This window comes from Pinus tabuliformis, chromosome 3_2 (genome assembly GCF_031772625.1).
Source record: "Pinus tabuliformis cultivar Carrire ecotype Pingquan chromosome 3_2, CPIR1, whole genome shotgun sequence".
Lineage (NCBI taxonomy): Eukaryota > Viridiplantae > Streptophyta > Pinopsida > Pinales > Pinaceae > Pinus > Pinus tabuliformis.
The window spans coordinates 746,538,461-746,610,549 of NC_142302.1; the positions used below are offsets into that span (position 1 = coordinate 746,538,461).

The window sequence follows — 72,089 nt, forward strand, 5'->3', positions numbered from 1 at the left end:
GATGGAAATCAAGTTGACCCTCATAGAATAGCAGAGGACTCCAGTGTTGCTCGTTTAGGAATGAAAAATCAAGCTTATGCGAGAAGAAATAGGTGGAGTGTAGAGTCTCCAAAATGTCTTCAAAATATCATCCACTTTCACCTTTATCACCACCATTTCACTCACATGTTGCAACTTAATATTTCATTAGCCTCCATTTTCATGATTACATGGATTTACCTTTGTGTTTTACAAAAGTTAATGGTTTCTAGTATTTTAAGTGAATTTATGGTTAAAACCTAGAAAAATGACATATACTTGTTGTTACACAACATTTTGTCACTATCCCTGTTCTCCCCATTCCTCGATCTTGGAGGACCTCTACAATGACCCTCATATGTTTCCATGCCATGAAGAACATGTCCCTACATCCCTCCTCATCTGCATAACATTTCCCTCTTACATCATTTCCCAAGAATCTTCCTTCAAACCCAGTTTTCAAGACCGGTGCTAGTGCTCAATTCCTTCCCTGCACTGATTTGTGGAGTTTAAAACTAGGACTAGCACTGAAAGGCACAAGTGAGCCATTCATCATCCATGCCGACCCTCTTTTGGAAAGTTTTTAAAAATGGAGTCAAAGCTTCCAGGTCTAGAATCTTCGTGAACGAAAGTCTGGTACATGGTTGAGCAATATAGAGCTGAGGGAGACTGTTTAGGCTCCTTTCCCTTATTAAAATGGAACAAACCAAAAGGGATAAGGCTTCTCCCACCATAAGAGGATCCATTTCCCCTCTATCAAAGCTATATAAACTCCTCATTTTACAACCTCACCTAGGGAATGAAAGGGCTGAAATAATCTGCAAATCTTGAGAGCCATACTGAGAAACTTAGCCTTCTAGTTTGTGTGTGAAGTGAGAAAAAGATTATAGTGTTTAGATTGGAGAAAAGGGAAAGAGGCCTTGAACTTCCATTGTTTTGAGGGTGAATCATGAGATTCTTATAGTGGTGCTGGAACCCGGACATGCCAAAGGGAACTTGCAATGTCACATCTCCAGTTGTATTTCTCTTTGAAGTTTATATTAATACAACTAATGGTTCATTTCCTATGTCGTGTGTAATATTACATTTGATAGCTTAAAACCCCTTCACCTTTTAAGTAGGTTGAATTCGATTTTATGCTATCACGTTTGTTGTTGTTTCTTGCATGTTTGTTTAAGGTATTTGAATGAAAGGAATGAAAGGAATCTGGAGCAAGGAAGCAAGATCACCATCAAGTGGATTAGCGTTGTAAGAAGTAGGTCCTCTTATTCGATTCTAATCTAAGGAAATTTACATTAGATTGTCTTGTTTGCGGCTAGACCCACTCTCTTGGGCTAGAGGGATCATCTCTATCCACAGAGAGGATTTTCCTACTCCACACTTTATAATACTTAAAAGTGGCTTGAGTTTCATGACATGTGTAGGTCATTTGGATGCTTCCAAGGCACCCTTATGTGGCTTGTAATGCTCAAATTCGAATTCCCTTCAAGATATGGTAGAAGATTTGGATAAAGGTCAAAGAGGATATGTGTCTCTTCATTACCTATTTGAGTTGTAAGTCTATATGTGTCTCATCATTACCTATTTGAGTTGTAGCTCTATGAGATTTTCTAGGGATCTAGAGAGAGAATAATGGACCTCCATTAATGAGGTAGCTTCTTATGTTCTTGTATATATAGGAGACCCTTCTCCTTTCAAAGGCATGTGTAAAGTTGGAGATACTCAGGTGGAAAGTTAAGATTATTCATGTTTTGAATGGAATTTAGATTTAGCACCATGCTCATGAGTGATGTTCACCTTGATTGGTAATGCTTACACTGGAAGCCTCTCAACTTACCATCTCTCATGCTTTTGCACTGGCCACCTATAATGTGTGAGATTTATTGTTTTTCATAGATTAAGATTTATTTCTTTTATAGATTAAGATTTATTGCTTTCATATCTTTTCTAGTGTGAGAGGTTAAGAATGATTGTTTTTTTCTTTCATTTCATGTCATGTGGTTTTCATTATTCATTTCATAGGATCCTGATTTGATAATGCACACATGATCCCTTAGAGTAGATTTCATTTCATGCAATTTCAATTCCTTCAAGTGTGGTAGATTAAGATTTCATTCCTGCAAGTGTGGTAGATTCAGATTTCAATTCCTACAAGGGTGGTAGATTAAGATTTCAATTCTTGCAACTGTAATAGATTAAGATTTCAATTTTGTGCACTGTACTATAATTGTACTATAATTTATTTTTAATTGGTTGTTGAATTAGAATAGGTGAATTTGGTTTGCCATTATTTGGTTTTGTAGTTCGATTGATCTAAATTGAAAGATAATTTCTAGCATATACAGCGCACACACTCTTTGCAAGTTTTAAAAAACCCCCGGGTTGAAAATTAAAGGATAGGTAATTAATTTGCCTCAACATGGAGATCAACACATATCAATGCACAAACATCTTTAAGAGAGACAGATAAATTTGGAACTGTGGATGGAGCTTCAATTGTTTCTATAGGTATGAAGGGGCTAGTAGATGTCAAAGAGGCAGTGCCATTTACTCTTGCTAATAGGAATCACAATATTTCATTGGTAACCATTGGAAAATATATATCCCTTTATATAACAGGAATGCCAAAAGCATCTTCATGAAAATAACTTTTGGCATTTGATTCTGTTGATTTCCATAGGCAGGTTGGATTTCAAGATTTGGGAAGACCAATACTGAAGTATATTTCTCTTTCATCAACAATGATGTAAAATATGAGAAAACACAAAAACAATAATGTCATGCAGAGGACCCTATTGTGTCTCCAAGGATTTTAGAAGTAATACCCAGAAATGGGAATGTTGACAATCAAGCTCTAGGCCTGGTTGATGGTAGTGTGGTTATAGATAAATCTAAAGGGACCACAGAAAAGGATCATGACCATGATCTGAATTATGGGTATTCTGGTGGCAGAAATGAAGGTGAGAAATCATCACTGGTTGAGCCAAAAGGAAGTAACCCAAGTTCTAACAATACAAGAGATTCTATTGGCAATTTAATTGTTTCAAATCCTAATTCGGCTGATGTGAAGGGCAAACATAACTAAAGGTAAAGGCTGCAATGGAGAATGAAAGAGAAAGACTAGATTTTGTCTTGGTTTTCCCTTCAATTCTAGAGGTAATGAGACTAAATAAACTGGGTTCTTTTAGTATGTCTCAGTTGGGCCAATCCAAAAGCCATTTCTTTCAAATGTTTAAAAGAAAGAAGAATTCAATGGGCTTTGAGGAAAGCATGCTTAATCTTGTTAGGACCCTACCCAAAGTCCTCAAGTATTTTCCAAGTGACAAGGCTCATGATGCTAGAGCCTATATCATGAGTTTGTATTTTTGGTTGAGTGGATCCCCAAATAATATTAAAAAATTCTTTAAGATGATTGTTGGGTAGAATGTGTCTTCTTTCAATAAAATAGATTGAATTTTGTTGATCTAATCGTCTATTTGGACATAGGAATATGGCACCCTCTGCCTCCTTACATGTATGATGTTGTTAAAGAGTATTTGAATTGGTATGAAACCATAAAGGATGCAAATGAGAAAATCAAAAAACAAAAATGCATTAGTCGTTGGTATCACCTTGCAAAGAAGCCACATAATTACTAGTGATGATGGTCATTATGCGGTTGTTGTGATGGAATTGGAAAATAGAGGTGCAAAGGTTGTGCCAATATTTTTAGGTGGATTACATTTTTCCACCCCTGTGGAGCATTCCTTTTATGTTCCAATAACAAATAAATCTCTTGTAGATGTTTTCGTTTCCTTTCCCGGGTTTGCACTTGTGGGTGGACATGCTAGACAAGATCATCCTTGTGCTATACAATATTTGTCCAAGCTTGATGTTTGCTACATTGTGACCTTGTCACTAGTGTTCCAGACTATAGAGGAATGGCTTATCAGCACTTTAGGATTGTGTCCAATTCATGTTGCATTGTAGGTTGCTCTTCCTAAGCTTGATGGTGGTCTGGAGATGATTATTTTCTCAGGTCATGATGTAAGAATGAGTTAGTTTCATTATTTTTCAAAACATTGTTTCAACAAGTTCATCAATTAGATGATATGTTAACAATCTAATATATCAAAATTTTTTAACCTTGTTATGAAACTCTTATTATGATTAGATTGATGTCAAAATACCAAAATAGGGCTATGGTACCATACAAATATGTATGATAAAAGTTTCTCTCGAGCCATTGTAGGGTTATTCTGAAGTGGTTGTAAAAAATTGTTTCTAACTTCTTTATATTGATGTATAGGTAAGTCCCATCCACTTGTATCCCTGGATCATACATTTCCACTAGGATCATACAACCAAACCCCCTGATTACTCTAGATGACTTTAACAAGAACCACGGCCCCACTCATTCCTTTTTCCCTCGGCCATTAGACTCAAGTGACCTTGATTCCATTGGCTTCATTGTTAGATCTCTCTCCATCACTCTCTCTAGATGGAGTGGCTCTTGAGTTGCCACTTTTCGAGTCTTGGAAAAACTCACTTAGTATTTTGTATCACTGTACCCATGTCATGGTTTTATACATGTGTTCTGAGGCTGCATCAATATAAGTTTCTTTCTTTATATTATTTTCAACATTTTCCAGGAGATGCACTTGCTCCACCACATTGTGCTCTTACTGGTTGTATTATTCAGTCTTATTGGCCTACTTTTGTGGTCATTTGTTGGATATTAATAAAATTATTTTATCTTATCTAATCAAGATTTTTCTAACCTATGAGAATGCTTAACAGTGGCCTTAAGCTCATAAATTAAATGCAAGAAAAAAGGGAAATCTTGAGGAAGATGTAGGACATTGAGCAATAATAGATTAAACTGCTTCCTTTCCCTTCTTTCTATCCAAATTTTGTTTTTCTTCAAATACGATATTATTTTTAAAACATAGATGACTTTCCTTTTCCAAAATATCATCATTTAAAAAATTCAGTGCTTTATTTTTCTAACCATATAAAGCCCATGAAAATAGTTGTCACATGAGTTTCCTTTTCTTAGTGAAGAATAATAGAAGATACTCATTGAAATAGTTCTCACATAAGTGCTTCCTCGTGCTGGTTAAACATCTCCTAAAATAGTGGCCTTATTTTGGTTTGTTTGTTTTACTCTAATTTTAATATCATTTTGTTGCATTCAGGAAAAGGTATTTCCCTCATTTTTCTTGATTGATTGTTTTATAATGCTCATTTCTCTTTCTGATTTTCTTATGTAAATAGAGTTACATTTTAGGACTTTAAGGTGACCGCTTTCCATGTTTTCACAGGTTATAGAGTTAGGAGATTCAATAATGCATGGATTAGAAAGTCAGTGCACCTGTGTAGATATCATATTTGGCTGGCAGAGTCCAAAACTCTCTTTGAATATGAAAAGCTTCTGTAGTGCCCCTTTTACTAAAATGTCAACAATATGGTGGAATGGTGGGATGCAAGGGAAGTAATGTTCCATATATTAAATTTGATAGGTTCCCTTTGTCGTAACCCTTCTTTTGAAGCTACCATATTCAACCTTTTATTAAGGTGATGAAATTTAGTTGTACTTATTCGATGGTTATTATGGTCTCTAACTGGTGGTCTAGTTTTTTGAGACAATTATGTCTTCCAAAGCCCTAGGAATCTAAAGTGTATTAAAAAGGAAACGTCCTAAACTTGACCCAAGGTTTAATTTCTTAGTCAATGTAGAGAAAGGTTCCATGGGTTGAGGTTCCATGGGTTGAGGTGTGAATCCTGGAATGGTTATTGACAAGGAACCTTCTCCACATCACGCAACCATTGAAAATTCCTAAGTTGAGCTCAGGTGGCAACCATTTGATTCCTGCACTATTCTTAGAACTTAGAACATTTTGGTAAGAATTTGGTGATAATGTTTCTAATATAGGGGAGTTATTAACTTAGGAAAGAGGTTGTTGTCTGTGAATATCGGAGAAGGGAGCTGGAATTTTTGGAGAAGGCAATAAAGAGAAGTATTTGATAGTGTTTCCTCTATAATGCATCCACAAGTACCAAAATCATTTCAATAATTATGACATTTATTGATTCTGCAATGGATTATTTTTATTTACCCATATAGGGTGGAAATCCCTTAGATTTTACACTTGGTGAAACTTCTGCTATTGGTATTCATTTTCTCTCACCAACGGATCCATTCGTTGAGCATATTTTTACAAGGTTTAAATCCCTGATTATGTTCATAATTTTTTTATTTTTTATTTTTTTCATGTTTTATTCTTTTGTATAGTTATTTGAATGCTCTTTACTAGTTATTATAGGAGATCTCTCTCTCGAAAGTTCCAAACATGTGTTTATGATCCCAAAGGTTGAGAGTCTGTTTAACGATACCTTGATAATGAAGCTAAAGGCAGGATTGGTACAAATGACTTGGAAAATGTAGAATCTGGAGATGATTGTCGAAGGGTTGGGACTTTTTTGTTTAGGGAATGAAACTCAGGAGGTAGTTCGCTACTTGTGACAAGGGATACTGAAACTTCGGGGAGTGAATGCATTCAAATGGGATAGGCACCATAGGTGGATAGAAATCAGGTTGACCCTCATAGAATATCAGAGGAATCCAATGTTTTTCATATGATAATGAGAAATCAAGCTTATTCGAGAAGAAACAAGTCGAGATCAACACATATTAATGAACAAACATATTTAAGATAAATAGATAAATTTGGAACTGTGGATGGATATTCAACTATTTCTATAGGTACGAGGGGGCTGGTAGATGTCAAAGAGGCAAAGTCAGTTACTCTTGCTGATAGGAATCACAATATTTCATTGATAACCATTGCAAAATCCATATCCCTTTATAGAACTGGAATGCCAAAAGCATCTTCATGCAAAGAACATTTGGCATCTGATTCTGTTGAGTTGCACAGGCAGGTTGGATTTCAAGATTTGGGGAAGACCAATGCTGAAGGAAACTTCTCTTTCATCAAGGATGATGTAAAATATGAGAAAAAAAAAATGTCATGGAGAGGACCCTGTTGTGACTCCAAGGATTTTAGAAGCAGCGATCAAAAATAGAAATGTGGACAATCAAGATCTAGTCGTAGTTGATGGTAGTGTGGCTACAGATAAATATGAAGGTACCACAGTAAAGGATCATGACATTGATTCGAATGATGGGTATTATGGTGGAATAAATGAAGGTGAGAAATCGTCACTGGTTGAGCCAAAAGAAAGTAACCCAAGTTCTAACAATACAAGATATTTTTTTGGAAATTTAATTGTTTGAAATGCTAATTCAGCTCATATGAATGTGTTGGGAGAAGAATCCCCCCAAGGCAAGTTTTGGGGCTTAAAGCCCAAGTTTGTTTTGAATAAGTTTTGACTCCGCGATTTGTGGGCGTGGAGCGTGAAGTTGTAATTAAATCATACGGTTGTCCGCCCTTACTTTTGTAATGTAATGTTGGCTTGAGAGCTCTACCCATGTCCATCGACCATGGGATTGTATAAATAGAGTGAGGATCTGCATGTAAAGAGACAATCTAAGATAGAAGAATCTAAGAGATGATGAAGCATTGAGTCTAAAGTGTAAGGTCGAGTCTTTGGGTCATAGTGTAGGAGAAGGCTCTTAAGTGTGCAAAGGCCTAGTAGTCCACAACTGAGTGCGCAGACCCCTGCGGCCGAGTACGTAGGGCAGATTGAGTCTGTAACCGATTGAAGCATTAATGAAGAGAAGTTTTACATTATTTATGTGTGTCTTTTCCTAGTTTATGCATTGAAGTATATTGGGCATGAATTGCAAGTTTACTGTTTATTTTCTGCGCGAACTTATATGCATGTGTTGAATAAGTGAATATAAGATAAAGTATCTGTTTATGCGAAGATAACTAATTGTTATAAGAAGATAAGTAAGATCCGTGGTGTAACTTGGGGAAATAGCGCAGATCGATGCTTTAGCAGCACAAAAGCTCCTCAACCCCTGGTTAGGGCTGCACGAAGGCGAGTAGAACAAGGCGTGAAGGCCTCGTAGTTCAGGAAAGTGTGCGAAGTGACCTACACAAAGGTATTCACAGTTGGACTAAATCGACCCCTCAGACATCTCAAGGGTGTGGAAACTTGGTTCCAACATCCCCCCATACTACTTCGGGTGAGACCTCGGTCTGCGCTCCATGGGATGTTGCTGAAAGGGATAGTAGTACAGGGATTTGTTTGGCTAAACATCTCTGAACCTGGGTCAGGCCCCCTCAAGTCAACAAATGGTTACTTTGCCAGGATCAGAATCTGCATAGAGATGTTTGATGTCATATCATTGGAATCCAACTAAGAAAGAAATTGAAGGTCTGTTGGACAGGAGAATTCACAAGTTTGTGGCATAGGAGAACAAGAATCGATGACTATCAAAGGAAAAGCGGTTATACTGCTACCTGTACATAGAAATCCATGAAATTTTCTTTGCATCTTTCCCTACTAAGTTGTACGAGTGGATCGTGAAGCTAGCAGATAGCTAAGGAAGGTGGAAGCTCGACAATCTTATTATGTGGACCTAGAGTTGGTGCACATAATGGAAGCATCGGAGGATAAGATCACGTGCACTGTTGATCACTGGCTTGATCAGATTATAAGAGGATTTATTACTGAGTTCGCAGTAGATACTTTAGTTAGCTATAGCGAGGTAGAGCGATGCTTTCTCAAAGGATCGCGAGGTAAGTACGTAAAGTATCTGAATACTTGGATTAAAATGTTATTGTGTGAAAAGAGGGTTATGCAATTACCTTGATGTTTGAAGCCACGCGAAGTGGAAAAACCTACAGAAATAAAGGAAGTAAGGGACTAGAGAATAGCCCTTTGATTTCACCTCCGCGACGGGACAAGGAAGAGCTCGCGAAGGTCTCGCCACGAAGTACAATCAATTTGATAAGGTAGAGGATTTTGTGCATACCACCCCCACCCACAACACCACCAGCTTCATTGCCTTCACCTCCCGCTTCACCCGTACCACCTCCACCACCACCGTGAGTCAATATGGCAAGCGCGATAAAGTTGCCTGTGTTCAAGGGATTAGGAAATGAAGATCCAGACCAGTTTTAGTTCATGATAAGAGTCGTATGGGAAGCACAGGGAGTTACAGATGACAATATAAAGAAAGCAATGCTGGTTAGCACTCTGCAGGATCATGCGCTGACCTGGTATATTAAGCATTCTAATGACAATCCGAATGCAGGGATCACGGATATCCAAATTGCGCTGAACAAAAAATTTAGTAGGCCGAAGTCAGAGGTGCAATCGATCATTGGATTCAAAGAGATCACAATGCTACCAGGTGAGACTCCTTGGGAGTTGGATTAGAGACTAAAATGCACAATTCACAAAGCTAATATGACTTTGATGGATGGACAACACCGCGAATGGTTTGTAGCATCGCTAACGCCACATTTTAGGAACACAACAGAGGTTAACGACTCAGGCAGAGGCCTTGGAGATCGCAATGAGGCTGCATGAGACTGCAATACAGTATCCTAACTTGGGAGTTCAATAGATCCACGCGTAGTTGAAAAACTTATGCCTTGAGATGCAGAGTCTGAAACAAGATAGGATAGCCCGACTAGAAGTGCGCAAAGAGGGATGGTGCATTAAGTGTAAGGGTCAGGGTCATGACAAGGACCACTGCTTGGTGTTCGCAAATTACCTTGTGGGAGGAGGATCGATGCCATTAAGACCAGAGGCACAAGTAGGACCTAGCACGGTGCCTGCTTTGTGGTGCGCGATTTGTCAACTAAGAGGAAAACATGCTGCAGACAACTGCCATTTGTTACAGAAGTACAGACAAAATTCGCAACAGTTGTTCTGTAATTTTTGTAGATTAGTTGGACACGATGAGCGCACTTGTAGAAGCTATGAGTTGATGATGGATAGAACTCCCACCTACAGGGTTCAAGTCGAAACGCGGCCCCTTGACCATAACGCAAAAGTGGCGCGAACCGGATTTCAGGGGCGCGGGCGAGGATGAGATGGAGGAGGACCTATAAGAGGTCGCGAACAGATGATATGTTACAATTGCGGAGGGCCAAGACATTATGCCCATGATTGTACGAATCCAATGCATCCATCATGTCTGTATTGTACCTTGTTTGATCATGAGATGGAGGATTGTCCTACGCTGATAGCTAGGATGCGCAACAAGGGAGCGCTACAACCTCCCCCAACTCAGAACCTATAGATGATGAGGTCTGAGCCACACGAGGAAGATCCAAATGTGAACATTGTGCTCTGAAGTGGAATTATGACGGGAGATGATAAAGGCAAACAACCCGAAGATAGTACTTGGGTTCACAAGGCTCCGAGGAAAGAAGAAGAGTTTGATTTGGAGCATGCTAAACAAACCTTCATGGAAGCTAAGAAGAGTTTCACTGATGCCTCCACTTCAGGAAGATAATGTAGATCGAAGCCGGAAATGGACCCATCTATGCTTATGACATTCCTAGAAACATGCATGAAGCTACTGTGCGATAGTAAGGTTGTAAAGGGATTGCAAGAACTCATTGACAGATGCACTGGGACTGCTCAAGGAGAGCCATGCGTAGTCCGGAAGATTGGAAAGCATGCAACAAGGACAGGAAGAGAAATGAGGTTGACTGCAATGATGGGAGAATATGAGATGGAACAGGTAATTATGGATTTAGGATCAGACACGAACATTTTGCTGAAGCAGACATGGGAGCGCATGGGAAGGCCTACGCTACAATGGTCTCCTATCCAGCTGTGAATGGTGAACCAACAAAAGATAATACCTATGGGGAGGTTGCAGGGAATCACCATGGATATTGAAGGGGAAAGCACGCTAGCAGAATTTGAAGTGATAGAGATTGTCGATGACAACAATCCCTAACCGTTGCTCTTAGGAATCAATTGGGCCACTGGCATGAACGAGGTGTTTAATCTAAAGAAGCACAAGATGATTTTTGAGAAAAAGTCTCTATGTGTGGTCATACCTTTGGACCCTGCAGAAGGATCACACTACATGGAGCTCGTGCGCGACTATGAAAGCGACGATGATTTGGATTGCATCTACAAGACAACCGTGAAAGAGCAAGACTAGGTAAATCCCACCGCGGATGGACAAATCTCATGGGAGCACGAAAGATCCTATATGTCGCATTCAGATGAAGAGATAGAGTGATGGTAGAAATGGTTACACGAGGTAACCATGCTTAACTGTAACATGATGACAAGATCACTGCACTGTGTATCGACAAAAGTGACAATTTTGCCTACTTATGATGCATTAGGTGAGGTAGATGCTTTCCTGGACACATTTGAAAGGGAGGTGTTGAAAAAACAATGTTTTGAAGCTTTGAAGTGAGTACTGTGCACTACACCAGCGAGTGGTGGGGTACGCACCAAGGAGGCTTTGAGGACTGGTGCGAATGTAGGAGAATGATGCACATGCATTTTGGGAAGCCTAAAATGTGATTAACAGATAAATACAATGTATGGGATTGTCCGCGCATGCATCTGTTGAGGTGGGTACAGGGATATGGTAGACAACCTGCGCAGATGGACATGGACTTCGCGTTGGTGAACATGGTCAATAAGCATGTCTTGGGGAGGCAATTGCATGAACGGTCCCTCTAGTTGGAATGACAGAGTGTGGAAAGAACAAGTGTGCAGAAGGTTACTCATGTAGAAGCATTTAATGAAGTGTGCAAAGCACTAAACAATGTATATAATGCGCAGCGAAGTGATTGGGACCTGTGCGTAGCTGTAGTATTATGCACTTATAGGACAACATGCAAGAAACTGACAGGATAGACACCTTTCCGGCTGGTCTATGGAGTGGTAGTTGTAATGCCAATGGAGTATATCATGCTTAGTCTATGCATAGCAGTGCTCATAGGTATGACGGACCGTAGAGCCCTAAAGGAGAGGCTCGTGTAATTGGATCAACTCAAAGAGGAATGGCTTTTGGCTAGATTCCATCAGCAGGTACAAAAGCAGCGTGAAAAGGCTTGGCATGACCGACATATTAAGTTGCACACCTTCAAGGTGAACAATTCGGTGTTACTATTTGATAATAAGTTTGATAAATTCCTGGGAAAGTTCAGAATGCATTGGCTAGGATCGTATGTTATTAAGGACGTCATAGATGGAGGCGTGGTGCAGTTGGTAAAGCTAAATGGTGAACCTTTCCTAGTCAAAGTGAATGGCAGTCAACTGAAGCCATACACGGGTGGCCCAACTATCTGAATAGCCAATAGAAGAATAGTCTTAGCACTCCAGGTAGCTGGAAGGAGGCGTGGGACTATAAATAGCTACAGGGAACATAGGAGTAGATGTAGGGAAGTAGTTCAGATACCATAGTCTCCAAACAGTGCGTCCAAGAGATACAACAGGCAGTCGCTCAGTGCACTACCGACCTTGCAGCAGTTCAAGCAGAGTTGGGAGGTCTCCACGCGAAGATCTCTGTACCGATAGAGTACCTTGAGGGCGAGTCACGATGTTTGTGTTGGGGGCCTGTTGGGTGCGGGATTCCCCCAAGGCAACTTTTGGGGCTTAAAGCCCAAGTTTTGACTAAGTCTAATGTAAAGACTCCATGATTTGTGGGCGCGGAGCACGAAGTTGTAATTAAGTCATAGGGTTGTCTGCCCTTACTTTCTTAATGTAATGTTGGCTTGAGAGTTCTACCCATGGTCTGCTGACCATGGGATTGTATAAATAGAGCGACGCTCTAAGTTTAAAGAGACAATCTAAGGTAGAAGAATCTAAGAGATGATAAAGCATTGAGTTTAGAGTGTAAGGTCGACTCTTTGGGTCATAGAGTAGGAGAAGGCTCTGCAGCTGAGTACGCAGAGGCCTCATATTCTGCAACTGAATGCATGGACCCCTGCAGCTTAGTGTACATGGTAGGTTGAGTCTGTAACTGATTGAAGCATTAATAAAGAGAAGTTTTACATTATTTCTCTGTGTCTTTTCCTAGTTTATTCATTGAAGTATATTGGGTATGAATTGCAAGTTTAATGTTTATTTGTTGCGCGAACTTATATGAATGTGTTGAATAAGTGAATATAAGACGAAGTATCTATTTACACAAAGATAACTAATTGTTATATGAATATAAGTAAGATCCGCGGTGTAACTCGAGGAAATAACGCAGATCACTGCTTCAGCAGTGTGAAAGCTCCTCAGCCCATGGTTAGGACTGAATAAAGGCGAGTAGAACAGGGCGCGAAGGCCTCATAGGTCAGGAAAGTGCGTGAAGTGACCTGCGCGAAGGTATTCATAGCTGGACTAAATCGACCCCTCAGACATATCAAGGGTGCAGAATCTTGGTTCCAGCATTCCCCCATACTGCTTCGAGTGAGACCTCAATCTGCGCTCCGCGGGCTGTTTCTGAAAGGGCTAGTAGTACAGGGATTTGTTTGGCTAAATAAATATGAACCTGGGTCAGGCCCCCTCAAGCCTACAAAATGGAAAACATAACTAATGGTGAAGGTTGTAATGGAGTCTGAAGGAGAAGGACTAGATGTTGTCTTGGTTTTCCCTTCAATGTAATAAGTAATGCGACTAAATAAACTGAGTTCTTTTAGTATGTCTCAGTTTGACCAATCCAAAGTCCATTTCTTTTAAATTTTTAAAAGAAAGAAGAAGCCAGCGAGATTTGAGGAAAGCATGCTTAAGCTTGTTAGGACCTTGCCCAAAGTCCTCAAGTATTTGCCAAGTGAAAAGGCTTCAGATGCTAGAGATTATATCATGAGTTTGTCGTTTTGGTTTAGTGGATCCCCAAAGAATATTGAAAGCTTCTTTAATACTATTGTTGGGTTGTATGTGTCTTCTCTTAATAAAGCACAATTAGAGTCTATTGATCCAGTCATCTATTTGGACACAAGAATATGACACCCTCTACCTCCTTGCATGTATGATGATGTTAAAGAGTATTTGAATTGGTATGACACCAGAAAGGATGCAAATGAGAAACTCAAAAACACAAATGCACTAGTCATTGGTATCGCCTTGCAAAGAGTCCACATTATTACTGGTGTTGATGGTCATTATGTGGCTATTATGATGGAATTGGAAGCCAAAGGTGCAAATGTTGTGCCAATATTTTCATGTGGATTAGGTTTTTCCACCCCTGTGGAGCATTTATTGTATGATCCAATAACAAATAAATCTCTTTTATATGTTGTGGTTTCCTTGCCTAGGTTTTCACTTGTGGGTGGACCTGCTAGACAGGATCATCCTAGTGCTATACAAGCTTTGTCCAAGCTTGATGTTCGCTACATTGTGGCCTTGCCACTCCTGGTCCAGACTAGAGAGGAATGACTCATCAACACTTTGGCATTGAATCCAATTAAAGTTTTATTTCATTTTGCTCTTCATGAGCTTGATCTCTATTTGGAGATAATTGTTTTCTTGGGCCATGATGTAACAATGGGTATGTTTCATTGTTTTTCTAAAAAATGTTTCAAAAATTTCATCAATTAGATAATCTATTAACAATATAATCTGTCTAAAGTTGTTAACCTTGTTATGAAACTCTTATTATCATTACATCAATGTCATAATACAAAAACAGGGCCATGGTACCATATAAGTATGTAGGATCAAAGTTTCTCTTGAGCCATTGTAGGGTTGTTTTGAAGTGGCTGCAAAAAATTGTTTCTAACTTCTTTATATTGATGTATAGGAAATTCCCAAGTGTAGTGTTGTTTTAATCAATCCCAATTGACCAAGAAAGAAATAATTAATTGTCAACCCAGGGTAGGTCTTATTGTTTCAATGGAGTTTGCACTATCTGTGCCAAAACCCTACATCCAATAATGAAAAATATAAAGAAACAGTAAAGAACATTGTTGAATCAATTTCAAAAATTAAATCATTCATGCAGAAATTAAAACACCCCATAGAATTGAAATCACACTTCACAATTACTAGATCAAGGGTGCGCCACACGTTAAACTAATGACTACACCAGATGGTCAACTACCACTCTATTTAATCAAACTAGTGTAACATCATAATATAATCTGGAACTGAAGCATATGTATTCTACAATTTATACAACAACAACAACAGAAAATCATACAACAATAAAAGAAATAATAATATAGAACTACTTCTACCGTTGTATCCCCTGCTAAGGAGGAGGGCCCTTCCTCTCTAACAGGGGCACAAGAATAAACACAAGATTAGTTAAAAAATCAGATAAGGAACAGTAACACATCACCATAGTCCCTTCAATATTAAAAATAATTAAAATTTACAAGATCAAAGTAACAATGCTTTCTCTATGTCATCCTCGTACATGAGAAATCAAGTTTATTTTATAATTATTACATACCCAAAATCATGAATAAATCAGTCATGAGAATCTCACGATTCTCATGCTGATCATAAAAGTAGAAATCATTGTAACCTATTTCTAAACACAAATTCTATTAAGATACATTAGTTAAGATCACAACAGTTTGGATATGTTACTTCTAAATAAAAAATCCATAACTTCCGACAGCTATTGTGTGGAATAGTATCCACGACTTTGCCAGCTACGGTGCAACAACATCCTACTATCAAATGACGGTTTGGGATGTAACAACAATCACTGGGTCACATCATCCTTGGTGTAAAAACGGTCACATTTAACAACACGTGGTGTAAGATCAACACCTGTAGAAACATACAGTGTGTAACAACAATCTGTAACAACATACAGGGTGTAACAACAATATTCTCTACCTCGCTCTGAAATTGATTAGCACAACTTGTTCACTCCATAACCTTGTCCTTGCAAGCAACACCTAAAAAAGATAAGAGGACCCAAAATACTTCTCCAATGCTTACCCCAGTTAGCCACAAAAATGAATATTGTATCCTAATATTCCGCAAAACATGGCAAAATAACATGACAATGAAATAGGCTAAATAAATGACAAAAACGGTGATTAAAATGTGAAGTTTCATTGGCCTAGAGGGAAAGAGGATTAAGATTGGGGAAAGAAAGTGTAGGAAACATGTATACAAACCACACCCAAAATCTCCTCCCAAATGAAGCAATTGCATGTCCCCATGTAGAACCTCAACTCCTCCTACTATACACCCAATGCAAGTCTATAAAATTATAGGCACCAGCAGTGTCTTCACCAGGAGCCCTATACCCCTGAGTAGCCATCAACTGTCACAGCCAAGATTCTTCTTCATAGTCGCACAAGTGGTAATCTGACTGGTATTCTTCTACTGGTAACCAAATCAAAGGAAATTTGAATCTAAGTCTGATCCAGAATGCTCCCAATGTCTACACTACTTGGGCATATTCAGGTACCCATGTAACAATAGCCACGAAATTCTTGTACTCAAAAGGATCTCCTTCTTGCAACTTAGCACTACAGGCCTCGGTGTGCTTAAGGCACCCTGCTAGCGCTCGACTTTTCATTTGTGCATACAAATTGAGGCAAATCCCCACAATCCTCTTTCTATAAGTGGCTGATTGTTCCCTGACCCCTGGGGTACTCAGGAACAACTTAAACTCACATCTTAGTTCATAAACCATTCCTGGTTCTGCTCTGACCCATAATCCTGCCCTTTCTTCATTGGTCTCGGCTGATTTCATGGCCAGATGCCATTCCATTTGGTTTCTCATAAACGAAAGGAAGGCCCACAACTACAAATCTCCCATATAGGAAAAAACACTTTTTTCCATCTTTGTGCTGGCATATTCACACATTATGTTATGAAAAAATAGCTTACGAAGTAAGATATGTTCTTCAAAATCACAAGTACAAAAAATTTCAATAAAAGTATGGGTAGAAGAACCCAACTAAGGAATGTTCTCAAAGACTTATTTCAACTGAAACAAATAATAATGTTCCCAGAGGAACACTGGATACGATGGGGAAGGCCGCCTACATCCTAGCAAGTCCAAGGCAAGCTCACAAAGCTTTGTCTTATCATTTGTTAGATCCAAAACCTATCACTATAACAATTTCAGTTGTTCATCCTTTTTCTTCATAGCTTCCTTATGTCTCCGTGCTTCACATTCTCTCTCCCACTTTTCATTTAAGCATTTCTCCTTGAGTGAATCCATCATCTTTTTGTGTGCCTTGAGGGAGAGCATTCCCTCTTATAGGGAGAGCGCTTGCTACTTCCATTTCTGTAATTGTGGTATCAACAACATTCTTTCAAAAAACCATCCTTCATTAGCTCCCGGTGTTCTCCCACATGCACTAACAATCGAAGGTGTAGCAGCCTCCTCAGGGTGAAATTTCTCCATTTCGACTGATGTTTCTTGTGTAATATCAGCGTCATTAATGGGCTTTTGTGTAACAGTTTCTTTTTTTCCTTGATCATCTTCCGCTTCTATTGTTGCTTCTTGTGTAATAGCAATGTCATCCATAGGTTCTTGTGTATCATTTTTCCCTTGGTAAACTTATGTTTCCACTGCTGGTTCTTGTGTAATAGCAGCATCAACCATAGGTTCATGGATATCAGCTTCTTCTTCTTTCCCTTGGTTGGATTCTGTTTCCACTGCTAGTTCTTGTGTAACAATAGTGTCAACCAAGGGTTCCTGTGTTTCAACTACCAAATTACTTTCTATGGAATGCTCCATCTCAGCTGCTGGTTCTTGTGTAACAGCAACATCTTCAATGAGTTTTTGTGCATCAACTTGTTATAGACATTTTCGGCTACTGCAACCCCAATCGTACATGTCCATAAACCAAGAGCTCGTAAATCCCTAAAAGTGTTGCTTCACACCCTAAAGGAACAGGGTCAGCTGATTACATCATCTCCCAGAAGTTCTCCACAGAAACCTGCTCAGAACTGGTCAAAACTGGACCATACAGACTGCCCCATGTAGAGGGTGTGATGCATCTCACCTACTCAGTGTAAAGGGTGCGATGCATACTAGAAATCCCTTCTGTAGGGTGCGATGGGCGAGATTAGACAAATGGCAGAGACAGTTTGCAAGGTGGATCGTCATGGAATCTTCCAGAAACTTCTCTTGTGAGACTTGCCTCTCTGAATTTCCTCAGGGATGAGTAAGAGATCATCAATCTCCAAGTGGAATCAAGAACTATCAGAGAGAGGACACTAATCAAAATCCCAGAAGTTGACTCACCCCCCTGCAATCATCTATATATGGATCACTCATCCCAGAGATCCAGAGGCTGGAATTTTGTATCTTGTAAGGAAGTGTTGTTGGTTTCTTAGTGGAATATCATAGTGTTGGGTGATCTAAGCTTTTCATGAGGTGAAGAATGGCTTTCATGCTGGGAGGATGACGTTGGTTCAGATCAATGGGTTGTAATCATCTCTTCTAATCTTTACATCAATAAAGCTATTCAAGTTTTCCTCCACATTCTTATATGTCTGATTGTATATGCATTTGTGTGGTCAATATATATCTGGTCCTATATTGTTTATGATTATAGATTCTTGCACTTTGAAGGTATTATGCTGCTTTGACTTTGCAAGTACTCTTTGAAGCGGAGTGGTCAAGGGAGAAGCGGCGAAGACCTATCGGTGAGGAGAAGGGACAAGCAAAGAACTGAGTGAAAGATCAAGGTTGGTATTCTTTGATCCTCTCCTATATACTTCTCATAAAGGAAAACGAAAGTAACTTTAATCTGTTTGTTTCTAAGATAGCTACCCGTCTTAGTGGGACTAGCAGCTCTACATAGACACTAGATTTCCTGATAACAAAATGGCGACTCCCCTAGGGAGCGAATAGATTGTTTGCTTGTCTATATTTGTTTGCTTTATAAACTTACAGACAGATCCTGAAGTTAAGCCAGCTAGCCTTCGAACTGCGTTTTCTATGCAAGTGAAAAGTAGATCAGTGCTACTTCAGTCTATCTCTGAGTTTTGTTTATAAACTAAACAATCGATTTGCAAACATCATAATTTCCCTAGTGGTGGCTCTAGTAACCTCATTAGATCAGCCCCTGTGATTTCTATTTACTGACTACCATTAGCTCGGCCTAAATCCCTGAAATAAGCTACAAACTGTGACCGAGAACCAAGTTGAAGTCTTGTCTCTGGACCATCACACTTTCTCCTCGTGGGAATCTGGATGCATCGCACCTTCCGTGTGTAGTAGGTGCGCTGCATCACACTTTCCCTGTGTTGCAGGTGCACTGATTAGATAAGACCTCTTCTGCTCTCAAATTTTGGTTTCATGTTCACTCTCTTAAGCTTTATTTAGGAGTTTTGTTGTCTATGATCAGTATACCATTGTGGAAACTCCCTTCCTTTGCATGATTCTGCCTCCATAGTACGAATAATTGTGAATGTTTTATGTATTGTGCGCCATTTACAGTTCTCTTTTACAAAAAGTAGCATAATCAAACTGTCGTCTTTTGATTTGAAAGTGTTGCAAGTGTCGTTTTTAGTCAAAGAAAAGAATTCTATTGTTCTTGATGGTCAATTATACAGTTACTCTTGTATTTGATTTGAATTAGTAGTTTTTCAAGTGTCGAAAGCAGTTTTCAATTCAGAATATCAAAGTGTTGTCATTATCTTCCTTTCGTTTTTGAAGAGAAATTTGTTAGTACTGTCGGTTTGAAAATATAATTCAGATTTGTACTTAGCATTCTTCTTGTCATTCACACATTAAGAAAGCTAAAAAAAATACATGCATGAGCATTTGCATTTAGACTGCTTGTTGGTTTGATTTAGGACAGTGCATCTAGTGTGTGCTCTCTGCTCTATGTTGAAATAATATCATCTCTCTTTCTTTAGTAGCTAGGATTTTCATTGCAAAAAGAAGATTAAACGATTGTTTATTATCCTAGATTGCATTTTAGGAATTGTATATCTACATCACGTGGTGAACCTGAAAGGAAAATTTCTTAAGAAATATCAACTGTAAAATATATTCAATGAACATAAAAACGCTTTGTAACCTAACGCACAACATCTCGAAATCTAGGCTAGAGACGTATTCCGGCATCGTAAAACCTGGTAACTGTCGCTTTCATTGTTGGTTGGGTGATTCCTCCTCTTTGAGACAACAAGTGCCAGTACGGACTTGTGCTCCCACGTACCATCGAGTATATATTGGGATACCACAATAGGCTATATCCTTTATCCATAGGAAGCCGTGTCTGCCGCCCTATCGATCGCAATGCACTGAACACAGCATTCAGGAAGATTGACTGTCGTACAATAAAAAGTATTCTGCAGTTTTGCGATTGGTTTGGTAATCCCTCTATCTAGATTTCTAGAGTAGTCTCTTTCATTCCTTTTTAGACTCCTTAAAGAAAAGTTCCATCTGAGCACTTGTCACTTCAGGCTCATTAAAAATCGAAGGCGACTAGAGTCATCTTTTGTTTTTTATCGACTCTTAAAAATTGAAAAAACAAGTTGTGTCAAAGCGTCTAAAATTTATTTTAATCGGAATAATATCACCATTCCAGTGTTGGTCTTAGGTTGAGAAAAACGGAGTCCACCAACCAAGGATTTCCCCTTGGAGGAAATCCTAGTCCTTTGTCCTCTTGGGGAGATGCTGGTGCACCTCATATGGCCACATTGTCACTTCCAGGATTGACGATTGGCTTGCCAATATGGCTCTTCTCAACCTCTGTCATTCAGAACATCGTGATTCCTGAACAATCAAGTTAGTAACTAGATGATACTAAAGTTACCCCCCAACCTTCTACTTCATCTGATTCTCCCTCTCCTCCTTCCTCTTCGCTTGATGAAGCTGGTAAAGCCAAAAGTCAAGTAACTAAGAAGGAGAAGAAGGGGAAGGAGAAGAAGAGAAGAAGAATAAGGAGCCAAAGGCAAAAAGGGGTAACCGGGCATCGTCTAGTGAAAATCAGTACACCACGCCTTCCAAGCCTAAATCTCCATGTGTCATTTGCAAAGGAGACCACTACCATTGAGATTGTCCTTGCATCCCTCGGATCTTAAGGGACTGGTCTCCTCGTTTGCACAATCTAGTGTCATCAACCTCTGAACATCATGTTGAAAGTACACCATCAACTAGTGAAAGTGAAGCATTTGAACAGAAAAAGAAATGTAAATTTCCTTGTAAATTGTGTGAAGGTGATCACGTCGTCCACCGTTGTCCCTTCCTAGATGAAGCTAAAAGAGTCTTGGATAACCATCCTAATTCACCGCTACGGCTTCCTCCTAGATACAACAAACTCTTGCCGAGTCCATCACTAGTTAAAAATCCAATTGACATGTCATTATGGTCAGTCGAAGCATCTATCATTGAAGATAAACCTGCTAAATCCATACCAGACGAAAGTCAAAAGGTTGAGGCGGCAGTTGACCTGGTCTTGTCTTCGGAAGGTCCATCTTCAGATGATACAATCACCGAAGAGAATGAGAATTACATTGTTCAAATTCATTTTCATAAACACAGACTCCGATGAACGTGGGGGAAATCTACCCGTTCCTTTACCGTAGGAAGGAAGTTCGTCAGAGTCATATCCGGCTGTCTATTCGGTCCCACCTCCAAGCAACCTAGTCATTTCCTTCGATTGGAATCTACTAGGCAGACCCCGTTTACCGGCTAGTGTACCATTCCGAATCATTGTACAAGCTTACACAATGGTCATGGCCGGTACCATCATAGATGAAGGGGCTTCTGTGAGTATCCTTTCCTCAACTTCTTGGAAAGCTCTTGGTTCACCATCTCTTCTGCTTGAGATGAGAAATCTAACAAGCTTTGACAAAGGAACCAATCAACCGTTAGGGATCCCTCCCAATGTACCTATAATCTTGAGAAGGAAAACTATTTATATGAACATAATGGTAGTCCAAGGACCTCTGGATTATAATCTACTCCTTGGGCGTGACTATATTTACAGCATGGGGGCCATTGTCTCCTCACTCTTTAGAGTAATGTGTTTTCCGCATGAAGGCCAAGTGGTCTAGCTTGTAGACCAGCTTTTGTTCCCCAGCTCACACATAGCTAATAGTCAAATGCCATCCCTAAATGGTATTTTCATGCAAGGAATGTCTCATCAATCTCCGGTCCATCCACCTGAAGAACACGAGTAATTCAAGGGGACATGACTGAAACCCAGGGGGCATGCACCCTGGTCTGTTTCGGCAGGAAAACCTTGGGTATAGGGTAGGTTTCCATGGAGGATATATGACTAGTCTGACACACCCGTCTGTTTAGGAAAATGGGATTAGACTGGAATAAGATTCCCTCGTCAAAGTTATGTGAGTGGAGGCGACCACGCCACTCACCTTTGTCTATTTTCGTAGACATCGCCAAGGAAGTGTTTTGTCTGCAATGCGGATGGAGCAATTTTGCAAATACGAGAGCTTTCATATGGTAACCTAGAAACTCTACTTCGCTATGCCTAGGGGCATGCAAACCTTTTTGCCTGAAAGTAAAGAGAGACCATTTATTTTCTTAGTTTGTAGTTTCTCAACCCTTTAAACTCGTAGGATTGGTCGTTCCTAGCTTGCATAATGAAAGGATCCAGAGCAAAGTTTCGAATGGTGCAGGCTCCCTAAAAGTTGAACCTATCGATGAGGCGTCCTTATTATACGACTGGCACGAGCAGTTTTTATGCGAAGTTCAAGCTCGTTAAAAATTAAACCTTAGAAAAGAGCAAACATTCCCCCGGAGTTTAAGCTCATTAAAAAATGAACCAATTTCCAGTAAATAACCATTGTGAATGCATTATCATCAGCTTTTGAGCCTTGGTAATTTTCTCATCGTCACCTCCACTCTATTTTAGCTGATCATTCACCTCCATTTGATTGTTTACCCCTTTTGAGGAACAGCTGCAAAGAGTGATCCTATTAGCCATCCTTGTGACACTGCCATGATTGGAAAATTCCAAACATTACCTGGAATCAGCTGCTACCTGAAATTATCACTCGTTCCTCAAAAAACGAGTCTCCTTTAAGCTCTCTTCTTCTGACTCGTAAAATATCAAAATATTTCTGAGTAGTTGGCCTCTCCAACTCATTAAAAGCTACTGGGAGTGCTATCCCTCCTCTAGATTTTAATCTTTTTGGACCTGAGGGATTATTACACAAAACGATCAAGCGCTAGTTTTGTTTGGCTTGTTAAAATTATCGAAAATTCATCTCTTTCGTATTATTTTATACTTTTTTGGACTTAAGGGATTCTATGACGAAAAAGGATTATTGGAGTTTCCTTTACGTCCCTTTTAGACTCTCTAAAATTGAAAAGGACTGAGTTATCTTTGTTGTTAAACTCGTTAAAACCAATAGTAACAAACTTGTCCATATAGACAAGAATGTGTTTCACTGTCGCTAGGCTCGTCAAAATATAGCGACGGGTTTGCCCGAAGGGAAAATTATAGAACGAGCATATGTTATCCTCCTAAAGCTTGATAAAAATAAAGAGGTACTGGTCAGCAATGACTAGGGAAAAATTGGGAAGAAAACTTGAAGAAACTTTATTGGTAGCAAAGTCGCTCTTGAACATGACACGTTCACTCCACGTCCGAGTCGGGTTGGGTTATTCCATTCACCGATCATATCACCATTGGTCCATCACACCATCCATATTTGGGGTTAATGCTACCAATCCATGTCAGTGTCGCCGGTATGTTCAAGAGAAGTCACTCAGAGAATTCGCCTGTGTCTCATCCGCTGCAATACATTCACGCTCCATTCTTTCATGACAGCCACCCTGAACCCTGTATCATCAAATTGTTTTCAACTCCAAAATCATTTACTCTGTTCCATGTCGTAGATGTGGGATTCATTAAGGCCCTCCTATGATGGGTCACTTCTTGTCGAAATCAGCTCATTATCCAAGAATTTGACTTAGGAACAACCCTTTTAGTACTTTGAAGCTTGCATGCCTCAATGGCAAGTTTCTCACTTCCGGCGACAGGTTTGCATCAATGGCCTTCGACCGAAAGATTTTGCGTGGTGTTCGATGCCAAGTCCTTTTTTCACACCACGCAAATTGTACTATAGTACCTTGAGGGTCATCATCATTATCGGTGATTCCTCTCACGCCTATTAATAGCGTACATCATTGGATCGTAATCAGGTGATGTCTTTCCATGTTCGACTCCAGAAAATCTTTCACATGGATCGACTTGTACTCTGAGTGAAGATTGGACGAGTTTGAAGACCTCGGATCTAGTTTCATCCATCTGGGCTGCAATATATTCAGGAAAGTAAAGACATCAAATGTACATCATTGCTACACAGAAGATCATCCAAATCAAAGGATGATGGGTCTATCAGAATCATCAGTCTGCCACACAGATGGTTGTCTGTCTTATGTACATGAAAATGAATTTATAAAGTTGAGCATGGGAATGCCCGCCTCAGCTAGATCATGGAAAATATTATGAAGATAATGTATTGTATTGTATCTTATTACAGGTCACCTTCCGGCTTGAAAAAACTTCGGATCCTCATGATAAAGCATTTCACCTGACATCAAAAGATTAATGATCTCATGCTTTAGGGGGCAACTATTATAGACATTTTTGGGCACTACAACCCCAATCGTACATGTCCATAAACCAAGGGCTCGTAAGTCCCTAAAAGTGTTGCTTCACACCCTAAAGGAACAAGGTCAGCTAATTACATCATCTCCTAGAAGTTCTCCACAGAAAACTGCACAGAACTGGTCAAAACTGGACCATAAAGACTACCTAGTGTAGAGGGTGCGATGCATCTCACCTGCTCAGTGTAAAGAGTGCGATGGGTGAGATTAGACAAATGGCAGAGACAGTTTGCAAGGTTGATCATCATGGAATCTTCCAAAAACTTCTCTTGTGACACTTGCCTCTCTGAATTTTCCCAGGGATGAGTAAGAGATCATTAATCTCCAAGTGGAATCAAGAACTATCAGAGAGAGGACACAAATCAAAATCCCAGAAGCTGACTCACCCCCCTGCAATCATCTATATATGGATCCCTCATCCCAGAGATCCAGAGGCTAGAATTTTGTATCTTGTAAGGAAGTGCTATTGGTTTCTTGGTGGAATATCATAGTGCTGGGTGATCTAAGCTTTTCATGAGGTGAAGAAGGGCTTTCATGCTAGGAGGATGACATTGGGTCAGATCAATGGGTTGTAATCCTCTCTTCTAATCTTTACATCAATAAAGCTATTCAAGTTTTCCTCCACATTCTTGTATGTCTGATTGTATATGCATTTGTGTGGTCAATATATATCTGGTCCTATATTGTTTATGATTGTAGATTCTTGCACTTTGAAGGTATTATGCTTCTTTGACTTTATAGGTACTCTTTGAAGCAGAGTGGTCAAGGGAGAAGCGGCGAAGACCTGTCGGTGAGGAGAAGGGACAAGCAAAGAACTGAGCGAAAGATCGAGGTTGGTATTCTTTGATCCTCTCCTTTCTACTTCTCATAAAGGAAAACAAAAGTAACTTTGATCTGTTTGTTTCTAAGATAGCTACCTGTCTTAGTGGGGCGAGAAGCTCTGCATAGACACTAGATTTCCTAATAACACAACTTCCCAAGATTCGATTTATGTTTCCCTCGATATGGTGTCCACTACACAGACTCTAGACCCTGTTGCCACTAACTCCTTAGCACATGCCATGCACACAACACCTAAAACATTTCCCTTCCCAGCCTTGTCTATAGCCTCAGCCAAAGTGTCTAACCCTGGGGCCCTTGCCTCTACTTTGTCATCTACTAACTGCTTCCTTAGATTTTCACTTTCTTTTTCTAAAATTTTAATTTTAAGCAACAAGGATTGAGTATCATTCTTACCTGGTGAGGAAGGTTCCTCCGGCTGAGCCTGTACTTCATCCTTCTTCTTTGCTGCCTCCTTGTTATTCTTAGACATGGATGGGGACTCTGGGTACTCACTAATCCTTATTCTCTATTTTTTCTGCTTATCACCTATTGGCTTGTCAACTGGTCTCTTCCCAACCCTTACTTTTGAGCTAGGGTTGCTCCCTGGTTTCCTCCGGAGCTTCTGCAAACATCCCTATTTTCTTCCTACATGTAGTCCTAGCCTTCTTTCTCATGAATTCCTCCCAGCTCCTAACCTAGTGACTTAGGGAATCCAACATAATTAGCTTGATGAGGCCATGCTTTGTGACACATGTTTCTAGATGTGCAACTATATTTACAGCCCCGACCATATGCCTGATATTTTCCAACAAAATGTATGGAAGATTTATCAGTTATCAATGTTGAAGGTTGTTTAGCAACAGGAAGTGGTAATTGAATACGATTGTTTCCCTTCCCTCACATGTGATATACTTGATGAGGTAAAAGACGACATCGACCCATGTTTGGGGAAGTTACAATCTATCAATCCCCCTTCCTTTCTTTACCAATTGTTCCTCCCCTTGGAGAAAACCCTCCTTACAGGAGGGGTCATTAACTTTCCTGTTAAACCACCTTTTTCCCTCTATTAGTAATGTCGTCACTCAGGCAATTACCCCTTCTGTAACCTCCAACTTTAATCCCCTAACCCCCATTTGATTCCTCTCTAAATTCTTTGCGAACTCCATAGAAATTTCCCCATATGATCCTTCCAGCCTTTGGAAAAACTCAAACCAGCCCACGTCTTTAAAAATTTGACATGCTTCAGGGAGGTTTTCCAAAACATTTATTGACCCTGGTTCATGTCAAATTTCTTCTCCACCCATCACTACACAAATTCGATGTTGTTCTCCTCTCTCTTCCCCCCTTGAGAAGTTCTAAATCAGTTGCCACAATACTTTGTTGTTTCATCCCTACAACTATTCTCCTCCACTTCTATCTTAGCACTCTAAATGGGGATGCAATGCTGCAACAGTGGGTAAATGGTAGGGTGACATAGGCAATAATTTCAAATTAGGATTTGCAATCATGATTCGTACTATGCAATAATGTTTCCTTATTAATGCTAATTTATGGTAGGTCTAGTCGGAGGTACAATTCCCTCTTTTGGCATGATCGAGCATTAAATGACAATGATTACAAGATCACCATTCTTTGGTTGTGGTTTTTAAATACTCACAAGTCATGCAAAGGTCATGTCATCAGGTAATTTGTCCCCCCTGGCTTAAATGTGACAGCTGACCTTGGCCATCAAAAGGGATATTGCATTAGATTTCCATAATTACTGAATAAAAGTGGATAACTATATTACCATTTTATGCCGTACCTAGTGTGACGTGGGGAGAATACGTTGGTGGCGAGGCACTCAAATTTAATTCTGGCAGCCATGGAAACTACTTCTCGAATAACGATGATGCATACTTTGTGTCACAATAAATAATTTACTTGGATTATTTCTAGAAGTTGTCGGCTATTACAGATGTAACAACCAAGACGTTTGTTATGTATTATTGATTTCCACAAAAGATAAAAGCAAAGGAAAAAAAAGGTCGTGTAACAGCATTATTGTAGAATATGCTTGAAATAAGAAATGTTATTCCAGAGTGTGTAATAGCCACCACAGAGTGGTTTTCAACTACTACATAATTTGTCTATCTATGCCCAAAAAAGGTTTTCACAGCCAAAAAAGGTTGGTTTTCAGGTGTTACACTTATTGAAAAAATAGAATTTTGGCAGAACAGGGGGGGTTTTCCCCTGCTCCTATAATCTAAAGATCCGAATTTGTGACAATGTTGACAAATGAATCCCTTGAAGCAGGTTTATGATATAACTGAAGACGATGCCCATTTTCAATCAATGGTGTCCTCGCACTGTCAATGGTAACCAAATTCATAGTCCCATTGTCAAAGACTGCATCAACCTCATAGGGACCTAGCCATCTAGTGCAGATCTTACCCTTGAAGTCCTTGAATCTTGAATCATATAAGAGAGACTAATCTCCTTTCTGGAACTTCTTCTTCTTGATGAACCTGTCACGCCACTTAGCTCTCTGCTATTGGATAATCTCTGTTTGTTAGATAGCAGCTAGTCATTTCTCCTCCAACTCATTGAGTTGCTTCAACCTTTGCTTTTGTGTTGTGGCCAGATCCAAATTTACTTGCAATGTTGTTCTCAATTTCTTGATTTCAAACTCAATAGGGAATAAGGGATTTTTACCATACACAAGTTGGTGAGAATCCCATGGTATTCCTCCATGTAGTCATGTATGCCCACAAAAATTCTGGAAGTTTATAGACCTAATTACTTCGGTTACTGGCCACGGTCTTGGTAAGAATCCCCTCAATGACTTTGTTGGTGCTTTCCACTTGGCCATTCACTTGTGGATGACAAGGTGTTGTGATTCTATGATAGATTTTATATTTTTCAACCAACATTTGGATCATATGGGATGTAAACTGGGGCCCTACATCTATGACTATCTTTCTGGGTATACCAAAAAGGACAAAGATGTCTTCAAACAAGAAGTCTGAAATAGCCTGCTCCATGGCTCTGGTTAGTGATTTTTCCTCAGCCCATTTTTTGACGTAGTTAGTGTAGACCAAAATGTAGGATTTCTATCTGGATGAAGGATTAATTGTTCCCACAAAATCCAAGGCCCATTTCTCAAAAGGTTCTAAGACAATTTGAGGTTGTAATGAAATCTCATATGATTGTAGTGGTTGGCCCATTCTTTGGCAACTATCACATGCTTTCACAAACTTCTTGCCATCCTGAAATATTGTTGGCAAATAAAACCCTGTCAAAAGGACTTTGTATCCTATCTGCTTGTCTGTGAAGTTCCCTCCACCAGGTTCCTCGTGACAAGCCTTACAGATGTCAAAGATCTCATCTTCCCTAACACAACATCTGATTTGGAAATATGGTCTAGTTTGATAGAGATTCCCATCTATCAAGGTATAGGTAGCACTCTGTTGTATGATTTTTCTCTTCTCCTTGGAGGACAAATATTGTGGGAACTTCCCTGCAACAAGATAATTGGCTATATCTACATACCCGGTGAGTAATTAGAAATAGAAAAGTGATATTCATCAAGGAAATAATCCTCAGTAGGAATGCAAACGTCATCAATGGTTAGCCTAGAAATAAAATTAGCTACTACATTATCATTTCTAGGTTTATCAACAATTGTGATATCAAATTCTTGTAACAAAAATAACCAACGTGTAATTCTACCATTGGAAATTGGCTTATTCATTAAAAAATGAATGGAAGAGTGGTCAGTGTGTACAAATACTTGATACTCAATGATATAATGTTGAAATTTATTAATGGTGTGCACTACTGCTAAGAATTCCTTCTCAGTCACTGTGCAATTGAGCTCAACCAAAGTCAAATTCTTTCTTATGTAGTAAAAATCATAAGGTTTCCTATCCTCCAGTTGGCCCAAAACAACACCTACAACCACATTAGATGCATCTGTAGCTATGTGAAATGATAGTTCCCAATTAGGTACACGTAAAGCTGAAGCTGCTGATACATGACATTTCAACTTCAGAAAGGCCTGCTCACACCTCCCTTTCCACAAAAAGTCGACATCTTTGTTGAGAAAAGAAAATAATGACGATGTGATTTTTGAATTTTTTTCTATAAACCTTCTATAATACCCTAAATGTCCCAAGAAACTACCTACCTCTTTTTGCATCTTGGGAGTTGGAATTTTCAGAATTACCTCTATTTTAGCAGGGTCTACCTTGATCCTGTCAGCAAAAATGTAGTGTCCTAGCATGATCCCTTAAGTCATCATCATGTGACATTTTTTGGTGCTCAAAGAAACATTAGTCTATACACAACATTCCAACACTTTTTCTAAATTAGCTAATGCTTTTTCAAAAGCATCACCATAAGGTGTAAAATTGTCCATGAAGACTTCAAGGCAGTCATTCAACAAATCAGAAAAAATTCCCAATATTTCCCTCTGAAAAGTTGTTGGCGCATTGCAAAGTCCAAAAGGGAGTACTCTGTATGTGAAAGTTGCCCAAGGGAAAGTAAAGGTTGTTTTATCCTGATCCTATGGGGCTATCTATATCTAGTTGTAGCCACTAAACCCATCTAGAAATGAAAAAAACTTATTCCCTGAAAAGGTGTCAAGGACATAATATATAAATGGTAAAGGGAAATGGTCCTTTTGAGTGGCCTTATTGAGTTCTCTAAAATCTTCACAGACTCTCCACTTTCCATTCTTCTTAGGGACAATGACAAGTGGGGACACCCACTGTCTGTCAGATATCAGATAAATAAAGTTAGCACTCAGGAGTTTTTGTAATTCTTCCTTCACTACCTCCTTTAGCGTAGGGTTCATGTAGCGTTGTGGTTGTCTAATTGGTTTGCAGCCATATTTCAAATAAATGCGGTGAGTGCACATGTTGAGATGAATCCCTTTCATATCCGTATAGTCCCATGCAAATGCCTTTTGTATTTTTGTAACAGCTGTAACAACAGTTGGTTTTTCTCATTAGTCAAGTTGGGGTTAATGTTTAGAAACTTTCCTGGTTCTATTTCAATTGGGTTGTTGTCAGATTCAAAGTGGTTCTCATTTGTTCAAAATTTGTATCTTCTACCTCCTCTTCCTCCTTTGAATTTTCAATGGAAGCGACAGAAAGTGAGTTACTAATAAAGCCATTAATGATATCATCTTTTGTCTCATCCTTGAAATACTAGGCTTTCTCAAGGTGAGGAGTGGTAGGAAAAGATCCGATTTGGGCTCAAATTCTTCCCACTAGGGATTATACAAATCCATTTTTGGTTTTGGGGGGTAAATATTAAGATTCTTTGTAGCCTAACCATTCGAGATCACCATGGATCTAGATCTTCATCCTATAAATGCATCTGTAGTGGCCAACCAAGGTCTCCCTAGGATCAAAGGATGTCCCACAAGTTGGATTTGGGCTGTAAGATAAGAAATTCAACTGGATACCTCCAAGAAGTTGTTGTGATTACTATGTCTTCTAACACTCCCTCAGGTTTAACACAGGACTTGTCTTCTAATTCAAGTACAGTCGGAGTATGTCTAAGCCCATGTAGTCCCAAGTTGGTGAAGAGGTCCTTCATCATCACATTAATGGTAGCCCCAAGATCAATTAATGTGTTAGTTATTGGTTGGTCATTGATGTAGACAGTAACCATAGGATTTCCTCGATCATTATACTTGGTTAGAAGAGGCTGAGAAGACATTAATTTAGACAATTTTCCCATCACGTGTATAGTATCAAGGTCCTTAGGCTTCCTTCTAGGTTTCTTAATACACAAATCTCATACTACTTTAGCATAAATAGGTACTTCTTTAAGAGCTTGCAGCAGAAGAATTCTTACATGTAAATTTTGCAACTCCCTAAGAAAATCAGATTCAGGTTGTGAGGTCATTCCAACCTCAGTTAATCTCTGAGGATACAGAGGATTCTGAGTCATAACAATTGAGTTAGCTGCTACAAGTGTATCAACCTTACCCGAGTTGGCTGTTGCAGGAGTAACAATTGTTCTTAGGTTGGTTGTTAGAGACATAACAGTTTGGTCTGTATCGACTATTACAAGTGTAACAGCCAACTCAGGATCTACTGTACCTCCTCTGGAAGGTTCACATTCCTCCTCGGTAATTATAGGGGAGTGATTTGGTTTAATTACCTTACCCAACTGCATTTTAATTACATTAAGTCCCATGGGAGTAATAAGGTAAGTTGGGAAGGTAGTTAGAGCCTTTATGCTCTGGGTTGCTTTATTATTTGGGTTAGTGTTGTTGGGAAAAGTATCCAATTCGGAATGCCCCTATCCCACTCTAAGAGGTGATAGTGCCTTAGCAACAAACAAGGTAAACTAATTGAGTATTCTTCTTTATGAAATGTAAATGAGGAGAAAGGATCTAACTAACCTATGTCTTTCGCTAGTTTGTTGATCCAATTGCTCCTCTCTTCTATAGCTCCTGGCTCCCAGCTCCCTTGCCGACCCAGCTTCACCAAATTCCTACAAGATCACAAGAGAGAGAAACTACGAGAAGATACAGATATACATTCATAAAAAGCTCAAGATCAGATTAAGCTAAACATGTAAGCATAACAAAACATCATTGGTACACAACATGTAGGAGAAACTCAAATAGTTTATTGATAGATTAATAAAGTCCAAGAGGAGATACAACCAAGTGAGGCCCGATCCAGCATCTACCTCCCAGCAAAAGAATCCCTTCCTCTCCTCCAACAAAGCATAAATCACCCAATGTACTAATCTCAATCTCAAACCAACAACAATTCTCTGCAAAGTACAAAATTCCAGCCTCCTGAACCTCTGGGTGAGAGATCCATATATAGATGTGAGTAGAGAGGATGAGTCAGCTCATGTTTTGACTTGTGGCTTCTCACTGTCAGTTCTTGTTTCCACTTGGAGGTTGAGAACCTCTTACTCATCACTTGGTCGAATTCATTGAGGCAAGTGTCATTGAGGAAGATTCTGGAAGCTTCCAGGGTCTTTCCACCTCGTTGAATGAACTTGCCATTTGTCAATTTCCGCTCAGCGCACCCTGGTAGTGCTTCTACCTGCGTTGCAGTGCAGACTTTGCATTTCAGCGCAGACAGCTAGTGGAGCTACTGAATTGATCCTGATTTGACCATTTCTGAGTTGTTTTTGGTGGAGAACTTCTGGGAGAAGCTGTCTTTTGTTGACCTTGTTCCTTTAGGGGTAGGAACAACTCTTTTAGGGACTTTGGATCCCTTGGATTATGGACATTTCATGCTCAATGCTGTAAGGCACAAAAATGTCTATAACAGTTGCCCCCTAAAGTATGAGGCCGTTTATTGGGTGAAATGCTTTATTAGGAGGATCCGAAGTTCTTTTGATGCTGGGAGGAGACCTGTAATAAGATACAATACAATACATTATTTTTCATACTGCTTTCATAATCTAGCTGAGGCGGGCATTCCCATGCTCAACTTTATAAATTCATTTTTCTGTACATAGAACAGACAATCGTCTGATGGTAGACTGATGATTTTGATGAAATCATCATCCTTTTTGGTAGGATGATTGTCTGCTGTAATGCTGTACATGTCAATGTCTTTATTTTTCCTGAATATATATCGCAGCCCGGATGGATGAAACTAGATCCGGGGTCTTCAATCTCGTTCGATCTTCACTCTAAGTACAAGTCGATCCATGTGAGAAATGTTCTGAAGTCGAACATGGAAAGACATCGCTTGATTACCAGTCAATGATGTAAACTGTTAACAAGCGCGAGAGGAATCACCGATAATGATAATGACCCTCAAGGTACTGCAGTACAATTCACGTGGTGTGAATAAAGGACTTGGCATCGAACACCACGCAAAATCTTTCGGTCGAAGGTCATTGATGTATACCTGTCGCCGGAAGTGAGAAACTTGCCATTGAGGCATGCAAGCTTCAAAGTACTGAAGGGGGTGTTCCTAGATCAACTTCTTGGATAATGAGCTGATGTCGACAAGAAGCGATCCGTCAAAGGAGGGCCTTAATGTATCCCACATCAGTGACACGGAACGGAGCAAATGATTTTGATGGAGGTGAAAACGATCTGATGATATATGGTACAGGGTGGTGGTCATGAAAGGATGAAGGATAATGTATGGTAGTGGATGGGACACGGTTGACTTCTCTGGATGACTTCTCTTGAACATATCGGCGACACTTGTAGCATTTACCCCAATGATGGATGGTATGGCGAGACCATGGTGACATGACCGGTGAATGAAACAACCCAACCCGACTCAGGCACGGAGTGGAAGTGTCATGTTCAAGAGCGACTTGCTACCAATAAAAGTTCCTTGAGTTTCTTCCCAATTTTTCCCCATTCATTTCTGACCAGTACCTCTTTATTTTTGTCAAGCTTGAGGAGGATAACATATTCTTGTTCTATAATTTTCCCTTCGGGCAAACCCATCGCTATGTTTTAACGAGCCTAGCGATAGTGAAACTCATTCTCGTCTAAAGACAAGTTTGTTGCTATTAATGTTTTTTAACGAGTTTAACGACAAAGATAACTCGGTCCCTTTTCATTTTTAGAGAGTCTAAAAAGGTACGTAAAGATAACTCCAAAGTTCCTTTTTCGTCATCTAATCCCTTAAGTCCGAAAAAGTATAAAACAATACAGAAGGGATGGGTTTTCGATAGTTTTAACGAGCCAAATAAAACAAGCGCTCGATATTTTTGTGCAATAATCCCTCAGGTCCAAAAAGATTAAAATCTAGAGGAGGGATAGCACTTCCGGTCACTTTAACGAGCTGGAAGGCCAAAACTCGGCAATATTTTCATATTTTACGAGTAAGATGAAAAGAGCTTAAAGAAGACTCGTCTTTTGAGGAACGATTGATAAAACGGGTAGCAGCTGATTCCAGGTAAGGTTTGGAATTTTCCAATCACGGCAGTGTCACAAGGATGGCTAGTGAAATCACTCTTCGCAGCTGTTCCTCAAAATGGGTAAACAATCAAATGGAGGTGAATGATCGGCCAATGGAAAAGTGGAGGTGATGGTGCAAACACGACCAAGGCTTTAATGGCTGATAATGTTACATTCACGGTGGTTATTTACTGGAGGGTAGTTCATTTTTTAACGAGCTTAAATGCGGAAAAACACTGCTCGGTCTTATGTTTATTTTTTAACGAGCATGAACTATGTGCTAAAACTACTCGATTCCAGTCATATGATAAGAATGTCTCATTTAAGATGCCATTTTTTATGGAGCTTGCACCTCATAAAGCTTTGCCCCGGAATCCTTTCGTTATGCAAGTTCGGAAACGACTAATCCAAAAAACAGATAAATAACCGCTCTTTGCTTGCACTCCAAAAGGTTTGCATGCCCCCAGGTATAAAGTATGATTTCAAGATTACCCCTCAATTTGCAGATAAAACATTTGTTCTACCAGGAAAGGCCTACCTCTTTCAGGTTACCCAAAGATTGTCTCATTTGCGCAGCAAACAAAACACTTCTTCGGCGATGTCTACCGAAATAGAGAAAGGTGAGTGACAACGAGCACCAAACACATAACTTTAACAAAAGAATCTTATTCTAGAACAACCCCTCTTCCATGACGGACGGGGTATGGACTAGTCATATTCTCCCGCGGAAACCTACCCTATACCCAAAGTTTTCCTGCTGAAGCAGACCAGGACGCATGCCCCCTGGGTTCCAGTCATATCTTTCCGAATCACTCGCGCTCATCGGGAGGACGGACCGTGGGTTGAGACATTTCTTGCGTAAAGAGACCATTTAAGGATGGTATATGACTATTTGCGATGCGTGATCCGGGAAATGAAAGCTGGTCCACGAGCTTGACCACTCTTCCTTCGTGCGGAAAACACATTACTCTAAAGAGTGAGGGGACGATGGCTCCCATGCAATATATATAGTCTCGTCCAAGGAGTAGGTTATAATCCAAGGGTCCTTGAACGACCATCACGTTCATTTGAACGGTCTTCCCTTTCAATGTGATAGGCACATTGGGGAGGATCCCTAAAGGTCGACTGGTTCCTTTATCAAAGCGTGTCAGATTTCTCATTTCAGGCAAAAGCGCTGGCGAACCAAGCGCTTTCCAAGCAGTAGAGGAAAGGATACTCACAGATGCCCCCTCATCAATGATGGTGCCAGCCATGACCATTCTATATATTTGAATGATAATTCTGAATGGTATGCTGGCTGGCAAACGGGGTCTGCCTAGTTGGTTCCAGTCGAAGGATACAACCAGGTTGCTTGGTGGTGGGACCGAATAGACGGCCGGATATCGCTCTGACGAACTTCCTTCCTGCGATAAAGGAATGGGTGCATTGCCCCCATGTTCGTCGGAGTCTGTGTTGATGAAGAGAATTTGGATGGTGTCATCTTTATCCTCTTCAGTGACTGTATCATTCAAAGATAAATCCTCTGAAGGCAAGACCGGGTCAACTGCTGCCTCAACCTTTTGACTTTCGTCGGGTATGGATTCAGCTGGTTCATCTTCAATGACCGGTGCTTCAACTGACCACTTGAGCGGGCCAGCTGGATTTTCAACTAACGAAGGACTCGGCAAGATTTTTTTATATCCAGGAGGGAGTCGTAACGGTGAAACCGGACGATCATCCAAAACTCTTTTCGCTTCGTCTAAGAAGGGACAACGGTGGATGGCGTGGTTGCCTTCGCACAGTCTACAGGGAGGTCTAGCTCTCCCTTTTTGTCCAAGGACTTCACTTTCGCTAGTTGATGGTATGCATTCAACATGGTTATCAGAGGTTGATGCCATCGGATTGTGCAAACGGGGGGACCAGTCCCTTAGTATCCGAGGGATGCAGGGACAATCTCTGCGGAAGTGGTCTCCCTTGCATATGACACATGGCGATTTAGGCCTAGTCAGTGCTGTGTGTGGAATTTTGTTAGACGACACTTGTTTGCCCCCAGTCGCTTTTGGCTCCTTCTTCTTCTTCTCTTTCTTCTTCTTTTCCTTCTTCTCCTTAGGAACTTGGTTTTTTGTTTTACCAGTTCTGTCAAGCGAAGAGGAAGGAGGAGAGGAAGAATTAGAGGAAGTAGAAGGCTGGTGGGCAATTCTGGACTGGTCTAACTGTTGATTCGACTGTTCAGGAATAGTGGTGTTCTGAACGACATTGGTTGAGAAGAGCCAGATCGGCAAGCCAATTGTCAGTCCTGGAAGCGACAATGTGGCCATATGGGGCGCACCAACATCTCCCCAAGAGGAGAAGGGACTAGGATTTCCACCAAGGGGAATTCCTTGGTTGGTGGGCTCCATTTTCTCAACCTAAAGATCAACGCAGGAAAAAAGGGTGATTGTTCCGCTTAAAATAAATTTTAACGACGCTTTAGACACAACTTGCTTTTTCAATTTTAAAGAGTCGAGAAAAAGCTAAAGATGACTCTAGTCTCCTTCGATGTTTTAACGAGCCCGAAGTGACAAATGCTCGGATGGACTTTTTCTGTTATAGAGTCTGAAAAAGGCCAAAAGGAATAGCTCTGGAGTTCTAGGTAGAGGGTGTGCCAAACTTTTCACAAAACCACAGAATACTTTTTAAGGTACGGGCGGTCAATCTTCCCGAATGCTGTGTTCAGTGCATTGCGATTAGTAGGGCGGCCAACATGGCTTCCTATGGATAAAGGTTTTATGCCTATAGGGGTCTCCCAATATATACTCGACGATACGTGGGAGCACAATCCGTACTGGCTCTATCATCCCTCAGGAGGAATCACCCAACCATCAGCGAGATCGATAGTCACCAGGTTTTACGACGCCGGAACACGTCTCTAGCCTAGACCTCTATGTTGTGCGTTAAGTTACAAAGCGTTGTTAAGTTCATTCAATTTGTTTTAGGTTGATCTTTCTTAGAAGTTTTCCTTTTTGGATCACCACGAGATGTATGATACAATTCCTAAATGCAGTCTAAAGATGATAAGCAAGCTTTTATATCTTTTCAACAATGAAAATCCTAGCTACAAGGGGAAAAGGAAGACACAAACTTTTCTCAAAGAGCATAGAGCACACTGTAATGCACTTTTCCCTAAATCAAACCATGCAAACTATCAAAATGCAAATGCACAAATGCATGTATTTCTTTTCGCTTTCTTAATATTGATGCCTAAAAAGAAAGCTGTTGTACAAATTTGAATTCGATTTCAAGTGAAAACATAAACAAGTTCCTTTTTCAAAATCAAAAAGATGATTACGACACTTTATGATTTACTTGTTTCGACACTAGAAATGCATAAATTCAAACCAAAAGACAAAAGTAAAAGCTCAGTCAACTGTGAACAGCAAACAAACTCACTCCTAAGATCAAAACGACACTTACGACAGGTCTAGATCTAAGGGCGACAGTATGACTAGTTTACTTTTGTAATGGGAAACTGCAAATGATGTAACAAATACACAAAGAACAAATACAGTTTCTTTATACAACTGAGGCAGAATTGAGGCAAACAAAAGGGGTTTCAGATAGGTACACTGACTGATAACAGGCTACAAAAAACAGAGATAAAACTGAGCAAAAGGAAGCAGGGAACCACAGCTGCACAAGGCAAAGACTGATCAGCGCACTCCCAACACAGAGGTTTTGACATTCAGCGCAGGTAGCCTTCACGGGACCTGCGTTGAAATGCATAACCTCTTCACAGAGTCTACGCTGAAGCAAAAACGAGAGTTGTTTCTGGGTTCTGGGTTACGGTTTGCAGTTAAATCTACAGTTTTTGGCTGGATAAAAGCTATCAATTAGGTACAATTAGGAGGATGATTTATAGGAGGACTAAGATCTATCACAAAGGGCTGTTAGAGCACTTGTGGATCAGCTTCTTAGGTCATAAACAGGCCCAGTGAGAGGACTAGAGTAGCTGATCTCTACTTTGCATTTGTAAATAGCAAATGCAGTTCGATTCGGCACTCTTGAGTTTATGAAATGAATAGCAATAGAAACACAAATAAACTAACAAGATACTGTCCCCAGCGGAGTCGCCAATTTGTTGTTGGGAAAAGTATCCAATTCGGAATGCCCCTATCCCACTCTAAGAGGTGATAGTGCCTTAGCAACAAACAAGGTAAACTAATTGAGTATTCTTCTTTATGAAATGTAAATGAGGAGAAAGGATCTAACTAACCTATGTCTTTCGCTAGTTTGTTGATCCAATTGCTCCTCTCTTCTGTAGCTCCTGGCTCCTAGCTCCCTTGCCGGCCCAGCTTCACTGAATTCCTGCAAGATCACAAGAGAGAGAAACTACGAGAAGATACAGATATACATTCATAAAAAGCTCAAGATCAGATTAAGCTAAACATGTAAGCATAACAAAACATCATTGGTACACAACATGTAGGAGAAACTCAAATAGTTTATTGATAGAGTAATAAAGTCCAAGAGGAGATGCAACCAAGTGAGGCCCGATCCAGCATCTACCTCCCAGCAAAAGAATCCCTTCCTCTCCTCCAACAAAGCGTAAATCACCCAATGTACTAATCTCAATCTCAAACCAACAGCAATTCTCTGCAAAGTACAAAATTCCAGCCTCCTGAACCTCTGGGTGAGAGATCCATATATAGATGTGAGTAGAGAGGATGAGTCAGCTCATGTTTTGACTTGTGGCTTCTCACTGTCAGTTCTTGTTTCCACTTGGAGGTTGAGAACCTCTTACTCATCACTTGGTCGAATTCATTGAGGCAAGTGTCATTGAGGAAGATTCTGGAAGCTTCCAAGGTCTTTCCACCTCATTGAATGAACTTGCCATTTGTCAATTCCCGCTCAGCGCACCCTGGTAGTGCTACTACCTGCGTTGCAGTGCAAGCAGCCAGTGCAGACTTTGCATTTCAGCGCAGACAGCTAGTGGAGCTACTGAATTGATCCTGATTTGACCATTTCTGAGTTGTTTTTGGTGGAGAACTTCTGGGAGAAGCTGTCTTTTGTTGACCTTGTTCCTTTAGGGGTAGGAACAACTCTTTTAGGGACTTTGGATCCCTTGGATTATGGACATTTCATGCTCAATGCTGTAAGGCACAAAAATGTCTATAACAGTTAGGGTTAGGTTGCACAGGTAGTTGGCATCGCTCAAGCAGTGTAGGAACAAGAGTTTGGAAAGGGGGCAATTGCAGCTACTGCTGCATTGGTAATCCAGGTGGAGCTGTATTTTGGGCATTCCCCCTCCAGTTCTGATTCCAAGGGTATGGTTGAGATGGAGGATATTGAATAGAGGGAGAGGGGGACCACTGGTTCCAGGGCGAAGGAAACTGTGCTAGAGAAGGAGCAGAATATTGCCATGGATATTGCTGAGTATTATATGCATTGTTCCATGAATTGAAAGAAGAAAAATCTTGGGACATACCTGGAGGTTGTGGCTGCCATGGTCTCCTAGGTGTGATGAAATAAGAGGACTGAACTTCTTCACTCGATTCTCTAAGTACTATTTTTAGTCTAGGAAGCTCCAAACATTGACCTGTAGAATGTTCCAACTCACAAATATTGCATAAGATAATGTTGTTCATTTCACACTCCCTCAGGGGATGTTTCTTCCAACAATTTGGAAATAACACATCCATAGGTGTATCAACTTCTCCTTGTGTTTTCTTGATCTGTGCTGTCATTATCTAGGAAGATAGAGTACTGAGGATGTTGGTTTTGAAATTTTCGAATAAATTCCCAATCTCTGCTCTGGTTACTCATCCACCTTCAGATTTTTGTATTCGGGAAGAGGCATCTCAGATTGTGATGCTTCTTTTAGACGATCCTCTAGAGAATCTTAGACAGATGTTTACAATTTCGGCAAATGGTTCCTGAGATATGTCCCCTTTTCCTAGTAGATTCAGGGTATCAAGGTAGTCTTCTCTCATTCCTCTTATAAATATGGTCTTCAAGGTCTGATGATATAAATCATTGTGTTTAGATCTTTGCAAATTATTGTGGAACCACTCTATATAGTCCTCCAGACTCTCATCCTCCTTTTGTGTCATCCTGAATACTTCCTCTCTTAAGTCCCTGGTTCTGTAATAGTCTAGATACTTTGATAAGAATGTCTCCTTCATATCGCTCCATGTTTGAATAGAAGTAGAGCGTAACCCCATGAACCATCTCAAGGCTTCTCCTTCTAAAGTAGCAAGAAATAATTTTAATTTTTGAGCTTCTGAGACATAGTCATAATTCCCGCATAAGACATCAAATTCAAATAAGAAGGTGTCTGGGTCTTCCATAGTCATTCCTTGAAAGGATGGTAAGGATGATAAAGGGATACTTTTCATGGGAGCCTTGTCTCTAATATCCCCAATTAGGAACTCAAAGGTGGTGACAATGGCATTTGTTTTAGTTTTGTTGTCATTGTTTCCCCCCTTGTTAACTCTTCTAATCCTTGTTGTAATAGACGTTCTTCAAATTGTTCTTGTGATTGTCTTGCAGGTGAAATTGATGGCTCAAGCAACTTCAGGGCTACTTGTTTCACTGCACTACCTGAATTCGGACATTAATAAACCAATAGGTGCTCTCCTATTTTAGGTTTTTGATGTCCTACTTCAGTCTTCCCTTGTCCCTTGGTCCTAAAGTTCTGGCTACTAGATTCCCCCTGTTGTTCCTGAATTGGATACTTAATCTTGGGAGTATTTTCACTAGCTTTAGAATGGTATGGCCCCGAGATAGAGGAATCAGAGGTTTCTGTCCTTGTTATGGGAGTAACAACTTTTTGTGGCCTTGTTTTCCTTGCATCCCTTTGAGAACTTGATTTTTCTTTTTCTGCCTTTGAGATCAGTTCCTAGATAAATGTTTTCCTTCCAAAATCTACACTCTTCCTATCCTTTTTACAACCCATTTTTCTTGTGACTAATTAGAGTGGGGGGTAGGTTTGGTAATTCCTATAGTTGCAGACATGGACCCTATGTGTATTGATTCACATCCTAAGTGCCTTAGTCTTCAATAGTGGTGAGCTCGCCCAGGTATGTTAGAGCGATGCGCAAGTTCTTACCTCTCATCTTACTGCCTAGCAACTGAAGAGTTGAAGACACACTTAAAAAAACACCAAAATGCCACACTGTAAGTGCCATAGTAATCACAATGGTGAGCCCACCTAGGTATGTTAGAGCGATGCGCGGGTTCTTACCTCTCATCTTACCACCCAATGATTATGGACTAGGAACACTCTATCATCAAACAAACAACTTGGCTGAATCTATTGTCAATTTCCATCCCTGACAATGGCACCAAAATGTAGTCTTGTTTTAATCAATCCTAACTAACCGAGACTCCAACCATTAATTTTCAACCTAGGGTAGGTCTTGCTGTTTCAATGGAATTTGCACTGTCTATGTCAATACACTATAACCAAGAATGAAAATATAAAGAAACAGTAAAGAACATCATTGAATCAATTGCAGAAATTAAATCATTCATGTAGAAATTAAAACACTCCACAAAAATGAAATCACACTTCCAATTACCAGAGAAAGGGTTTGCCACACATTAAACTAATGACTACACCAGTTGGTTAGCTACTATTATGTTTAATCAAGCCAATGTAACAACATAATATAATCTAGAACTAAAGTGGATGTATTCTACAATTTATACAACAACAACAGAAAACAATAAAACAATAAAAGAAACAATAATATACAACTACTTCTACCACTTTAGTCCCTACTAAAGAGGAGGGCCCTTCCTCCCTAGCAGGGGCGTAGGAATAAACATGAGATTAGTTAAAGAATTAGGTAAGGAACAGTAACGACATCACCGTAGTGCCTTCAATATTAAAAATAATTAAAATTTAGAAGATCAGAGTAACAATGTTTTCTCTAGGTCGTCTACGTACATGAGAAATCGAGTTTCTTTTATAATTATTACATACCCAAAATCAGGAATAGATCAGTCATGAGAATCTCACGATTCTCATGTTGATCATAAAAATAGAAATCATTGTAACCTATTTCTAAATACAAATGTTAGTCAAATACATTAGTTAAGATCACAACCATTTGGATCTGTTATTTCTAAATAAACAATCCATAAATTCGAACAGTTGTTGTCTAGAATAGTACCCATGACTTTGCCAGCTACGGTGCAACAACGTCCTATGGTCAAATGACGGTTTGGGATGTAACAACAATCACTAGGTAACATCATCCTTGGTGTAACAACAGTCATCTTGAATAACATGTGGTGTAACAATAACACCTATAATAGCTTACAGTGTGTAACATTAATATGTAACAACATACCGAGTATAACAACAATCTTCTCTACCCTGCTCTAAAACTGATCAGCGCGGCTTGCTCACTCCATAACCTCATCCCCGCAAACAACACCTAAAAAATAGAAGAAGACCCAAATTACTTCTCCAATGCTTACCCCAGTTAGCCACAAAAAGGAATATTGTATCGTAATATTCAAAAAAACACGGCAAAATAACATGATGGTCAAATAGGTTGTATAAATGAGAAAAAGGGTGATTAACATGTGAAATTTCATTGGCCTGGAGGGAAAGAGGATCAAAACTGGGGAAATAAAGTGTAGGAAATAGGTATAAAAACCACACCCAACACCAAGCACTTCATTAGCATGTTGAATGAATTTGTTCAAGGGATATCAAGTGGGCTCTGCTAAAGTGAATAACAAAGGTGATCATGTCAAAATTCCATTTGAATTTGTTTTGCATGTTACAACCTGATTGAAATAATTGAATTTAGTTATAACGACAATCTTCAGTGATGTAATATATTATTAATTTCTACAGGAGGACAAGAAAAAATGCATAATTTTATTTAGCTTCCCACCTGAAAAAGATAATGTTGGCACTGCACCTTACCTCAATGTACTCTCTTCAATTTTTTAGTGTATTATCAGAACTAAAGAAAGATGGCTATAATGTAGAAGGTTTACGAGATACTTCTGAAGCACTAATTGAAGACATAATTCATGAAAATGAAGCCATGTCCAACAACCCAAATCTTAATTTTTCTTAGAAAATGAATGTGAGAGAGTACCAACAGCTCACACCTTATGCTAAGGCTTTGGCAGAAAATTGGGGCAAGCCTCCAAGGAACCTTATTCTAATGGGGAGAACCTGCTTGTATATGGAAAAGAAATTGGCATTGTTTTCATTGGAGTGCAACAAACTTTCAGATATGAAGGTGATCCAATGAGGCTTCTTTTCATAAAATCGACAAGTCCACACCATGGGTTTGCTTCTTATTACTCATTTTTTGGATAAAATCTTTGGATAGAGCAAAAGAATTTGGAAGATGAGTTCTCTAGTTAGTATTTCTCTTTGAACAAGACCACTAGTTATAGTGTATTGTCATTATTTATAGTTTTTTATCAATCTTCAATAAAAAAAATTATCCTTTTTTGTTTGATTATTAATTGATGGATTTGTTATTTCTACTTGTTTCTCTTTCTTGAAGTTGTTGTGCTAACTAATTGCAACTAATTGAAGAGCAAGCATTGGTACCAGTATTGTTATAATATGTTAAATTCTTGTTTGTATTGAATCTAGTATTTTTTTTTAAAAGATCAATCGATGTGTTATATCTTGGAAATTACAAGTATGGTAAATATGGAAAAAATATTGGTGCTTTGCATGTAAATCTACCAAAAAAGATCAAAACTACTCTTATTTTATCTTTTCATTATAATGATCACTGATGTTTGGAGTTTGAGTGATTGAGGATGGCCATATGTGTTCCCTTAAATTGGAAGTTTGGTGTTGGAATCCAGTGTGGATTTTCCATTCAAGAATCATATAGCAACTGGAATCTGAAAGCTACATTCCAAAACAATCCTATTTGGGGGATTACTAGTGGTGATTGCTACATATTTTCGATGTTGGAAATTTGCTCCAAGTCATAGCTAATATATTGTACCACAGGTCAAGAACACAATAAGAAGGGATTTGTCTTTGCAATTTATCCACTTATATTGTAGCGAATTGTCTTTGTTATATACTGTAGTGATCCAAAAATATAAGAAAAACATTAATAATTTGATATAGACTAGTTGACTTATTCATTTGTGATAATGGACCCAAATAGTAGTTCTTATCTAAAGAAATCCTCATCAGACTTGGGAATTCTTGACATCATTGATCTCCAACCCTGGACTTATTCACTTAGCCTTCTACACTATCTAGTTATATACATGTATATGACACTATCCTATTATTGTATCCTTTTAACTTCGTTTCATTTTATTCTAGACTTAGCTTTGCCATTTTCTGGCAGTTTTTTTTGCACTCCCACATTGTATAAGTAATCTACATCTTGAGATTTTTAGCATGTAACTTAGTTGGCATGATTGTGCCTGAGGTTTCCTTGAAGGCTGAATATTAATATTACTAAGGTGTTATTTTCTATGGTGACATTTTATTTTCTTTGTTTATACAGGTCATTTGGCCACATAGTGGCCACTATTACCCAATTGAAGAAAACTTGTTCAAGTTTCTTGATTTTATGGTGAAAAATGGAATTGACAATATTGTTGATCTTGAGGTATATATCGTATAAATATTTTATAGCCTAATTCATTTTATATTCTGGTGTTCATTGTATTTCATGTCTTATACTTTGCATTGTATCTTCTTTCCTTTTTAGAAAAGGAACTCAGTATTGATGGTAAGAAGTAGGAATTGAAGAAAGAGGAGAACAATAACACTGGAACAACAAAATGAAAATTAATGAGAGAGAGAGAGAAGAGAAGTGGTCTAGTGGTACCTGTAGATCCAATATCTTGCATAAGACACACACATAGAGACTGATGGTCAAGTCTTCAAAGTTGGTGAATTCACTTGCAATGCCTTGGCAACAAAATGATAATGTTTTGAAGTGATGAAACAATATTTCATGTGTAAATTGTACTCCAAATAATATTAAGTTGGAAACTCATATTGTAATACTTGAAATTTTATATAATATAATTTATGTGGTTGAAATTATTTATAGTTGCACTTGATATTATTTAATATTCTAATTAACATATGTAACTTTGCGTTTTCATATTAGATGAGCATGTACATTGTATGACAAATTTTTTTAAATTTAGTTGCAAAATCATACTAATTAATTTATGTTGATTAATAATGACCACAAAATCAATCTAAAAGTACTAAATTAGTAGTTTATGTTGATTAATGATGAACACAAATAAAATGAATATACGACTAAATTAGTTGCTTATCATTTTTTCTAATGAAAATAAATGAAATGAATATAAACCACTAAAGTAGTAATTTATATAATGAATATGAAACTACCAAAAAAAGATAAATGATTACTGCAAATGATAAAATTTTGATTACAAATGACGACTAAATTCTACAGATATACAACTATTAGTAGCTAATTTACAATATCTTATAAGACAACCAAAATTTTGTCATATTTATGTGGTAATTAATTGGTTTCAAACAATGACTAAAATTTTCATATATATGACTATTAGTAGCTAATTTACAGTATCTTATAACACGACCAACATTTTGGTCATATTTATTTGGTCATTAATTGGTTTTCTTGGGTGATTATTTAGTAATATATCTTGTTATATATTCAGTCATTAATTTTGGCAATTAATGACCAAATTTAAGATGAAATATACTACTAGACAATTAGTTTGAGACAACAATTTAATGACTAAAAGTTAGTCGTGCTATAAGATACTATAAATTAACTACTATTGGTCACTAACAGTAAAATAGTCGTTTATATGCAAATTTTAGTCCACTTTTAGTAACTAATTAGTCATTTTGTACTAGTGATACCACCTCATGGTCGGACATCACTAACCATCTCCAGATTGGTCTCTACCCAATTTGTCTAGGACTCCCGAGATTTTGTTCCAACTAGGGCTTCTAGGAACTAATAACTCAACCCACAACCAAAGGAACATGAGCACCAACTAGAAAACAAAGATAAAATGTACAACACCATGGCTATCTAGGAAATGGAAAGGCTAAGCAAATCCATCGTTGATATAGGCAACCCTCCATGCCAATGACATATCGTAACCAATAAACCACATGCATGTGTCGTGCATGCCAAAACTAGCAAGGAAATAATACATGCAGTTAGGTACTGTTGATGCCTCGAAAATCGCTGCAACAACATTGGGGGATAACCACCCGGTCCGGACCTTAAAAGCAGCTCCTTTTCCGTTTGGTGTGGTGGCTCCGACTGTTCATCTAGGTCCAGCTACCTTCTCCCTATTGCTATTGGTTTATAATGTACCTTTAACTACCAATAGACAGGGACATCAGATCACTTCTTCTTGCTGATCAGGCAAGAGAATGACCCTTAAGCTGATTTGGGTTCAGCCAAGCCACAACTAAAATTTTGCCTCTTTGAGGAGAGGACTTAAAAGAATGTAGAATTTACTCTAAATGCAAGCTTATTCTATGATGCAAGCAAAAGAAACTAATCTAAATCCTATCTTAATTAGGCAGATATAGATCTAACCCAACTAAGAGCAAGATAATTAAAGTATTGGGATTTAGATATGTCTTGTTTATAATGAATACCAAGTTAATGAAGTAGTTCAATTAACTGATATTATGGATATCAAAACACATCCTATTGAGACCTCTTAACTGAAATAATAAACCAACAACACTTAGGAAGTAGTTCACATAAATGATATTGATTATCAAATCAGCAAATCCAATAATTGAATAATGATATGTGGAAATAGTTCACAACATATTACCACTCAATAAATCAGTTTTAATAAGGCAGATTTCTGAGTAAATAGTTACTCAGAAATCAGAAATTAATCCATAAGAACAGAGATACATGATAACAACATTGAGACAAACTACCCATATTGACAATAGTGCACAAACATGAATAAAATTACACATTCCTGTTACCATAAAAATGAAACTGATATTTAAAACAGTAGTATTAAAAATACCAATTTATTGCATCCATTTCTCTGTCCTTGGTCTCCAACAGCCCTTTACATTGCTTGAACTTCTGCTTTCAAAACTAGAGCCACAATAGTGCAAGCTTTGTTCTTCATGCATAATTCAATATACAAAGGGAAAATCCTCAATAATCCCCAGATCTGAGATTTTTCACTCCTCTCTCCTACAACTCTAAATTCCAATTACAATAGTGCTTTCATGGAGTCTAAAATTGCAGAGGAGAGCAGCCCCTATTACATTCTGCAATCTGTTATTTATAGTATTTGTAAAAGAATTTTTGGAGATGAGAGTTTGTTCAAGAGGAATCTGCTAAATCCAATTTTACTTGCTCCTAATTCTGATCTTCAATTGCTGGAGCATTCTCATTGCTTGAAATCCCTTTCTCCATATCTTTTCCACTGTTTTCCTACAAAAGAAATCAAAATCAATTAAAATGCAATCAAAATATCATTTCTGGCAATTAAATCAAACCCAATCAAATTCTATTTTAAATAAATAATTGAAAATAAAATATAAACTCTGTATTGATGCTTGTAATGATTTGATTGGCAAAGGATATCGTTGGCCAATGGATCTGCAATTAGAAGAGGCTTTAGATAAATGAAATTGAAGAAATAACTCGAAAAATTGATTTTGTTTTCAAAATTCGGAGCCTGATCTTCTGCCTGATTTTTGGCCCAATAAATGGTCAAATCTGTTGGTGAAACCTCCTCCAAAATGTTTTCCTTGATTTTCTCTTTCCAATAAGCCGTCCTGGGCCTCATTTGGCCAAGTATAACTCATCTTATGAGCTTCCAAAGTTGATGAGTCAAATCTAGCATGAATCTGGAAATTCTGTTGCTGGGCTAAAAAATTATAATTAAAAACTAATCCTAAATTAGCCTCTAATTAATTCTAAATCAATTGTTAATTATAAACTAAATTAATTATTAATAACCTATTTATTAATCTAACTAATTGATATCTAATTAGCGATTTATAAACAAACTTAACCTAATTAAAAACTAATCAATATTAATCTAATTAAAAAAACTAATTAATATTAATCTAATTAAAAAAACTAATTAATATTAATCTAAATAATGTTTAAATTTTAATTTAATCAAATTAATTAAATGTTATTAATTAATTAATCTGATTAATTTAAAATTCATTAATTAAATATTATATACATTAATTAAATAATATAATATATTACATATTATATGTTAATATATTAACTAATATTTAATATATATTAACCTACCCCATAATGTTAAATAAACTAACCTACACCATTCCTTAAATATATAAAACATTAAACATAACCATTATCACTATTCGTAAGAGTTAAAGAACAAGTCGTTTAAAACAAACCATACAAAACTTTAATGAATTGTTTTTATGCCTTTTCGCTTATCGGCACATACTTTATCGGCACATACCTTATCGCATCGAGGTAGCTTATCGGCACATCGCATCGGGTAGCTTATGAGGTTTTTAAAACATGTCAAGTCAAATTCCCCGATGCGATATCGCATCGGGGGAATCATGGTTATCGGGATTTTTAAAATATTTCACATAAAACTTCCGATGCGAAGTCCCGACGCGATCAAAATAATTTTGTTATATGTTTTTTTTTGTTTTAAATTTTAATTTAATTAAATTAATTATATTTAATATATTAATTAATTTAATTAATTTAAAATTTAATTTTAAACATAATTTTTTTTTTTTTTTTTTTTTTTTTTATGAATATAAGTTTTTAAACTACAGCCACTTGAATGTTTCAGTTTTTAAGATTAGGATTTGATTTGAAAATTGCAGTGAATTTCTTAACAATCCTGATAATCAATGATTTGGTTGCATGACTAAAAAATGAAAAAATGTTAGTAAAAACTTGCTACGGGTTAATATTTAAAATGAATGCCTTATTGAACTAATTTATTTACAAAATGCAATATTGTACATTTTATACATTTTTAACCCAGGCTAGATAAATGATGAGACTTCAAAGGAGTGCCATTTTCAAACCAGTTGACCAAATGAGGCGAAACAAGCGTCAATGGGAAGCTTATAAAAAATCGATTCTAACAAAGCAATCAAAACAAGAATCCAAAGAAAACTAAAAATTAACAAAAGCGTAGTGCAATCAACTAAAATAAAAATCCAAAAAGGTGCTTAGCCAAAATTTTTATAGAAAGGGTCCCCATTATTTGAAGTGGAGGCATCAATAATGGGGGGGTGTTGTGTTTTTACCACAACAATGGCGACACACGGGAGAAGAACCAGTTATCTCTGCTTGATATGAATGAGATTTTCCAAAAATTAAAGTAAAATAATTTAAAGAAGAGAGGATTATGCTTGAAATGCTTGACTTAGTTCATTAGTCTGAATAAAAACCAGAATCATCTAACTGTAATTTTTCTTAAAATTCCTCATAAATTAAAATATTTCGAAACTCTATATCAGTCATTAATTAGCTGAAGGGATAAAGCAGGGGTCACTTTACAGCTTAGCTTTCAAAATATACTCATTTGTTACAGGTAGAGCCACTGTTGCCAGCAAACATCTATAGTTTCGACAGGGTTACCTTTTAATCATCAATGATTCAGAATCCCATCTCTTTAAGAATTATTGATCTAGAGATAAATCCATTTATATATGTATTACTTTTTTTTTATTTTTTTTATTTTTTTATTTTTTTTTTTAAATCTTAAAAGCCATTGTCCTAGTATGGTAGCCAGATAGTTGACAATGCCATTCAATGATTAAAATTGGACTAAACAAGCTGGCTCGTGATGAGACCCCTTGTCTTATAATTGTTTGCAATCATAAGCCATTACCCTGGTTTGTTTAGCAGTGTTGGTAATGTCAGCCTATTTTCCCCTATGATCATGGTAAGCAGGCTCACGATGAGACCTCTTATCTTTTAAGTTTAAATATATTTCTGGATTATTCTCTAGAAAAATAAGACTTGTTGAGACAGGGAGAATCATTGACTCCTTAAGAGTTAAGAATGACAATTTCAGAGTTAAAGGTGCTTTGCTGTAAAGTGTCTTTACTTGGTTATAAATAACTTTTCTTGACTGATAATAAAACTTTGAAAGATCTTAATAAAATTTTGAAATCTCAAAATGATTACAATTTTGATGAAAAATGAATTTTTGCAGATTTTATGATACTTTGCCAACTTCTCTTGATTGATAATCTCTTCCTTAAGTATATCTACTTTAATAATAAGAAAATCAAACTCTTTTTAAGAGATTTAAGAAAAAGCTAATAGGTAACTATTAACAATTTTTTCTCCATGAATGCTGACCATAGTTAGGTAACAAGAAGGCCTTTCATATAAATCACAGCAAAGTCACCAAAATCAAAACTGAAAACAAAAAGAAAAGAATTCTTATGCTAAAGTGAAAAAAGAAATCAGCAAACAAAAATAAAAATAAGAACAAAGAAATCTCTAAGAATGAAAAGGAAAATCTATGTTTCGCAAGATAAACTCAAACAAGAATGTTTGTACCAATGCCTCAACAATATGAAGAAAAGGAAAATAAGCATGTAATCATTCCTTCTTATGTTGAGAGTTAGAAAAACATACCTTGCAGAGTTGTGAATGCTTTAGGCTTTTAGATAACAATGATCGTAAAATTCAGCCTCAATGAATAATTTCTGTTTGATATGAATCTTCTTGTTCTCAAGCATCATCTTAATCATTTTCTAAAAAGGAATGCTTAGAGAAACAAACTAAAGGTTCAGAAACTTCCTGGTGTGGCTATTTCAATGAGGATTATTGCTGCTTCTTGAAATAAAGCCAGGAGAAGAGTATGGACTTTCGAAAATATGATCTGGCAGAGGATTGAAAGCTTTAAATGGAGAGCTGCAAAACAGAGTTTTATATCAGCATAATTTAAAAACAAAAATGAAACTAGAATGATGAAATGGAAATTAATGAAAATGGGCACATGAATCTTACCATTGGGTAATTGCTTTTGATCTTACCTGAAAGGTATCAATTTCCCCAAACTAGCTGACTCCTTATTTTAATTATCATTAAAAACATGAAGAAATCCCACTAACCAAAATCCTATAACCCAAAATCATTATTTATTTTATTTAAACTAAAGCAAGCAGTAAAATGTAAAAATAGAATGCTTAGTGTTCAAGGGAGTTGAAATTAAAGCAAATGCATCAAAAATGAGAATGAGAATTTGCAGCAATGACTGTTTCTCAAAATATCACAAGTTTCATATAAATTCCATGATTTTATAAATAGTTCAGAATCAAGACCAAATCTACGATAATAAAATTTAAATATGAAGATAGAGAGGTCTTGAATTCCATTTTTAATTATGGAATTATATATTTAAACTAAAATGTATGAGAAATTGAAATAATTTGGATATGCTGCAAATTGGTCATTAACTGTTTTTTTACCATAGTGGTTACCCAAGCTCGCTTTTAAAATAGCACATTGCCGTATCGGATGATTCACATAACATGTTTCTTCACCATGCTTCAAATTTAATCTGCAGAACTTCACCTTTATTGCTATGCCATATATCGATTAAATGTTAATGGCTCATAGGCATGCATTGGAAGCTATTACATCGGAGATTGCAATGGCAAATTGCCGATAAGAACATGTGCAATGAAATGAAGCGATCGCATCATTAAAGAAATATTATATCGGGGATCAGAGAATAAATTGCATCGTGCTTCCCATATTGCAAAATATACATTGTAGATTCAGAGAGGTGATGTGAGCGTAAAAATGTAATGAAGCGATTGCGATATCGGCGATGCAATGGATGACGTAAATCGGCGATCGGAAATCTTAAGCACCCGATGTAACACAATATGATTGTTGCGATGCCGATATGCGATGAAGAGCGGACCCGATAACTTTTTATTATGGGATTTTAATAACATATCGGATCCGAGACATCGGCCATAAATAAAACTGCAAGGAAGCGATTACAATATCGGCGATGCGATGGATGACGTAAATCGGCGATCGGCAATCTTAAGCACCCGATGTAACACAATATGATTGTTGCGATGCCGATATGCGATGAATGTCGTGGCTAATCGGCGATCGCAATCGGCAATGTTATGCGCACGATATAACAATTCTCAATATGCCGATATGTGATGAAGAGTGGACCCGATAATTTTATGATGAAAATTTGATAACATATCGGATCCGAAACATCGGCCTCCTTTAAAGTTATACTCTTACCATTATTGCGATTGAACGGACGCGATATTTTTATGAATTTGATTTGAATTTCATATCGGGTCCGGAATTATGTGTTTATCGCAATATCGGTAAAGTCGATTATCGGAGATAGGCGATTCATGTTCATGGAAGTATACTTCACTTGGAAAGCTCCGATAAGCGAAATGCAATATGACATATGAGTAAGATAATACATCGGAGGTCTTTAATGAACAATTTGTGATCAAAAGGAATGCTAAGAACTACTTCCGATGAAATGTTGTGATGCGAATGGTCTTATGATATTTCTTGAAATTTCCATTGGGTTTTCTAATGAATGAAAGCAAAGCTAGAAAATGCTTAAACTCTAATGAATCAGAATTGAATTTCCCTGAACCTGTTTGCAAATTTAAAATGAGTTTGTTGCTTACTTCAGATTTTGAAAAGAAATAAAAACCTGCAAATAAAACAGAACATAAATAAAAAATAAGCTAAGAAAAACAGAACTAATAATGGATGAAAATAAAGTTGTAAATGCGTACCTGAAAAGAATTTGTCTGTAAATTTTACCTAATAAATCTTCAAATTCTTCCTTTGATTAAAATCATCTCATTATTTATTTTAAATCTAAGTGCGCAATCAGCCTAAATGAAATCAATCATTCATGTTCATGGAATATAAAATTTACCAGAAATAAATATGAAACTATGCTTCCCTTTCGAAGTGAAGTAACAATTTATTACCTCTGCTCATTCCGAATTAATCTTGAGAAAAATCTGTATTGTTATAGTGACTTTTTAATAATGCCTTTAGTAAATAGACATGATGCATTTTTACAGCATCAGATAATAAACTAAAGATTAGAATGAGATTAAGCCACTAATTGTAGAAAAATGTCAAAACAGATTTAAATGTGTGCACTTGGCAAAATGGGCATCCTTAAGATCAGCTTTTGGCAAATTCCGAGGAATATAATATGAACTTCATATGATTGTTGTGACAGGTTAGATTGACTGATAATGATTGAATTAGAATTAGGCTTATCATAGTCAATCATACATCTCATAGGATAATGGGATCATGAAGCTTTTATATCTTCAAATCCTTACCATATAAATTTCAAAAGAAAATCTTAGAAGGAAATCCCGAAATGAAGAAAAGTGGCTTTAAGGCAATCGATGCCAAGTGCAATTTTAATTGACTTTGATCAAGACATTATTCAAAATAGGCAGCGTAGAGAAATTGCTATAAGAAATTTCAAAAAGGAAAACAAGAATTAAAATTTTCTGATAAGGAAAAATGTTTCCACTGAACATGTATGAGAAGGCTGATTGCTTTGTTTTATTTTTAATCTACAGAACTATTGCAAATAAATTAACTACATAAAACAAGCTAACTAAATTAATTCTACTCCTATTCTAACCATATACATGAAAATGACTAGGTATAGTCATATTTCCAGTGTAACCATTCTCTCATTTTTATTCCCGCGTTTATGTACAGTTCAAATGTTAGCAATAAGAATAAAAATCTAACTAAACTAAGGAAAATAAATCTGAAATAAGAATGTACAGTTATTGTTAGCAACTTAATTAAAATCTCTTTCTCATGAAATTTCCTTTCCAATTCGATACCAATTGGATCGCAAAAATCTGGATGGATTTCCATTAAGGATAGGGAAATGTTCAAGGAAAGAGATAACAGGCTGAATTGTGGATATGAGTTTTGAAATTCAAAGGCCTGGAAAAAATTGTTAGTATTATGTACAAATGTTAAATCATTGACAATTTTCCTTGAAGGAAAAACTTCCAAATAATCTTCAAATGAGTCAATGAAAAATGAATGGAAGTTTGTCAAATGACATGGAAAATTATTAATTAAATTGAATAGCTGGCCAGATTGCAAAAATACACTCTCTTGTTGATATTGCCTTTGAAAAAATAGAAGCTTCCGATGAAACATTAGCATTGATTTAAATTGGAATATTAATATCTTTTGATGCTGATGATTATAATATGAAACTTGAATTTCCCAATTGGGAAATGCATCGATTGAGTGTTTGATAGTAAGGCGCTCAATATGCCAGCGAAGAGTGTGAAAATTTTGCAAAATAAAATCAGAAAATAAATCTAAGTTTAAACAAAATCGCTGTGAAAGAAAAACTAAAATGAAATCATTATTTGTACAACTAATGTTATAACACATTTGGGATCGTTTTGAAATGATTTCATTTTCACAAGGAATGGCCAGAATTATGGAATTTGAAAAATTTTGAATTCCAACTTATGAATTAGAAAACGAATTATGATTATGAATAGGAATGAGAGTTTGATTCTCATATGAATCATAAATTGGAATGATTTCTTAAATGGTGAAATCATGAAGATAATTTGCTGCTCTAAAATGAGGATTAGTTGGGATAATTCCTAAATTGAAGTGTTCCTCATTCTCAGATGTTATTTGAATTTTCTCATGACGATTCTCTTGAGATGTATAGAAATCAACATCCTCAATGTCAGAGTAATTATCATAAATGACTTCACAAGATTGCCTGGAATTCCCTTCTATCTTATCCAATATATCGAAACAAGGAGGAACAAGAAAATCATGTTCATTAATGGCAAAAGAATGATCATTGATTGCTTTTCTATCTTGATAAAAACTTAATGGTAATTCATTTAGATCAGCCTCTGTATTTTCTGAAATATCATTAATACTAAGAGGAAAAATATTACCATCATTGAAAATATCAGGATAAAGGGAAAAGTGTGAACCTGAAACAATGCATTTAAAACTGTCTCTGTTTGAGAACTCTTGTGCATTATGCTCATTGTAAATTTCAGATTGCAGATCATTCCTTTGCGTGCGTATGCTTTCTTGAAGAACGCTGCTTTGCTTCTCTGATTTCGGCATTTGCTCATCATGGAGAAATTCAGAAATTTGTACAGCAGTTTGCATTTTATTTACTTTGATTGCTGCTTGTACTTGCTGATTTGCGATTTGATTTTCCGAATTTACTTCAAAGTAGCTTTCAGATTTCAAGGCGGCTTTTTCCCCAAAATTGCTATTGTTGTCTTCTTGCATTTGAATGGAAATATTTTCCAAGCTTTGTGAAACCACTTCATCACCATTTATTTGCACATCCAAATTGGGATTCTCATTTATATTGGAAGGGGATGGAACAAAGCTTGAATCAATTTCATATGGATTGGGAATGGTTGGAAGAGAACAAATATATTCAAACCAATCTAATGATTCTTCTTCCGTAGGTTTATCCTCGTCTTTAAATCTTAAGCAATTCAAATGAAATCGCATATTAAAATCATTAACAGACTCATTTTCAAACCTACGTAGATATTCAATTTCTTCACATACCTGTTCATAATTATAGCCGTCAAATTTACAAATGAAAATTGTAACAAATTGATCCCAGCTATGGATTGAAGCAACTGGAAGAGTTCTACACCAGTTTCTGGCTTTTGCCGCAAATGTAAGAGTAAAAATTCTGCATAAGATGCCTTCATCAATTCCTTGAAAATCATAATTTGAAATGTTTTGAATAAATTGAAAGACATGGTTAAAAGCAGAAGAATTCCTCTTACCATTGAATTTTACCTGAGACAAGAGTCTTACCACTTCGGGTGGAGTATTGGAAGATGCACGTCCATGGATACAACTCCAAATTGGAAGTTTAAGAGGAGCCATCACAATAAATAAAATATTAAAATTGAAAAGACTCCAATAGACAAATAATCTCAGGCCCTCCTTCTAGCGCCAAAAATGTTGATGCCTCGAAAATCGCTGCAACAACATTGGGGGATAACCACCCGGTCCGGACCTTAAAAGCAGCTCCTTTTCCGTTTGGTGTGGTGGCTCTGACTGTTCATCTAGGTCCAGTTACCTTCTCCCTATTGCTATTGGTTTATAATGTACCTTTAACTACCAATAGACAGGGACATCAGATCACTTCTTCTTGCTGATCAGGCAAGAGAATGACCCTTAAGCTGATTTGGGTTCAGCCAAGCCACAACTAAAATTTTGCCTCTTTGAGGAGAGGACTTAAAAGAATGTAGAATTTACTCTAAATGCAAGCTTATTCTATGATGCAAGCAAAAGAAACTAATCTAAATCCTATCTTAATTAGGCAGATATAGATCTAACCCAACTAAGAGCAAGATAATTAAAGTATTCGGATTTAGATATGTCTTGTTTATAATGAATACCAAGTTAATGAAGTAGTTCAATTAACTGATATTATGGATATCAAAACACATCCTATTGAGACCTCTTAACTGAAATAATAAACCAACAACACTTAGGAAGTAGTTCACATAAATGATATTGATTATCAAATCAGCAAATCCAATAATTGAATAATGATATGTGGAAATAGTTCACAACATATTACCACTCAATAAATCAGTTTTAATAAGGCAGATTTCTGAGTAAATAGTTACTCAGAAATCAGAAATTAATCCATAAGAACAGAGATACATGATAACAACATTGAGACAAACTACCCATATTGACGATAGTGCACAAACATGAATAAAATTACACATTCCTGTTACCATAAAAATGAAACTGATATTTAAAACTGTAGTATTAAAAATACCAATTTATTGCATCCATTTCTCTGTCCTTGGTCTCCAACAGCCCTTTATATTGCTTGAACTTCTGCTTTCAAAACTAGAGCCACAATAGTGCAAGCTTTGTTCTTCATGCATAATTCAATATAGAAAGGGAAAATCCTCAATAATCCCCAGATCTGAGATTTTTCACTCCTCTCTCCTACAACTCTAAATTCCAATTACAATAGTGCTTTCATGGAATCTAAAATTGCAGAGGAGAGCAGCCTCTATTACATTCTGCAATCTGTTATTTATAGTATTTGTAAAAGAATTTTTGGAGAGGAGAGTTTGTTCAAGAGGAATCTGCTAAATCCAATTTTACTTGCTCCTAATTCTGATCTTCAATTGCTGGAGCATTCTCATTGCTTGAAATCCCTTTCTCCATATCTTTTCCACTGTTTTCCTGCAAAAGAAATCAAAATCAATTAAAATGCAATCAAAATATCATTTCTGGCAATTAAATCAAACCCAATCAAATTCTATTTTAAATAAATAATTGAAAATAAAATATAAACTCTGTATTGATGCTTGTAATGATTTGATTGGCAAAGGATATCGTTGGCCAATGGATCTGCAATTAGAAGAGGCTTTAGATAAATGAAATTGAAGAAATAACTCAGAAAATTGATTTTGTTTTCAAAATTCAGAGCCTGATCTTCTGCCTGATTTTTGGCTCAATAAATGGTCAAATCTGTTGGTGAAACCTCCTCCAAAATGTTCTCCTTGATTTTCTCTTTCCAATGAGCCGTCCTGGGCCTCATTTGGCCAAGTATAACTCATCTTATGAGCTTCCAAAGTTGATGAGTCAAATCTGGCATGAATCTGGAAATTCTGTTGCTGGGCTAAAAAATTATAATTAAAAACTAATCCTAAATTAGTCTCTAATTAATTCTAAATCAATTGTTAATTATAAACTAAATTAATTATTAATAACCTATTTATTAATCTAACTAATTGATATCTAATTAGCGATTTATAAACAAACTTAACCTAATTAAAAACTAATCAATATTAATCTAATTAAAAAAACTAATTAATATTAATCTAATTAAAAAAACTAATTAATATTAATCTAAATAATCTTTAAATTTTAATTTAATCAAATTAATTAAATGTTATTAATTAATTAATCTGATTAATTTAAAATTCATTAATTAAATATTATATACATTAATTAAATAATATAATATATTACATATTATATGTTAATATATTAACTAATATTTAATATATATTAACCTACTCCATAATGTTAAATAAACTAACCTACACCATACGTTAAATATATAAAACATTAAACATAACCATTATCACTATTCGTAAGAGTTAAAGAACAAGTCGTTAAAACAAACCATACAAAACTTTAATGAATTGTTTTTATGCCTTTTCGTTTATCGGCACATACCTTATCGCATCGGGTAGCTTATGAGGTTTTTAAAACATGTCAAGTCAAATTCCCCGATGTGATATCGCATCGGGGGAATCATGGTTATCGGGATTTTTAAAATATTTCATATAAAACTTCCGATGCGAAGTCCCAACGCGATCAAAATAATTTTGTTATATGTTTTTTTTGTTTTAAATTTTAATTTAATTAAATTAATTATATTTAATATATTAATTAACTTCATTAATTTAAAATTTAATTTTAAACATAAATTTTTTTATTTTTTGTTTTATTTTTATGAATATAAGTTTTTAAACTACAGCCACTTGAATGTTTGGGTTTTTAAGATTATGATTTGATTTGAAAATTGGAGTGAATTTCTTAACAATCCTGATAATCAATGATTTGGCTGCATGACTAAAAAATGAAAAAATGTTAGTAAAAACTTGCTACGGGTTAATATTTAAAATGAATGCCTTATTGAACTAATTTATTTACAAAATGCAATATTGTACATTTTATACATTTTTAACCCAGGCTAGATAAATGATGAGACTTCAAAGGAGTGCCATTTTCAAACCAGTTGACCAAATGAGGCGAAACAAGCGTCAATGAGAAACTTATAAAAAATCGATTCTAACAAAGCAATCAAAACATGAATCCAAAGAAAACTAAAAATTAACAAAAGCGTAGTGCAATCAACTAAAATAAAAATCCAAAAAGGTGCTTAGCCAAAATTTTTATAGAAAGGGTCCCCATTATTTGAAGTGGACGCATCAATAATAGGGGTGTGTTGTGTTTTTACCACAACAGGTACCTGCAAGCAAAACCCAATGTAGTTGTTGATCCCGCTGTCCTCTTTCACTTTCTTTCTTTTTCTTTTCCTTCTTGATCCAGATCCCAAGTATGCCACACTCCTCTAAGAGTGCTCCAAGAAAACTCTAAGTGTCCAAGAGTATGAGAGAGAGAGTATAAAATGAGAGCTCCAAAACTAAATTGACAAAAGGCTACAAACTGATCCTTAGAAGCCGTTTTATTAATGAGGCCTCTGTTTTCTTCATTTTCCTCTTCACATGAAACTTGTGACCTTTCACCCCATCTTTTCTCCTAATTTCCATTATTTTTATAAATAAAATGTCAATTAATGTCACTTTACCTTTCCAAAGCCTTTTCTATTGCCTTTGCTAATTTCCATAGCCATTAATTAATCACAAGTGATCCCATCACTATGTATTTTACCAACATTCAACTTGGAATACGTGTCCCATGACCTTGGTTATTATTGTTCCTTTATTAACTTTATTACATGGATTTTTTATCAGGGCTGTTGTAAAACCCTCCCCCTCAGGGGAACACCATCCTTGGTGTTCAATGACACATACAACCAACAAGATTGTTGAAAATAAAATCATATTTCCCATGGAGTTTTATAACTTAGCTCGTTGCAGTATTTACAATGAGCAACCTATTGGAAAGAAAACCAACATGAAAAACATAACAACATGACAACCATACCATTTATTGAATATGTATTACACAACTCATGGCGGTATATCCATATACATATATACACATATACCAAAACATATGCCAAAATAATTCACTCAAACCAACTAATAAAGAAGGATACATAGCCCACATATGAACAACCATCTCCCATGAAGATTCATTGGGACCAAAGTGCTTCCGCTTCACTTTAACCTATTTGATTGCTCGATTCTAGAGCATGAGAATATTTCTCTGCAATATACACTGAAGTTTCGACTAGAATTCTCCTTCTCATTCCACCTGGAATACCGACCAGCCAGTCACATGGTGAACATCTTTAACATACTTCTTGAGCAATGATACATGGAAACCATCATGAAATTTCACTATCGAAGGTAGTGCAAGCCAATATACTACTGATATAATCCTTTTAAGAATTTTGAAAGGTCCACAAAACCAAGGTGCCAACTTGGCACATGATACAATCCTCAAGGAGCTCTTCTTGGGATTGATGCGTAGGTACACTTGTTCTCCAACCTAAAACTCCTTAAACAACATGTTATATGCATAACTCCTTTTTCTATCCTGTGTTGCCTTCATATTCTTCTTGATTGCCTGTATTTCCCATTCCATCTCTACGAACATGTTCGGTCCAATCAACACCTTGTTCACTGGATCACTCCATCTGATGGGAGTATTACAAGTCCACCCATACAATTCCTCAAATAGACTCATCCTCAAAGATTCTTGGTACCCATTGTTGTAAGCAAACTCAACTAGTGGAAGATAGTCTCCCCACTTCCACTGCTGATGCATCACATACATCATCAGCATGTCCTCCAATATCCTATTGACCCTCTCTATCTGTCAAGGCCAACTCTGATAAGTTGTACTAAAAGCCAACCTGTACCCAAACCTACAAATAGCTCTTTCCATAATATAGAAGTGAACTTGGTGTAATAGACTTGGTGTGGAACGATAAAAGGGTGTCTTTTGAACTCCTAATTACCTTCACATTAATTGTCAACCCAGAGACGACTTTTTATTTCAAGAGTGTACTCTGTCTGAGGCGGCTATTTACTTAAGAGTAATGTTTAGTAGTATAGCGTTCAGAGAACACAAGAGTAGACGGATGCTAAACTATGACTAAATTACTTCAAAAGGATGAAATCACACAAGACAGCTTATCAGTCAAGGGTGCGGAAGTAATAACCCATCCCTCTAGAAACTGATGGAAAAGAAATTAGAGCATGGACCAAAGATCTGGGAGCTAAGCAGCGACTTGCTGACTCACTACAGCCTTAGACCTTCTCTCACACCAAAGCAGTAAATGCAAGGAAATGGAATAGCAGCAAGTAAAATGGAATAGCAAAAGGAAATAGAACAGCAGTAAATGAAACAGCAATCAAAAGAACTAAATCTCGCGAGTCAAAACCAACTTGAACCAAATTCACATTCTGCAATAAAATAACAATCGGCAAAAGCAATTCCAATGATCTTTACTTTACGAGAAGATATTTACAAATGAATTATGGAACAACATTTATCATATATACACAACACACTAATATAGCAATCTGAGAATATTGGATGATATAACTATGTTTCTAAACAGAATGACGCTACTCTCAAATCCCACAAATATTCATACCAGCACTCTGTTACAGAAATGGCTGAATAATGATACAATTCGACCCCGTGTGAATTCAATTATATAGTGCAGAGTTCTTACATGGAGAAATCATTCATTCATTGATCATAACAGAACATAGCGTATCATATAAAGAATGTATCAGATTGCTACGTAATAAAGATAAACAATCCACACACAAATCACCGTATAATGATACAAAGGCAAGTGTCCTTCGGAGCCGGGCCCTTGGCTGCCAATGGAACACTGCCTTAAGTTACTCCAGATGCAGAGACGAAATGAACACCAAGTCTTTTATATTAATCGCATCAACAAAAGTATAACAAAGTCAGGTCTCAGCGAGACTCAATGATCACAGTTGGTTCTGAAACTTAGAATTACAAAAACAGTCATCCCCGCCTCTGATCTTTGGTTTCATTTAAATAGAGAAGGATCAGAGCATAGATAATTACAACATGATTTCTTTTACAAATTTGGGTTGATTCTAACCAGATGATCAACAAGAAAATATATTTCCCTTCATATCTTCAACAAAAGCAAGACGAATTTGGGTTTGCAGCTGAAATTTGGAGGACGGTCGCAACTGCAAATCTGAGAAAATCGTGCTCAAAGAACTCTGCGTTTCTCCCTGTACAAGTCGAATTTGGGCAAACCGTTCTTTAATAAAGTTAATTGGGCCCGTTCTGGACAAAACCCATGTTCCGGATTTCTGAAATTCGTCTTCATTTGCTCAGAATATCAACCGCAAAACTGTCACTCCTTAAACCAGTGAATTTCTGAGTTGGCAGATTTAAAAATCAAATCTTCATTCTGGAAGTTACCTTGGAGGCTAAAAATGGTGAATGATGTTATAACCAACTTGTTAGAACTATCATTGGTAAAATAATGCATAATCATCAATTTATTAGAAATAAAGGAGAATAAATAATATAAGAGCATAAATCATCATAAAATGGATTTATATAATAAATTATAATAAATGACATGATGAAGAATGGTAGAAATAGGTGGAATAAACGTTCACAAGTGACAATAATAATGGCATATTACCGACTCAACATACCCCCACACTCAATATGTTGCATGTCCTCATGTAACGAAAACTGAATATATTGCATGTCCTCATGCAACCCAAAGACAAAAAAAACCATGTGTTAACCAAGCAATAACAATTTGACCAAGCAATAACAATTTGAGAACAAATGAATGCTTCCTTAATTAATGAATATTCAATTTTAGTAATCTTGATGAATGCATAACAATTTTTACATTGACATTCAATTATATGTATATATGAAGTTGCAACAAAATATGATATATGTAACAGCAAACTTCATTAACCATTTTCTCAAAAACTACAAACCAGCTTTTGTTGAAATTTGGCAAGTAAATTTATAATATATGAATGCCTTTATGATCCAAAAATCAGACTGTTTTGATGCACGGATCATGAGATATAAACAAAATGGCTGTAGGTGAGAGTGCATGATTTCCGAAATTTTATGAACCAATATTTCTTGAAATTATCTAGGTATGTGTATTTTAATAGTATGTCTGTGTTTCCTAGAGATCACAAGAACTGAGTTCATAGTTTTAAAAAAATATGTGGAAATCAATTTCTGCACTGTGTAAAAATGAAATTGTATGCCTTAAATAAGGAAGAAAGTAGAAAACATCCATCATGCATAGCAATTCCTCCCCCTCTCTGAAAAATTAGCATGTCCTCATGCGATGCTAGAAAACAAATAGAGGTGGTTGCTACCAGCTGTTGAATTCTATGCTTGGTGTAAAACAACATGAAATAAGGGAGGTGTTGAGAGTGAATAAGAATAGCAATGGATGATAAAGAATATGAATGACGTGGTTATAAGAAAGAAATGAATAAAAGGAACACTCCCCCACACTCGAAAATGATATGCTGCTAAAAAAAGGGAAGTGGTAAAGATGTGGAATGAAAGATGACAAATAATGCTCAAAACAGATTTTCATTAAATTCTCCTAAATTCATAATAAATTAGAAAACTATGCGATTTTACCTCAAGTTTTACCTCCAAAAAAAATGTGGAAGGACATATATGGACTGGCAGTTGTTGAAGCTGATGTAGACAGAGTTGGTGCTGAAAGTGATGCAAAAGGTGGAATCCAGGGAAGCACAGCATGTCGGAAGAATTGTTCACGTTCGCGAGCCTCTACTGTGAAGTGCAATAGTGTGGTCATGCTACGAATAGAATTCTGCCCATACTTGTTGTTCTCCTGTAAACAAAGCACTATTTTGCATACAATGTGCTTGAATCCATAGTGTTAGCTTTGAATAGCAACAGATAAGATGCATGCAAAATTGCAATTAGAAAAACTTATGTATACATGCAATACTAATATGTTGTCAAATCAACAAGGTATGGCAAAGTGTAGTAATCATATCGCATGCAACCCCATAATGCATACATTCCCCCCTCCAATTGGAAAATGGGTTCCATAACCATAAAGCATATGAAAGGGGTGGTGCTGACGGCAAGGCAATGGAATGAACAATATATCAGTAAGGGAGGCAGAGTACACTTATCAATGATAGGACGGTGAAAGTTATGGTTATTTTGAGAGCAAAGTGTGTAAAGATAGTTATGAATAAGAGATAGGACGCTTTGGAGTGATGATAGTTTATGCAAAACGAAAAAGGACAACAATATGCTAAAAAGATGCTTTGCTGACGGTATTCTAGCTGAAAATGATGTGATTGATCATAAAACAATTTCTCATGCATAAAGGTTCAAACAGGGAAAAAGTTAAGGAAATAACTTCTCTGATAAAAAGAAAAATAAGAAAAGGGTATTATAATAATAATTGACGATAAGATATAACTTCAATACCATAAGCAGAGCCGCTGCTGCCAGCAGGCGTCCATAGCCCCGGCAGGGTTGCTTTTTAACCCATATGAGCCAGAATCCTCAATTTATAACTAGAGAGTTTCAGTGTTGTTCTACAGAAGAGATCAATGTGCTGGCATGGTAACCAGATAACCACACTGCCATTCACTAGGATGTAGCAAGAGTGATCAGGCCGGCTCGTGATGAGACCTCCTGTTCCAAGGATAATTTGGCTATCCAATGGATCATAACCCTGGTGTGGTGGCCATAATGGGAATGTCACTTTGTTACAGCCTTATGAACATGGTAGGCTGGCTCGTAATGAGACCCCCTATCATCGATCTGTGAACAAAATTTTGTTATTATTACATATTTTTATGATAAAATGAGGGAGGCTCAGTACTCCTTAAGAGCAGGGATGGCGGAAGAAGTTGAAGATGTCAATAGAAAAAAATATACCCATAATCTCATTTATTACAGACAGAGAAGATTATAACCAGAGATGATGGAACCAACATGGTATTAAGATGGTCAATCAATATCATGTTCAATAGAAAACAATGCAGTAAAGTGATATATAAATAATTGTGTCCCTTCTGAAAAGAATCTATCATCAAGGAGCTGTCCTGTTAAAGATCATAACGTGAATGATATTAACTTGCTTCAAAAGAATCCATAATTCCTGTCCTCATAAAAATAGTGTACTTCATGCCATGAAAGAGAATCAGGAAAATGTGGTTGAGATGAACTATGAATAATCCCACAAGAGAAAGGAAAGGGTTGCCCTCAAAAATACTCTCAAAGTGTTGCTTTTTTTTGAAGGAACAGCAAAAACACTCAAAAAGAAAGTGGTGTTCTGTGTAGGGAACAACAAAGAAAATGCATACCAAAAAAAAGCAAAAATACACACAAAAAACGCGAAAATGCAAATGTCGTTCCTTTTGAAAGAGAAGAATCCATGCAAGCAAATAGTTGGGATGCCATTTTCCTAAGATCATGAGTGCTTGTAAAAAAAAATGGCCAAACTGCTGTTCTTTTTGAAAAAAGAACAGCAAAAACACCAAGTGCTGTTCCTTTTGAAAAAGGAACAACAAAAACTCGAACTGTTGTTCCTTTTGAAAAAGGAACAGCAAAAACACGCACTGCTGTTCCTTTTGAAAAAGGAACAGCAAAAACACGCACTGCTGTTCCTTTTGAAAAAGGAACAGCAAAAACTCAAACTGATGTTCCTTTTGAAAAAGGAACAGCAAAAACACGCACTGCTGTTCCTTTTGAAAAAGGAACAGCAAAAACTCAAACTGCTGTTCCTTTTGAAAAAGGAACAACAAAAACACGCACTGCTGTTCCTTTTGAAAAAGGAACAGCAAAAACTCAAACTGCTGTTCCTTTTGAAAAAGGAACAGCAAAAACACGCACTGCTGTTCCTTTTGAAAAAGGAACAGCAAAAACTCAAACTGCTGTTCCTTTTGAAAAAGGAACAGCAAAAACACGAACTGCTGTTCCTTTTGAAAAAGGAACAGCAAAAACACACCAAATGCTGTTCCTTTTGAAAAAGGAACAGCAAAAACACACCCAACGTGAAAGTGCAGAAGTGCTGTTCCATTTCGAAAAGGAACAGCAGCTGTTCCATTTCGAAAAGGAACAGCAAAATGAACTGTGAAAAAGGAACAACAAAATGAATGGCTGAACCAAACAGTGCTATTCCTTTCGAAAATAGATAGCAAAACGAAAATGATGTCCCTTTGAAAAAGGAACAGCAGGAACGACAAAAATGCACACAAATGCTGTTCCTTTAGAAAAGGAACAGCAAAATACACAACCATAAAATGCAAACACGCAAAGAATGAATTAGCTGTTCACTGCATTGATGCTTTTGAATGAAGCAACACCTGAAACACAAAATATAAAAGAAATTAGAAAAGAAACAACATTTTATTTAAAAAACAATATTTAAATTAAGTTACAACAGCTATGATATTATGTAAAAAAAATGATCTTTTTGAAAAATGTTTTGGCAGCGGTGACAAGACATGAATCTTGAAATTGAAATCAATTCTTCATTTGTTCTATTATGAATCCGTTGGGTAATGATTTGGATAAAATTCCTTTGTTTTATAAAAATTTCTTTGAAAAATCACTCGTCCATAAATTGACCTTCTTTATTTTCCCAGGACCTGCAAAAAACGAGTGTCTACCTGCAATAAAACATTAAATCATGAAGAAAGAGAGGTGTACGGGCTCCCTTAATCCAAGAATTATGTAAAAAACTAACAAGTAGTCACTCTGTAGAACAAATCCACAGAGAAAATAACAAAGTAAAATTTATTTGTTACCTGCGGGAGAGCAGTGGTCGACCATACTAACCAGCAGTGTTTTAATCACAACTTCTTTGTTTTTCGTCCAAATTGAGTGATTCCAAAGCCAAATGAGAGCTAATTCAAAGGTGTATCTCCAATAGAAACAGGTTTTAAAAACTCAATGATATGATATGTCAAATTTGTTTAGAACAACCTGCATAATAGAGTCATTTTCGATTACCTGGCTTAGACCAACAGTTGATATTTCAAGCATAACTTTTTCGTTTGATGTCGGATTCGAATGATTCAAATTGGAAATGAAATTAGATTCATTTATTTATCTCCAATAGAAACAGGTTTTGAAGAGAAGTAGAATTGATGGGTCAAACACTGTAAGGAACAACCGGAAAGACATAGTTTTAAGGGTGCTGATTTACGATAGACAGTCAGTATTTTGATCATAACTTCCCCATACGATATCGAAAATGAGTGATTCCAATTGTATTGTAAACTAGATTCATAGGGGAATTTACCATAGAAACAGGTTTTAAAAATTCATTCATTTAGGCCTCCAAAAACTGACTGTCCCAACTCTGTTCCTAAGCTGCCCGCTAGACATCCGGTCAATGTTTTGGCTCTAACTTTTTCGTTTCAAATCCAAATTGAGTGATTCAAATTGGGTTAGAAAGTAGAAATCAAGGGCTACTTGGGGTAGAAACAAGTTTTAAAAATATTCACTTTTGGTCCCTCAAAACATGACTGTCCCGACTGTTTTTCCAGAAAGTTCATCAAGCCCGCAAGCCAAAAAAATGAAATTCAAGCATTTTTTCAAATTGGTGATAAAAATGAAAATGAGTGTTTGTAGAACTTATTATTTCTATTATGATTCATCTACATACACAAATAGATTGAAATATTTATCACCGATGTTGATTTCGATAGCGTGTTGCAACAAAAGAAACAACTAGTTTTACAAAAATAAAAAAATGTGTTTGTTTTATTTCTTTATTTATTTTATTTTCTCCACTATCCTACTCTTCTTTGAGAATTGATTATGTTTATGTATAAGAGTATTTCCAGTGGAACCATGTTAGAAATAAGACCTCATGTATGCACATACCCAAATTCGAAAAATGCATGTTGATAAAAATTAGGGTATGAGAAGCCAACTTCCCTTGAAAAGATGGTTTCAAAAATTGTTGAAGCATAGAGTGATGTTGCAAACAAGTGATGGAGTGAAACCAATCTTCAATATATCCTTTACTTTCTTGATTTCCCATAGCCATCATACCATGAAGTTCTTGAGCTTTTAAAATAGTTTGTTGATGCATAGTAAAAGAAACCTCGTTTTCTTCCATAGCTTCTACAATTTTTGCATTTGAAACATTTTGAATCTCATTGTAGGTTTTCTCTAATAACACATGTGAGATAGAATGGGTGGGAAGGGTGGGTAAATTTGTCAGCTCAACATTGTAAGCATGTTGTACTGGTTTATTGTGGTGAGGGTGTGGAATTAGTTGAGCAGGAAAATGTGTATGGAATGGAGCATTTTGATGATGTGGTTGATTGGGTTGTGTGAATGGTTTTGATGGGCAAGAAAGGTGTTGTGAAAGAGCTGGTGGAGAATATGGAGAATGTGCTTGTGCTACAAGATGAGGGAGAGTAGTCATGCAATCATAAGGTGAACCATGCCCAACTTGTAAACAAGATAGGTGGTTATATTGAAATTGACATGGCTGCCCTAACACATTAGCATTCCATAATGGATTATGCAAGTATGACAATGGAGAAAAAGTGTTTTGAACCATACCTGTAGGCCATGATTTCCGTGGTTTTGACCTTGTTGCAGCTTCCTTACCTCTTTGATATGCTACTTCCATCCTAGATAAGGAAGAGTGAGTATCTATGAGATGCTCCTTTCGGTCTTAAGGGTAAAACACTTCATCCAATTCTTGATTTTTATGAACCTGCAAAACATCCAATTTTTCATTTAGAGAGCTAATAAAATCAACTTTAAAATGTTCAAATAACACATTGATTTCAGCTCTTATGTCTCCTGTTCTTGTTGCACATTTGGAAAACAAAGAAAAAACATCTCTAGGATTCTTACCAGCCTTGGAGATTCCTCTTGAATACCTTATGCACAACTCACAAACATCATCATATGATAACTGAAAAACATCACCTTTTCCTATCAGATTTAAAAGTTCTAAAAATTCATCTTTGATTCCTTTAAGAATGAGTGTTTTTAAGATCTCTTTTTCCAAATGCTTATGCTTTGATTTTTGAAAGTTATAATGAAATCGATCTACATAGTCCTCCAAACTTTCATCTTCCCCTTGTATCATATAGAAAATATCTTCATTGGCTTTGCAATAGTCTTGGTACTTCTTCAAGAATATGTTCTTCATGTCCTCCCATGATTGGATGCAATTCCCACCTAGGCTCATGAACCATCGGAGAGCTGCTCCTTTTAGAGTAAGAGGAAACACTTTCAATCTTTGATCATTAGTACAATAATCATATCCTCTACAAAGTATTTCAAACTCAAACATAAATGTATGTGGATCTTCATTTGCTAAACCATGAAAATTTGGTAAAGATGGGGGAATTATGTGCATTTGTGTCACTCCTCCTAGATCTTTGATAGGAAATTCAAAAGTAGAAACGTGAGCCATTTCTTACCATAGTTTAAGATGTTCTTCATGTGTTTCTTCGAGGCTCCTTCTTCAAATGTTCCTGTCAATCGGTTAGTGGAATGGGTGGTGCTTACATCACCACTTGCGTGAGATCATGTGATTCATTTTTAAAAAATTTCTATCTTTTTCCTAATCATTCACACAAAAATTCAAACATCTATTTCTACCCTAGGCTCTTTAACAGTCCTGTTGGAAAGCGGATGGGGGAGCAGGGCTTTTACATGCTCCGTACGCAGGTTCTTACCTTCCGTTTTTAAGATCCAACTCTTCCCTAGCAGGCACTCATCAGATTCACACTACTCTTTAGAAATGGCTACACTCTCCCCGGCAACGGCACCAAAATGTGGAACGATAAAAAGGTGTCTTTCGAACTCCTAATTACCTTCACATTAATTGTCAACCCAGGGACGACATTTTATTTCAAGAGTGTACTCTGTCTGACGCAGCTATTTACTTAAGAGTAATGTTTAGTAGTATAGCGTTCAGAGAACACAAGAGTAGACGGATGCTAAACTATGACTAAATTACTTCAAAAGGATGAAATCACACAAGACAGCTTATTAGTCAAGGGTGCGGAAGCGATAACCCATCCCTCTAGAAACTGATGGAAAAGAAATTAGAGCATGGACCAAAGATCTGGGAGCTAAGCAGCGACTTGCTGACTCACTACAGCCTTAGACCTTCTCTCACACCAAAGCAGTAAATGCAAGGAAATGGAATAGCAGCAAGTAAAATGGAATAGCAAAAGGAAATAGAACAGCAGTAAATGAAACAGCAATCAAAAGAACTAAATCTCGCGAGTCAAAACCAACTTGAACCAAATTCACATTCTGCAATAAAATAACAATCGGCAAAAGCAATTCCAATGATCTTTACTTTACGAGAAGATATTTACAAGTGAATTATGGAACAGCATTTATCATATATACACAACACACTAATATAGCAATCTGAGAATATTGGATGATATAACTATGTTTCTAAACAGAATGACGCTACTCTCAAATCCCACAAATATTCATACCAACACTCTGTTACAGAAATGGCTGAATAATGATACAATTCGACCCCGTGTGAATTCAATTATATAGTGCAGAGTTCTTACATGGAGAAATCATTCATTCATTGATCATAACAGAACATAGCGTATCATATAAATAATGTATCAGATTGCTACGTAATAAAAATAAACAATCCACACACAAATCACCGTATAATGATACAAAGGCAAGTGTCCTTCGGAGCCGGGCCCTTGGCTGCCAATGGAACACTGCCTTAAGTTACTCCAGATGCAGAGACGAAATGAACACCAAGTCTTTTATATTAATCGCATCAACAAAAATATAACAAAGTCAGGTCTCAGCAAGACTCAATGATCACAGTTGGTTCTGAAACTTAGAATTACAAAAACAGTCGTCCCCGCCTCTGATCTTTGGTTTCATTTAAATAGAGAAGGATCAGAGCATAGATAATTACAACATGATTTATTTTACAAATTTGGGTTGATTCTAACCAGATGATCAACAAGAAAATATATTTCTCTTCATCTCTTCAACAAAAGCAAGACGAATTTGGGTTTGCAGCTGAGATTTGGAGGACGGCCGCAACTGCAAATCTGAGAAAATTGTGCTCAAAGAACCCTACGTTTCTCCTTGTACAAGCCGAATTTGGGAAAACCGTTCTTTCCCAAAGTTAATTGGGCCCGTTCTGGACAAAACCCATGTTCCGGATTTCTGAAATTCATCTTCATTTGCTCAGAATCTCAACCGCAAAACTGTCACTCCTTAAACCAGCGAATTTCTGAGTTGGCAGATTTAAAAATCAAATCTTCATTCTGGAAGTTACCTTGGAGGCTAAAAATGTTGAATGATGTTATAACCAACTTGTTAGAACTATCATTGGTAAAATAATGCATAATCATCAATTTATTAGAAATAAAGGAGAATAAATAATATAAGAGCATAAATCATCATAAAATGGATTTATATAATAAATTATAATAAATGACATGATGAAGAATGGTAGAAATGGGTGGAATAAACGTTCACAAGTGACAATAATAATGGAATATTACCGACACAACACTTGGTTAAAAATTCATGTAAAAAAATATAAGACCAAGGTCATGGGACACGTATTTTAAGATGAATGATGGGAAAGACATCCTAGTGTGGGTGTTCATTGGTTTATTATTGTTTTGGGTGAAAGTACCTTAGGGCTTTTGGTTAGAACCCCAATAGAGTAGAAGCAAACTACAACAAGAAATACTCAAACAACTCAGGCAAGATGCTTATATTATCAAACTACGTAAGAGTGACCGTACCTAGATTTCCTTCGTTCGAGTAGGTCCTGCAGGGTTCAGACCCTCTGCAACTCTCGATGTTCTTCAAACCTGAAAATCATTCAATTAGAACATACATAGAAGTATAGAAGTAAAGAATATTCATGAAATTGACTTTATATCATATAAACAAATGATTGATCATACATCAAAACGACATTCATATATGAATTAAAACATAATTTGATGCATAGACATAGTTAATTTCAGAAACAAGACAATATTTCTTTTATTGCAGTAAGTTATAAATAACATGGAGAGAATTCACCTGAGCCTTTCTCTGGCTCCAAGAGGAACCATCCTCTAGATTCATCCTATCCCAGCCTTCAACA

The 72,089-nt window shown here is 37.0% G+C and overlaps 1 pseudogene; it reads left to right on the forward strand.

Annotated features, from left to right (window-relative positions):
* Nucleotides 1-13,485: 13,485 nt before the first annotated feature.
* LOC149182743 (magnesium-chelatase subunit ChlH, chloroplastic-like) lies at nucleotides 13,486-43,491 on the forward strand (annotated as a pseudogene).
* Nucleotides 43,492-72,089: the final 28,598 nt, after the last annotated feature.